The sequence below is a fragment of the Lactuca virosa genome, chromosome 5, assembly GCF_052849685.1.
Source record: "Lactuca virosa cultivar CGN04683 chromosome 5, Lactuca_virosa_CGN04683_v6, whole genome shotgun sequence".
NCBI classification, from domain to species: Eukaryota; Viridiplantae; Streptophyta; class Magnoliopsida; order Asterales; family Asteraceae; genus Lactuca; species Lactuca virosa.
This window is the reverse complement of record NC_136430.1, coordinates 353,170,772-353,242,860: the sequence shown is the minus strand read 5'-3', so window position 1 is coordinate 353,242,860 and position 72,089 is coordinate 353,170,772. Positions and strand designations below refer to the sequence as shown.

General features: G+C 35.9%; 2 protein-coding genes across 2 annotated transcripts; one reads left to right on the top strand and one right to left on the bottom strand.

The window, feature by feature from the left end:
* Nucleotides 1-47,936: 47,936 nt before the first annotated feature.
* PRA1.H (prenylated RAB acceptor 1.H) lies at nucleotides 47,937-49,227 on the top strand. The gene is made up of 4 exons (XM_079052767.1): nucleotides 47,937-48,456; nucleotides 48,577-48,713; nucleotides 48,799-48,870; nucleotides 48,954-49,227. Exons 1-4 carry the CDS (start codon nucleotides 47,996-47,998, stop codon nucleotides 49,025-49,027), a joined length of 744 nt encoding a protein of 247 aa, XP_078908893.1. The 5' UTR covers nucleotides 47,937-47,995; the 3' UTR covers nucleotides 49,028-49,227.
* A 141-nt stretch (nucleotides 49,228-49,368) lies between these two features.
* On the bottom strand, nucleotides 49,369-55,285 carry LOC145116422 (uncharacterized). The gene is made up of 20 exons (XM_079052766.1): nucleotides 55,102-55,285; nucleotides 54,611-54,918; nucleotides 53,225-53,281; nucleotides 53,101-53,128; nucleotides 52,903-53,025; nucleotides 52,709-52,820; nucleotides 52,524-52,615; nucleotides 52,325-52,393; nucleotides 52,110-52,226; nucleotides 51,952-52,020; nucleotides 51,795-51,874; nucleotides 51,560-51,700; nucleotides 51,204-51,471; nucleotides 51,042-51,131; nucleotides 50,759-50,944; nucleotides 50,549-50,685; nucleotides 50,320-50,461; nucleotides 50,099-50,223; nucleotides 49,841-50,020; nucleotides 49,369-49,716 (listed from the first exon to the last, which is right to left on the bottom strand). Exons 2-20 carry the CDS (start codon nucleotides 54,703-54,705, stop codon nucleotides 49,677-49,679), a joined length of 2,151 nt encoding a protein of 716 aa, XP_078908892.1. The 5' UTR covers nucleotides 54,706-54,918; nucleotides 55,102-55,285; the 3' UTR covers nucleotides 49,369-49,676.
* Between the last annotated feature and the right edge of the window lie 16,804 nt (nucleotides 55,286-72,089).

Genomic DNA, 72,089 nt, shown 5'->3' with positions numbered 1-72,089 from the left:
AGTACAACGGTAAAAAGACAGACAAAAACGGACGTCGGATGAAGAAGTTATGAATTTTTAACGGATTTCCTGTCCCGGTCTGTTTAAAATAATAATATTAAAAATAAATTCAAAATTCGCCGACGAAGTCTAAACGAAAGTCGTAGAGTATAATTTTACCTACGCGTGCATATAAAGAACGTCAAAAACGGAGTTCGTATGCAAAAGTTATGAATTTTACAAGTTTTTGGCACAAAAATAAAGAAAAATAGGAAAAATCGGGAATTTTCGCATGAACAGTAATGCCACGTCACCCTCGCATGCGAGGCCTCCACGTGTCGGCTGCTGATTGGAACGAAGCCTCGCGTGTCGTCTTCTGATTGGACCGCAGCCGAGGTCCACTAAGAAGCGGACAGCTTCGCATGGAGACACCCCGGAGACACCCCTCGCATACGCCTCAGACCATCTCCTTCGCACGTGTCTCCTTCCCATTGGACCGAGGGTTGGTCCAATCCGAGCCAGCCAACAGAGAGCCTCCGGTCCGAAGAAGCCCCCTCGCCTCGCCACCTGTCAGACGTGTGTCACCTTCGCGCAGATTCGGGTCCGAACCTTCGGACTATATATAGCTTGCGAGGGTTCCGACTAGTTTTCACTTTTTCACCCCAAAAATCATTCTCTTTCACATTTTCCACTCCCCTAAGCTCATATACAACCCCTAAAGCCCCGATATCAAGACTCGAGCCCGAAGCAAGCCTTGAAGCCCTGAAATTCCCGAGAAGTAACCTCTCTCCTGTCAAAACTCTGCCTGATTTGAGCCGTTTTTTCGCCAAACAAACTAATTTCCGGGAAACGAAACGCTGCCCGTATTACCACCTATCAAGTGAGTTCATACCCCCCGTATTTTCATAATTTCTACTGTTTTAAGGGGGGAAATACAAGTATAACACAATAACTTTGTGTTATAAATAAATAATTTCAAATCACGATAAAACTATTTTAAAGCATCAAAAATACTCCAAATAGTGAACTCGTTTATAAACTTATATTTTTCCTAAATATACATATTTGTATATATATATTAATATAAATAAGATTTAAAAGGCTTAGGACTAATAACTCATTCTAGGTCCTTTTCCTTGTTTGGATGTGGACTTATAGTACCGGTTATTTGTCCGAAGGTCGTTTAAATTTTACTTATATATAAAATTGTATATGTATATAAATATAAAAGTTATTTCATCAGTTTAATTACCCCTTTGTAACATGTTGAGCAAAGGATTACATGCAAAAATAGTTATTTACCAATTCATAAAGTACATAAAAATTATAATAGGTATAATTTATGATACATAGAGCAATAATTCATGATTTAAGTATACATGAATACACTGTTTTACATGAAACAAGGGTTTTAATTCAAAACAAATCAAGGGTTTACACTTGTCAAATACATGTTCGGAATACTAATTCAAGAACATACTGTCAATCATTTATTTCAGAATGATTGGGTTTTCATAACTGATATACATGTAACGTTTATATGCTTTTTATGAGACATTCAATTCAGGTTGTTTAATTCATTTTAGACAACCAAGGTAAAGCCCTGACATTATAACCAGAATCTCCAGTACGAGGATCGAAGCAAGTTGTGTGTAGATCTATATCGGGATTGACAACCCCGCACTCAGGCTGCTAGCTACAGTCAGGCATACACGCCAATGAGTGGCAATTGTTATCAACAGTTTAAGCACTCACAAGGCGTTTGTTTCAGGCGTTCATGTTTTAGTATGGTATAATAACTCATTAAAAAAATATTAACAACACGTTAGTGTATAAACAACTAAACGTAAGTACATCTTCAAAGTACCAGTTTACAAAATACAAAGTACAATGGTATACTATAGTTTTCAATAACAGCTGGTGAAGCCAGGCACACTCTCAGTTACAAGTTTTACAAATACATTGGTTTACAAATAGGACGGTTTTATGGGAATAAAACTACTTTTCACATACCACAGAAAATATGGCATTTTCTAGAACAGTTTTCATATTCAAAATACAAAGACACCCATTCAAACATAAAGACTTATGTACTCACTCAACTTATTGTTGATACTCTCTTTTCAAATTACTTGTGTTCTCAGGGAAATAATAACAGGTACTCCCCGAGCTTTTTGAGAAGATGGATCCATTATGAGTCATATCTTCTTCTTTTGTATAACTGTTTTGGTTTCAATATACAATGATTGAACACATGTAAATACTTATACTTTTCAATACGATGGTTGTTTGTACTTTGATTACTATGATGCCTGTGTTGTGATACTACAAATGAAGTCCTCCACCCCCGGACGTTTCCGCCGTCTGGTTTGGGGGAGTGACATAAGGAGAAGGTTTAAGTCTGGGATAACTTGTTGTGCCCTTCCCAAAGAGTCTATATGTTTTCATTACAAAGAAAAGGGGCATTGGATGCGAAGTTGCCCTAGGTACCTGAAGGATCTGAAGGAGACATAAATCAAAAAGTTTGACTCTGCTTCAGGTAAGTCCACTATCTAACTCTCTTAAGTTCCTATTTGAAGATTCTTAATACATTTTGATGTTTGGCAGGATCAAGCAAAGGGAAGGGAACTTAAAAAACATGTAGAGTCTGATTTCGAAGATGGATTTCTACCGCATGGTTGAAGATCAGATTCTTGAGCTACTATTTAGAGTTATGATAGATTGCTAGAAAATATGTAATAGCATAGTTTCATTAAAGTTGCATTCTAAGGAAAAAGTTTATTCCGCATTTATAAATAAATAAAATTTTGTTTTATTTTATATCTCCTTGCAGTGATATTTATGAAAATGATGTTTGTATGTTTCTAGCAATAATGGAAAGGTAAAATTGGTTCTTTCATTGGTGGTAGTGTCTAAATTTACCAAATAAGGAAAGATTCTCATCACCCAAGTTTCAATTGGACCGAAACTTGGAATCATGCAAGTTGTGTTGTGTGATGTCACACCCCAAACCCGAGAAAGGCGGAAACGTTATGGGGCGGAGGACGTCATGTAAAGTATCACAACACAGTATAACAGTAAACAAGCAAACAACATCATCCATTGCATTAAATATATAATTTTAATACAAGCGTGTTCTGTACAGTTATAGACACCAAAAATGTAAATCAAAATAATAAGATGAGTCTCGAATGCGCTCCATCTTCTCAAAAGCTGGCCTCGGTACCTGTCTACTGATGACCTGTGAATACAAGTTATTTTGAAAGAGTTTATCAGCATTAAAGCTGGTGAGTTCATAAGTATTTGTGTCGGTGTTTGTATCAAAACGTCTAAACGTGGTTTGAAGTACGAATTTGTAAACATTGGTGATAAAAGTATGTGAATGTTTGTAAGTGTTTGTGAAAGTTTGAACCTCCTAGAAAATCCTATATTTTCAACTAAAAGTAGCCTTCTACCAAGGCAAAACTGTTTTGTATGTTCGTTTGTTGTAAAGTGTGAAATTTTCCCTTTGTAACTATCATTAACCAAATATAGTTTGTACAATAATGTTTACGTGAAATGATCACTAAATATATGTAAAGGGGTAAATTAATGTAGTACTGTAGTGTTGTATTATAGGAACTACTGTTGTACTAACTACCTTAAACCGGATTTATATCAAGGTATTATGTGATTAATTGTACCATACTATCGACTAAGAAATACGACAATGTAAGTCGTAAAAAGGTATGACGTTTGGCACCCGCAGACCTGCAGGTCCGGCTGTAGCTAGCAGCAAGGTGTAGGATAGTCAATCCAGTATAGATCTATACGCAAACTCACGCTCTCCCTCCAAGAGACTCTGGCTACAACTCGGGCCATGACATTGAAGGCATGCTCTGATACAGTGGATCACAATTATGTTAACGTATTCATGTATATGTAATGTATTGTTACTCGTTCTAGTATCGTTGTATATGTTCTCTTTCTAGTATAGTTGTATATGTTCTCTTTCTAGTATAGTTGTATATGTTCTCATAGTAATAAGTACTGACTCATGAATGAACTGACTCATTGAACATCTCATTGTTCTAGCAATAGCATAAGTATTATCATGTGTTACCCCTATGGTAACTTACTAATGATGTAACTGGTACGTATGAATATGGAAGAACTTTTATGACTATATATGTACACATGATATATAACTAATATTTAAAATACCCTCGGACGGATACCCGATACCCCACCAGACCACATCTCAACGGCGAAAAGGAAATAGGGCGGGCAGGCCTTCCTAAGCCTTTTAAACATTGCTTATATAACTATACATACATGGGCATGCAATTTATAAAAGTATAACAGAGCTTAAGTAAATGTATTTGATAAATAAAAGAATTTGTAAAACAGTTTGAAGCAAAACAGTTTGATAAACAGTTTGAACAGTAAGAAAATCATTGGTTTTGTAGTTATTAATCACATGTGATTGATGTAATAACTATAAGTATTCAACTTGTATTCCCCCCCATAAAAGCATTTAAAACATTTAAAAGTATTTCAAAGGTTAGTTAAAGGGGTATGAACTCACCTGCAGTGAGTGGATTGGATTGAAGTGTCGGGTACGGTGCTAGGTGACAAATGGAGACTTGTACACACGCACGAGCCTAGTTATCATATAATGAACATATATATAACTAATTAGCCAATTTATAACTAATAAATTAAGTTGGGACACTCTAGAACATGAAAACACTTTGTTTTAAGTGTTTAAAGATCACAAGAGTTGCATCCAAGGGTTTGTAGGGCAAAGCTAGAGTGTTTGGAGTTCAAGGGTAAACTCCTTTGGAGTTTACGGTTTTAATGACATTACCCAAGGAGTTTATGGCAGTAAAATCTAGGGTTTACGGTCGTAAACTCTACTCCTTAAGACCATATGTTGTTTTGAGGTTTTACAAGTCCTTTGAAGCATTTCTACTTGGTGGTTTGGCCTTTGGAAGGGACTAGGGCAACAAAACTCTCCTTTGAGGAGTTTACGGCCTCATGGTCATTTTCCTTTGGGTTTACTACCGTAAACCCATATGGAAAATGGTATTGTTATGTTTTCAAGTCCTTAACTCATCTAGGTAATTGTATAGGTTAGTTTTTAGGCCTAAGGAAGGAATATGGTCCAAATAAACATACTTTAGGGTGTTTACGGTTTTGGGAGTTCCCAAAACCGTAAACACATAAAAATGGAGGACTTTGGTGTTTTTCAAGGCTTAAACACATCAAGGGAAGGTTTAAACATATCAAGGAAGGCTTAAACATCAAACTAGGGCTTAGATTAAGGACTTAGGCACACTTTGGTGCCTTGCTTGGTGTTTACGGCCCAAGAACATTCTTGGACCGTGAACACCTTATTCCTTGTGTTCTTGGCATATTTTCTTGATGCTAACATGTAATACTAACTTAATGAGACTCAAGGATGGAAGTACTTACTATAAGGGAGCTTGAAATATGCTAAAAGTCCAAAAACACTTAGTATGTGTTCTTGGTGTTCTTGGTGTTTTTGGAAATCTAATCAAACACAAAAATGAATGAATGAATAGATGCACAAACACTAGATTAAGTGTTATATCAACTTGAAATGGCTAGAACACTTACAAGTTTGAAGATCTTGATTTAATTCTAGGATGATACTTGAGAGGGTTTTTGAGTTTACTCTTTTGGTGATTGGGGAGTAAACATAAAATGACTAGCTTTTGGGGAGTAAACTCATACTTATGCATGAGTTCACGATTTTTGGATGATTTTTCGGCCCAAACATAAAAGTTTGGCCGTGAACTTCTAAGACACGAGGTGTTTGCGGTTTTTAAATTTCAAAACCCGAGACGACACTTTCTTTCAACCGTTCGTTTAAAGAATAATATTAAAATAATCCAACGAACTTTAAATTTGCTAAAAATAAGAAATAATGATATTAACTTATAATAAAAAGTGATTGACTTTTAGGGTTTGACCGAATGGAAATTTCGGGTTGTCACATCATCCCCCTGTTAAAGGGAATTTCGTCCCGAAATTAGAGTCTAAACAATTAAAGTAGTTACAAATAACTAAGCAAAAGATGAGGATATTTCAGTTTCATCTGATCCTCACGCTCCCAAGTGAATTCCGGTCCTCGCTTGGCGTTCCAGCGAACTTTCACAATCGAGATGCGGCTTTGTTTCGTCTGCTTGACCTCACGGTCCATGATCTCTACTGGTTCTTCCACGAAGTTGAGGCTCTCGTTGATCTCGATCTCGTCGAGTGGGATTACAAGAGTCTTGTCGGACAGACACTTTTTCAAGTTAGAGACATGGAATGTAGAATGTACGTTACGAAGTTCATCGGGTAGGTTGAGTTTGTAAGCTACAGGGCCGATTCTTGCGAGAATCTCGAAAGGCCCTATGTATCTCAGATTGAGCTTCCCACGCTTACCGAAGCGTATCAAGCCCTTCCAGGGCGAGACTTTAAGAAGGACTCGGTCTCCTACCTGGAATTCCAAAGGTTTCCTTCGTTTGTCCGCGTAGCTTTTCTGTCGGTCTCTAGAGGCTTTCAATCGTTCACGGATCTGAACGATCTTCTCTGTCGTTTCCCGAATGATTTCCGGGCCTGTGAGAGTACTGTCAGAAACTTGAGGTGAACCTACTATCTCTATCGGAGATAATGGATATAGGTACACCATGCAGTCGTACGATTTCCCTAATGTATGTTCTCGTAAGCTTCTCCATCTTGTCAATTTCTTTGATAGGCAGGAAGTGTGCAGACTTGGTCAATCTATCGACGATGACCCATATGGTATGAAGTCCACCCGTTGTCCTGGGCAACTTGGTTATTAAATCCATAGTGATCCGCTCCCACTTCCATTCTGGAATCTCTGGTTGTTGTAGTAAACCGGAGGGCTTCTGGTACTCGACCTTAACCTTTGCGCAAGTAAGGCATTTACTTACGAAGGTAGCAATCTCTGCTTTCATATTAGGCCACCAGTATAACTTTTTAAGATCCAGATACATCTTATCTGAACCTGGGTGGACGGAATACCGAGTGTTGTGCGCCTCGGTCATGACCAAGTCTCGGAAACCACCGTGCTTCGGTGTCCAGATCCGGTTCATGAAATATAAGGCTCTGTTACCCTTGGCTTCTAGATTTTTATCCATTCCTCTAAGGGATTCACTCGTCACGCTTTCAGGTTTCATGACATCAAGCTGAGCCGCCTGAATTTGCTTAGACAAGTGTGAATGGATAGTCATTGTCAATGATTTGACTCTTCGACTAGAATATTCCTTTCGACTTAGGGCGTCTGCTACTACGTTGGCTTTACCCGGATGATAACGAATATCGCATTCATAGTCATTGAGTAGTTCGACCCACCGTCGTTGTCGCATGTTGAGCTCCTTCTGATCGAATATGTGTTGTAAACTCTTGTGGTCGGTAAAAATTGTGCTTTTTGTGCCATACAGGTAATGTCTCCAGATCTTCAGGGCAAACACAACTGCCCCCAGCTCAAGATCATGTGTGGTGTAGTTAAATTCGTGTGTCTTCAGCTGTCTCGAGGCGTAGGCTATGACCTTACCCCGTTGCATCAGAACACAACCGAGCCCTTGATTTGACGCGTCGCAGTAGACAACAAAGTCTTCTATCCCTTCGGGGAGGGATAGTATTGGTGCGGTGCACAAGGCTTGCTTGAGCGTTTGGAACACTCTCTCCTGTTTCTCTTCCCAGTCAAAGGCCACGCCTTTCTGGGTCAGTGTTGTAAGGGGTTTCGCAATTCGGGAGAAGTTCTTTATGAATCTGCGGTAGTAGCCAGCGAGACCTAGGAATTGACGAATTTCTGTAGGCGTCTTCGGTGCTGACGAGTTCTCAATGGCCTTAATTTTGGATGGGTCCACGTGGATTCCCTCTTCGCTTACCACGTGTCCTAAGAATTCCACTCTTCGGATCCAAAATTCACATTTAGAGAACTTCGCATAGAGCTTCTCCGTTCGTAAAGTTCCTAGAACTTGTCGCAGGTGATCGCCATGCTCTTCCTTACTTCGGGAGTAGATCAGGATGTCATCAATGAAGACAATGACGAATTGATCCAAGTAAGGTCGGCATACTCTATTCATTAGATCCATGAAAACTGTGGGTGCATTGGTCAATCCGAATGGCATCACCACGAACTCGTAGTGCCCGTAACGAGTTCGGAAGGCTATCTTTGGAACATCCTCCTCCAGCACTCGTAACTGGTGATATCCGGATCTTAGATCAATTTTGGAAAAGTAGTTCGCCCCTTGCAGTTGGTCAAATAGATCGTCTATGCGAGGCAGAGGGTAACGATTCTTGACCGTCAATTTGTTGAGTTCTCTGTAGTCGATACACATACGGAATGATCCGTCTTTCTTCTTAACGAACAATACCGGTGCTCCCCAAGGCGAGAAACTTGGTCTTATAAAGCCCTTGCTGAGCAGTTCGTTAAGTTGACCAGATAGTTCCTGCATCTCTGCCTGTGCTAATCGGTAGGGCGACTTGGCTACTGGGGTAGCTCCTGGGACTAAGTCGATTCTGAACTCGACCTGTCGTTGCGGAGGTAATCCTGGTAGCTCTTCTGGGAAGATGTCGGGAAAGTCGCTCACTACTGGAAGGTTCTTTAGTTCTTTCGTTTCGAGGCTCGTATCGACAACGTGAGCAAGGAATGCATGGTATTCCTTACGTAGATACTTCTGTGCTTGAATACTTGAGATAATACGAAGACTCGCACCGGGTTTGTCGTCGTAGACGACAAGAGTTTCGTTAGATGGGAGGTTTAGACGGACTGCTTTCTCGTAGCACATGATGTCGGCGCGATGAAGACTCAACCAATCCATTCCGATGATGACGTCGAAGCTTTTAATCGAGACCGGCATAAGGTCGATTGGAAACGAATGGTTATCTAGAGTTAGGGTACACCCTAAGTATATGCTATTCGTGCTTTCAGTTTTTCCATTAGCCATTTCTACTGTGAATCGTTCTTTAAGCGTGTGCGGTTGTTGTTTAAGTATGCGAGCAAATTTATGGTTCACGAAGCTTCGCTCCGCTCCACTATCGAACAGAATGCATGCATAGGAGTTATCGAGGAGGAACGTACCAGTCACCACCGTCGGGTCAGCAACTGCTTCCCCATGGCCTATCGCTAGTACTCTCCCCGCTCCGCCGGCATTCTTTGCTTTGGGGCAGTCCCTCTTATAGTGGCCCGCCTCGCCACATCCATAGCAAGCCTGGCTCACGCCAGTGCCGGGGACTTGGGTGATCGGCCTCGCCGGAGATTTATAGAAACAGACAGTGTGTCCTTTCTTGTTGCAGTTCGAGCACTGCATTTCACGGCAGGGGCCGTTGTGGTGGAAGTTGCATTTGTTGCACTTAGGCAAACTTCCCGCATACTGCCTCACCGGAGCAGTAGCAGCAGTGGGGGTTATTGCGGCATGCACAGCCACAATTTGCTGCTTTTTGGCAGCTCGCTGTTTCTTCTTGTCATCCCAGAACTTCCGCTTAGTGCCAGCAGGTTTGGAGGGTTCTGAGATGGCTAGGGTTGTTGTCGCTGATGGGGATTTGACTCCATGGTCAATGAGTCGCTGTGCCAGTCGCTTGACACTGTCGAAGGTAGTAGGGTTTGATGATAGGACATTTCCCTGATACGGAGGCACTAGCCCCCTTATGTAACTCTCGATCTTTTTCCCTTCAGTGGGAACCATATTGAGGCAGAGGGCCACCAGTTCGCTGAATCTGGCGGTATATGCGACTATGTTGGAGCCCTTCATGGTTAGGCTCCACAGCTCCTGCTCCAATTTCTGGATCTCGCCCCTCGAGCAGTATTCCTCAATCATGAGGTCTTTCATGGTTTCCCAACCCATGTCATTGGCCACCACTAGAGTTAGTGACTTAACATGGCCGTTCCACCACGTCAGGGCTTTTTCTTCAAAGGTGCACGCGGCATATTTGACTTTGCTCGCAGCAGGGCACGAACAAATTTCGAAGACTGATTCAGTCTTCTCGAACCATTGCGAGAGGGCAATGACTCCGCCGGTTCCCTTGAAGGACTTCGGCTTGCAGTTGGTGAAATCCTTGTAGGAGCACTCTCTCGAGCGCACAGGGATTTCAGTAGGAGTAGAGTCAACAGGGGTTCCACCTCTGCTGACATCGGTGGAGTGATACTGAGCCATGGCAGTTGCCACCGCCGCAGCTACTGCAGCATTCAGAGCTGCAGTATCGATGACCGGAGGAGGAGGAGGTGGTGGTGCAAGGTTATTCCTGGGAGATTTGCGAGGAGGCATCTTTCTGCTGAAAGTTTATAAAGGTGAATACAATGGTAAGAATCAATTGTAAGCGGGGTGAGAGTGACACATGGACTAACTAACCATAGCCCAACAGTTGAATGAGTGTTTGAGATCACAACATAGAAGATTAGTAGGAAAGCACAAGTGTAAAGATTTTCCCCACAGTTTAGATAGCTGTCTATAATACTGTTATTATCGATGTAACAAGTTCAGGGAAAATTGACCTAACAGTAGGTCTTACATCATACCATACGGAAAAGTTTGACAGTTCCTAGATTCCTAGTTAGAGTACTGAAAGTTAGGAATATTTTACAGACAAGTGCTACTTAGAGCACAGATATGAAAGGCTATTCCTTAAACAAAAGACAAAGATGTGCTAGACATCTTCTAACGGCGATGGGAATTCCTCGGGCGAACCCTGAGGTCTGCCACTTGACGAACCACCTCTTGAAGGTGTCGTTCATGAGCCCTCTAGCGAACTCGAAGTTCTATGACTTCGGCTCGGGACGCAGCCAGTTGTTGCTGCAGGGTCTCATTGGTTCTCCTGGTCCTTTCTATTTCTTCTTCAAGACGGCGGATGCGGACTGTGTTGACACCAGAGTTGGCATCAACCTCCATGACTCGGCGGATGGCCGCTCGACCTTGTTCAACATTACGAGCTATTCTGCAGACAATGACGGGCAGAGCTCGATCCGCAGAGCCACCTTCGCTGAGATTGTAAAAGCTTCGGTCCCCAAAGTAAGGTAAGGGTTGACCCTGTTCGTCGCTCCAACGATTCAAGTTGGTTGCCCACAAGGGTGTGGGACCTGGGAAAGCTGGTCGGGGATTGTTGTTTGGGGCTTGACCTACTGGCGGTAGGTTGTTGACTTCAGGCTCAGAGTCAGATCCATCTGAAAAGCCTTCTGCGTGGTGATCATCCAAAGGGATTGGATGCTCATCTTTGGGCTCTTCTTCAAGCCATCCAGCATTGCCTTCATTTGGGAAGTACGGGTCGCCATGATGGAATCCAGCCATGATATCTACGCGAGAAAGGGGATATAAGAATCTTATATAATTAGACGTACTACTTAAGATAATTATAAGATGATCTATATCAATTATGTCAATACTTGTGTGGTGCATACCAGCTATATGAAGGTAGAGTAGGATAGGCCTTCGAATAAGTAGCCCTAACTCCAAAACCACAACCAAACAAGGACAGGAAGTGAAGCAAAGGTCACAGATTCTCAGACTATAACACCTAATTTCATACCACTTTGGAGTATTCACTTAACGACTATTGACCTACTTGATAGTGACCCTTTTTAGTTCTCAGATAATTGATTAAAGTAACACAAAATACTCCTATAGTATTTTAAACTTATGTTCTGTTCTAATGATCTTATTGTAGTAGTGTTGGTAAGTTTTTAGACTTGTTACCATATCACAACCATTCTAGGGCATATGCTAACCACTCCTCGGACCAGCATAGTTGATCAGGCTATGCCATTCCCAGGACTGACCATACATCCCCGATCTCACTTGTGATATCTAACAATCGTAATACTTTTGTTCTTGTCATTGTGACACTGATTTTAGTATGAATGCAGACTTGTATACTTAATTAAATATTTTAGTATTTAAAGTATAGACTCTTGGTCAGAGTGTTTTAATCCCAAATGGGTTTATAGTTAGTATATCTTTTATGGTTGATATACTCAATTCACTATAAACAATGCTCTGATACCAATCTGTCACACCCCAAAACCGAGAACGGCGGAAACGTTCTGGGACAGAGGACGTCATGTAAAGTATCACAACATAGTATAACAGTAAACAAGCAAACAACATCATCCATTGCATTAAATATATAATTTTAATACAAGCGTGTTTTGTACAGTTATAGACACCAAAAATGTAAATCAAAATAATAAGATGAGTCTCGAATGCGCTCCATCTTCTCAAAAGCTGGCCTCAGTACCTGTCTACTGATGACCTGTGAATACAAGTTATTTTGAAAGAGTTTATCAGCATTAAAGCTGGTGAGTTCATAAGTATTTTAGTGTCGGTGTTTGTATCAAAACGTCTGAACGTGGTTTGAAGTACGAATTTGTAAACATTGGTGATAAAAGTATGTGAATGTTTGTAAGTGTTTGTGAAAGTTTGAACCTCCTAGAAAATCCTATATTTTCAACTAAAAGTAGCCTTCTACCAAGGCAAAACTGTTTTGTATGTTTGTTTGTTGTAAAGTGTGAAAATTTCCCTTTGTAACTATCATTAACCAAATATAGTTTGTACAATAATGTTTACGTGAAATGATCACTAAATATATGTAAAGGGGTAAATTAATGTAGTACTGTAGTGTTGTATTATAGGAACTACTGCTGTACTAACTACCTTAAACCGGATTTATATCAAGGTATTATGTGATTAATTGTACCATACTATCGACTAAGAAATACGACAATGTAAGTCGTAAAAAGGTATGTCGTTTGGCACCCGCAGATCTGCAGGTCCGGCTGTAGCTAGCATCAAGGTGTAGGATAGTCAATCCAGTATAGATCTATACGCAAACTCACGCTCTCCCTCCAAGAGACTCTGGCTACAACTCGGGCCATGACATTGAAGGCATGCTCCGATACAGTGGATCACAATTATGTTAACGTATTCATGTATATGTAATGTATTGTTACTCGTTCTAGTATCGTTGTATATGTTCCCTTTCTGGTATAGTTGTATATGTTCTCTTTCTAGTATAGTTGTATATGTTCTCATAGTAATAAGTACTGACTCATGAATGAACTGACTCATTGAACATCTCATTGTTCTAGCAATAGCATAAGTATTATCATGTGTTACCCCTATGGTAACTTAATAATGATGTAACTGGTACGTATGAATATGGAAGAACTTTTATGACTATATATGTACACATGATATATAACTAATATTTAAAATACCCTCGGACGGATACCCGATACCCCACCAGACCACATCTCAACGGCGAAAAGGAAATAGGGCGGGCAGGCCTTCCTAAGCCTTTTAAACATTGCTTATATAACTATACATACATGGTCATGCAATTTATAAAAGTATAACAGAGCTTAAGTAAATGTATTTGATAAATAAAAGAATTTGTAAAACAGTTTGAAGCAAAACAGTTTGATAAACAGTTTGAACAGTAAGAAAATCATTGGTTTTGTAGTTATTAATCACATGTGATTGATGTAATAACTATAAGTATTCAACTTGTATTCCCCCCATAAAATCATTTAAAACATTTAAAAGTATTTCAAAGGTTAGTTAAAAGGGGTATGAACTCACCTACAGTGAGTGGATTGGATTGAAGTGTCGGGTACGGTGCTAGGTGACAAATGGAGACTTGTACACACGCACGAGCCTAGTTATCATATAATGAACATATATAACTAATTAGCCAATTTATAACTAATAAATTAAGTTGGGACACTCTAGAACATGAAAACACTTTGTTTTAAGTGTTTAAAGATCACAAGAGTTGCATCCAAGGGTTTGTAGGGCAAAGCTAGAGTGTTTGGAGTTCAAGGGTAAACTCCTTTGGAGTTTACGGTTTTAATGACATTACCCAAGGAGTTTACGGCAGTAAAATCTAGGGTTTACGGTCGTAAACTCTACTCCTTAAGACCATATGTTGTTTTGAGGTTTTACAAGTCCTTTGAAGCATTTCTACTTGGTGGTTTGGCCTTTGGAAGGGACTAGGGCAACAAAACTCTCCTTTGAGGAGTTTACGGCCTCATGGTCATTTTCCTTTGGGTTTACTACCGTAAACCCATATGGAAAATGGTATTGCTATGTTTTCAAGTCCTTAACTCATCTAGGTAATTGTATAGGTTAGTTTTTAGGCCTAAGGAAGGAATATGGTCCAAATAAACATACTTTAGGGTGTTTACGGTTTTGGGACTTCCCCAAACCGTAAACACATAAAAATGGAGGACTTTGGTGTTTTTCAAGGCTTAAACACATCAAGGGAAGGTTTAAACATATCAAGGAAGGCTTAAACATCAAACTAGGGCTTAGATTAAGGACTTAGGCACACTTTGGTGCCTTGCTTGGTGTTTACGGCCCAAGAACATTCTTGGACCGTGAACACCTTATTCCTTGTGTTCTTGGCATATTTTCTTGATGCTAACATGTAATACTAACTTAATGAGACTCAAGGATGGAAGTACTTACTATAAGGGAGCTTGAAATATGCTAAAAGTCCAAAAACACTTAGTATGTGTTATTGGTGTTCTTGGTGTTTTTGGAAATCTAATCAAACACAAAAATGAATGGATGAATAGATGCACAAACACTAGATTAAGTGTTATATCAACTTGAAATGGCTAGAACACTTACAAGTTTGAAGATCTTGATTTAATTCTAGGATGATACTTGAGAGGGTTTTTGAGTTTACTCTTTTGGTGATTGGGGAGTAAACATAAAATGACTAGCTTTTGAGGAGTAAACTCATACTTATGCATGAGTTCACGATTTTTGGATGATTTTTCGGCCCAAACATAAAAGTTTGGCCGTGAACTTCTAAGACACGAGGTGTTTGCGGTTTTTAAATTTCAAAACCCGAGACGACACTTTCTTTCAACCGTTCGTTTAAAGAATAATATTAAAATAATCCAACGAACTTTAAATTTGCTAAAAATAAGAAATAATGATATTAACTTATAATAAAAAGTGATTGACTTTTAGGGTTTGACCGAATGGAAATTTCGGGTTGTCACATCATCCCCCTGTTAAAGGGAATTTCGTCCCGAAATTAGAGTCTAAACAATTAAAGTAGTTACAAATAACTAAGCAAAAGATGAGGATATTTCAGTTTCATCTGATCCTCACGCTCCCAAGTGAATTCCGGTCCTCGCTTGGCGTTCCAGCGAACTTTCACAATCGGGATGCGGCTTTGTTTCGTCTGCTTGACCTCACGGTCCATGATCTCTACTGGTTCTTCCACGAAGTTGAGGCTCTCGTTGATCTCGATCTCGTCGAGTGGGATTACAAGAGTCTCGTCGGACAGACACTTTTTCAAGTTAGAGACATGGAATGTAGAATGTACGTTACGAAGTTCATCGGGTAGGTTGAGTTTGTAAGCTACAGGGCCGATTCTTGCGAGAATCTCGAAAGGCCCTATGTATCTCGGATTGAGCTTCCCACGCTTACCGAAGCGTATCAAGCCCTTCCAGGGCGAGACTTTAAGAAGGACTCGGTCTCCCACCTGGAATTCCAAAGGTTTCCTTCGTTTGTCCGCGTAGCTTTTCTGTCGGTCTCTAGAGGCTTTCAATCGTTCACGGATCTGAACGATCTTCTCTGTCGTTTCCCGAATGATTTCCGGGCCTGTGAGAGTACTGTCAGAAACTTGAGGTGAACCTATTATCTCTATCGGAGATAATGGATATAGGTACACCATGCAGTCGTACGATTTCCCTAATGTATGTTCTCGTAAGCTTCTCCATCTTGTCAATTTCTTTGATAGGCAGGAAGTGTGCAGACTTGGTCAATCTATCGACGATGACCCATATGGTATGAAGTCCACCCGTTGTCCTGGGCAATTTGCTAAAAATAAGAAATAATGATATTAACTTATAATAAAAAGTGATTGACTTTTAGGGTTTGACCGAATGGAAATTTCGGGTTGTCACATGTGATGAATGAGATTTTCATCTTTAGGAAATTAAGTCTAATTCCTTGTTCACATGTATGTGTGAGTCGAGTGAAAGAATAAAGGATCGGGTACACTAGGTTGTGCACTGGTCAGGTCCGCCACAAAGGCTAATAAGATTATTCATTATGATTGACTAAAGTTTAGTAAATATGGTTATGCTTACAAGTTTAATTGTAATTCTGAGACAATTGAAAAAGTTTCAATGACTGACATAATGAATAAGAAGAATCAATTAGGCAGAAAGATAAAAGTTTCTCCAATCTGAAGAGATGGGAGAGTACTTGAGCATCTTGTTTTATGATTATCTTAGTGATTATAAAAGATAAATCATACTTCGTTCCGAAAACAAATCTTAGAGTCATACTCCAAGATTGAGCCTTGAGTGACATAATCTTAAGAAAAGTTTGTAACACTTGTCAAATGTAGAGTAAGATGATTTCTACTCTTGTACATTTGAAATTGATAAGTTGTGATGTTTTGAACAAAACAAAGACCAACTAAGACCAATTGTGTGAAGTGTTTAACTTGATAAGAATCCATACTAACTCTTGAATATTTATTTTGTCATGGAATGGTTCTTGACAAGAGAATCATATATGTCAAGAGGACAGTGGGAGTCTTGAGAATTATTAGCATACGATTTGAGGTTTATAACCTATCGTGTTGACATATTCTTGTTTCTATACCATTCCAGTTAAAGTTGGCTATGCTTATGAGCTCTATGAGTTCTCAATTGTTTGCATAACAACCTGGAAGCAATGGTAGGCCCTTGTGATGCAGGGTGGCAAGAAATTAAGATTGAACAAGTTCGGTCCATATGAGTTTGGATTTGCCACTAACCTTGTCTTGTGATTAAGGTTATGTCAAATTCACATGGAAAGGAACACTTACACCATAAAATCTAAAGTGCCATAAAGGTTTCTCTTCGATTCATGAAAATGATGGTGGGGAAACACTTTCACTAAGTAGATTTTAAGTAGATAGCAACTGTGAGAATGAAAAAAGGTCTAAACATTATGATTACGGCATCCCTCTTCATAATTGTTTAGACACACATTTGAGCTATCTACAAAAGGGTGTATGATTTTGCTAAAGTCTTATCAAAGCAATCTCGTATCAGAAATTTGAACTTTGGTAAGAAAGTCAGTAAAGTATTGATTTCTAGAAGTCCAGTTGATTTCTGAGTACATGACAAAGCTAGTGGGAGCATAAGTGTTATGCTCGTAAGATAATAATCATTATGCTAGTGGGAGCATGATTATTATGGTTAGTGTTGCAAGTTATCAATGTTAATTATAGAAAACAAAAGTTTCAATTCGCTTTGAAAAAGTTGTTTTGCTATAATTAAGGGAGAGGATTTTATACTTCAGTCCAATTCTACAAGCTTAGATTGAGATTTTAATCAATTTTAGTCAAGGATATATATGAATGTTATGTTGGAATGGCTCAACATGAGGAAATTTTATATATGTTGCGTTCTCAAAGTTCGTTTATGATTACGGCATACCTCTTCATAGTTCGAATTGTGAGAAGATGGCAAACAAAAATTTTATAGCATGAGTCGTACCCCATATGCTTCGGGTATAGGATTGATTACATGTGCTATAATATTTATCCATTCTAAATTTTTCTAAATGCATAAGGCATTAAGAGGGAAAAAGAGAATAGAACTGGATATGACTAAATTGATTAAGCAATTGTCGAGGACAATATGAGGTTTAAAAGAGATTGGTTGCTCATGGACAATTGGAAGTATATATAGTTAGGACCATATTGACATATTTTGAAAAGATACAACTTTCGTTCAGAAGTGATGGTCAAGATGGAATATGGAATTGTTTCCATAGTTGGAAGTTATTCTTTGAAGATTAGAAAACTTAATGCAAAGAAGGATATTCAAAGGAATGTACTTTGAATTTGAGACTTCATTTCCATGGAATTGATCTCCATTAGAATACTTTGTAATGTCTATTGCTAAGTTTTGGTGACTTGTGTGCATATTCATTACAAGAGGATCATTGCATATAAGTTTAGAATCTAACAAATTACTATAAATGGCAAGAGTTTGGTATTCTTACATTTACAATAAGGATTTGGGATTGTGAAATGAGAATCATTGAAATTATGTTCAAATTGGTCCATTTCACAAAGTAAAGACAAACATAGTGTGCATACTAGAAGTATGACATAGCTATTGTTTAGAAAACATAGTGTACATGTTTGGAGTATGGGACAACTAGTGTTTTAATTCAAGTATAAAGTTGATTAATCGAAACATAAATAATGAGTAATCAATATGGTGCTTAAATAAAAGGTGTTTTTTATTTACACTCAAAGTGTTGGGGCCATATAAGATTAGTATTATTCTTGTGTTTCACTTTGCATGTTTTGACTTCCAGAATAATTCTGTTATGGTATATATCATATTATTCAAACTCTCCACAGTCGTTCATACTTTGGAAGTAGGTATTGATTTAAGACTGTCATGAATTGGGTTTGTAGATTGTCTAAGGTGCATTAGACATAGCAATGGTTGTTGCAACATTCATGAGCGCTCATAAGTTCTGAGTATTGGAATCAACCCACGCTCACTTGTATCACTTCATGGAATTTATCTCGAGTGATCGTGAGACGGTAATATCATATAACTCTTCAAACCTAGAGATATGAGTTGTTGACTACGAGTTGATTATGCATTGATTGTACGAAAACGCATTGGTAACTCGATGTTATAAAACTTGCTTTTGTGCATAACTCAACAAGTAGTTAGTACAAGCATATGAGTCGAAGTTTATCTGTTCCTTCTTGGATTAGAAGTGATATCTGGGCCCCTCGATGATTTGGTTTTGACTTATGTACCAGGCCCCGTCAGAACCTAATTGATGTGTTCAATTTAGTTCTATGTCGAAACAAATCGCAAATCGAGAAACAAATGTTGGACAATGAGCAAGACTATGTTCCATGTATTTGTCTGGCTGATATGTTGAGAACAAAGGATTATATGATCACTTATATTAAATGGCGTATTATCATCTCAGTTCCGAGAGACTTTGAAAGAGCTACGATTTCTAGTCAGGTTCTGAAGTCATATTTGCAAATATAGTTACTAGACTTATCCAAGTGGGAGACTGTTGGATATAGTGTCTAAGTCCATAACGATATTTGGTATGTACTTGACCCGACCCGACATGGTCCATTTGGGTTGCATGGCATTGCAACACTTAGGTAGACTATAATGAGAGAAAGAACACTTAAAGGTTATTAATATATTACAAGTTCTAATATATTAATATTATTATTTAATTAGTATTGGTCTAGAATTAATTTGAAATTAATTTAGTGATCAAAATGATACTAATTAAATATCTAGGGTTGATTATGTCAATCATCTATTCTTTTAAGTGGGCTAATGATCCATGGTTTATGGAGTTGGGTTATAACCCATTTGGAGCTCCATGGATAGTCCATGGGGGTTACAAACCCATGGATCATTAAAATGAAGAGTCATGACAATTTAGGGCTACATGTGTAACTCCTAATTGCGACACACTATAAAAGGGACCCCATGGCTAGCAAAATCGGTTACTAGTTAATTCTAAGAGGGCAAACCGATTTTGAGTGATAGTGTATACTCTCTCAAGTTATTCTAAGTGTTGTGATGTTGTGTGAAGCATTTGAGGCATCACATTTGGGGTGCTAGGCTCACAAAGTCATCAAGGAATCCAAACAACAAGAAAGGAATGTACTTCTACTAGTTTTATATTCCATGTTCCCCATGCCATGCTAGTTAGGAAGTAAACCTTGGAAAAATAAATTTGCATGTATATTAGAGAAAACATAGATCCAAGGTTATAGGGTTGCATGTACACCATAGGACTGTTAGAATGCGCAAAACCCATCACAATATGTCATCGGCATATAATACAAGGAAGACAAAAGTGCTCCCACTAGCTCTAACATACACACATGACTCATCTTCACCTCTTGAGAATCCAAACTCTTTGAATTTCTAATTAAAACAAAGATTCCAGATGTGAAATGTTTATTTCAGTCCATAAATGGATCTATCAAGCTTGCACACTCTATTCACGTACTTGGACTGTACAAAATCTTCATGTTGTGCCATATACACATCATGTGTAAGTTTTTTTTGTTAAGAAAATGATTTTTACATTCATTTACCATATTTCATAGTCGTGACAAGTTGCTATGACAAGTAATGCCCTAAAAGATAGATTGGGTAAATTACACGAGTGGTCCTTATGGATTAGGGTAGTATGCATAAAATAACAATTACACTTCACAGGTACTTGGTTATGTGTTATAAAATATTTGATAATGCATAGGTTAAACCATACACCCCAACCAATTTGGATTCTAATGTAAGATATTTTAAGTTAGTTATTAAGGTACATAATATATCCTAAATCTGAAATATATATATATATATATATATATATATATATATATATATATATATATATATATATTGCTTACACTTGTCATTTATGTTATACATGTATTTTGTGTTTTCATATAAATCATCATATTGTGGTGTGTAAATGTAGATGTATCCAAAATGTAAGATGTCCCACCACTTCAGAGAGATGCATGAAGGTGATTATATGGCTGTAAAGGGACCTAAGGTAAGTCCTTAAATCACCCTCACCATCTTAAATTTATAAATCATATATAAGGTTGTAGACAAGATTTAATCATTTATGCTTTTTTTAGTTATCTCATTGTTTAACCAACATACAAGTTTCCAATAATATGATGAATTGAAACTAATTTATATTTCAAAGAGTATTTATTTGAATGTTGCTTATGTTGGTAATTTAATATGTACTTAAGTTTATTTATTTGTTTTGAAAGTGTGTATACTAACTACCTTCAAATATTGTTAACCACAATCTCATTTTAGGACAGCGGCAAAAACTCCTAACAAGGGGAATATGGCAAAGATTGCCAACAACTCGTTCAATTATCATCATCATCTCAACAACACAAAACAAGATATAACAGAATCTCAATCTAAAGGTGTTAATAATAATATCACTACTACACATATAGATCATGATGTATCAATAGCAGAAGAAAGAGGATGATAATTTTTTTTGGGTTTAGGATAATGGTTTATTACCAATTTGTTGTCATTTCAAGTCAATTTAATCATTGTGTCTTTATATATGAGATTGTTTTTGTGAATTCAGACATCCATGAATGGTATATGATTATTAATCATAATAGATGGTATTTACCAGGTTGTATTTTAAACCCAAAATGACAACATACATTTGTTTTTAACCCAGAAGTGCAAACAAATTATAACTTAACCCAAAATGATAACATACTTTCGTTTTTTACCCACAAGTGCAGAAAAATTACAATTTAATCCAAAATGACAACATACGTTCTTTTTAACCCACAAGTGCAAAAAAAATATAATTTAACCCAAAATGACAACATACTTTCGCTTTTAACCCGTAAATGCATAAAATTTACAGTTTTAACCCAAAATGGCAACATACTTTTGTATAGGGGTGAGCATTTGGACCGGTGGACCGGACCATTTTTATGGACCCCCGGGCCGATTCTCGGTTCTAGGAATCCATCCCGGTCCGGTCCGGTTTTTACCGGGTATAGAACCGGTTAGACCCGATTTATAAAAAAAAATTGTAATCTGTGAAATTTTTTAAACTACCATAACTCATTCGTTTTAAATCGGATTGACACGCGGTTTTTTCCAACGTTTAACTTACAGTTTGTAGATGAATTTAGACTATAATTTTGTTGATTTTGGTATAGTATTCAATGAGTTACAGTCTTTCAAAGTTGAGCTATCAAAGCTGAAAAATTTCAGCTTTTCAGCAAGTTTTTTTTAAATTTTGTAATCTGTGAAATTTTTTAAACAACCATAACTCATTCGTTTTAAGTCGGATTGACCTAAGGTTTTTTCCAACATTTAGTTTACAGTTTGTAGATAAATTTAGACTATAATTTTGTTGATTTTGGTATTATATTCAGTGAGTTACAATCTTTCAAAGTTGAGCTATCAAAACTGAAATATTTCAACATTTTAACTATTATTTTAGACTATAATTCTGAATTTTATGTATCTTTGACAGATAAATCATATTAAATGGATCTTGGTGAACTTGATTTATATGTTAGTTGATTTTATTTGGAAAATTAATTTTGCAAGTTATAATGTTATAACATCAAGGTAGATTAGTTATGCATGAAACAAAAACATAATTATTTTTACAAGTTGTATCGTATCAAACCTAAAAACTTATTTTAACGACTTGTACTTTATGGAATTTAAGTTGTACCGTTCCAAACGGGTCCAAGAACCGGAAAACCCGGACCTGGACCCGGACCCGAACCCGGACACGGACACGACTCATCCGGTCCGGTCCACGATCCACAATATTCTCCATAATCGGTCCGGTCCAAGCGTAGGTCCGGTCCGGTTCGGTCCAAAAGCTCACCCCTAAATTAACGATTCTTAAATAATAAAATCCGCATTCCTTAGAAAATGTTATTCTTGATAATATGTTGTATAATTGTTTAAGCATGTTAGTTATAAAAAATATATTGAATGAACCATATTCTGGAAGAATAAAATCAAAATTTATTTACTAGTTTATGTTTGACTCTCCGTCATTCTGACATAATAAAATCGGTTAGTATTAGAAATTCTAATAGAATTAAATTTGAATTAATTTAAAAAATCATATTTAAAAAAAGGAAATTAATTATCCCTTAAAATCCGGAAATTTCTTTTTTTAATGTAGGTTAATTGACCAAAACACCATTCTGCGAAAATTTGTGTGATTATATGGTACATGTAACCCTATTGTAATATCGTAGACCCTCAGATCATGACCATTAATTTTATTCATCCATTGGTCTAGAATTGTGCTTACGGGCACACAAGAAATGTAAGAAACAAAATAACCTAGCTATATATATATATATATATATATATATATATATATATATATATATATATATATATATCCCCTAGACCCCTACTCTAATTAAAGAGTACATTTTTGCGTGAGCATGTTTTTCTATGTAAACTACCAATTATGCCCTTCTCTTTCCTTTAACCTCTACATTCAATTTCGTAACAGGCACATCCCATAAAACTCGCTCATTGCATTGCACCATGGTTGATTATTTCTAATTTCACGCTTTAATTGTTTTAAAAATTACGATAGTTTATTGCATTTAAATTATTTCCATCTTAATCCCTAATAATCAGGCACATAATTAGCTTATCTTTGATAAGTACATAAACATCATCTCACAATATATGAAGTATATCTTGACGAAATTTATTCGTCAATGTCATAATTCTTGAGATTACAAATACAGTGTTTACATACGGCTCATCCTACAACCATTGTCTCATCATGTGCAAAATCATATTCCGAATTTGAGAAGGTAACTGAGTATGTTGAAGAATGTTGTAATCTGACATTTTTTTTTGGCCTTTATAAACCAGTAAATGAGATCTTCTAGTTTAGTGGAGGATGATTCATGAATACTTTTATGTCTAACTGCCCAATAATTTTTTTTATATTGTCTTAAAAGTTTCTATATGAGGCTAATTTATCAAAGGATACATTTTTTTGTGGTATTTCTTGGAATGACTGTGGGGAGTATTTGACTTTAGATTGGTCTCCAGGAAAAACCACGGGGGCTAAATGTGAAGAGAATGAACAAGAATGTATTTAAAGGAAGGAACTTGTATGAATTTACTTTAACTGCCTTTAGTTGTAATGCAAAGATAACTATTTGATAAACAAAGGTCATTTCTATTTTATGCAAGCATATAGAAGTACAAATGTAATTCCCCTTTAATTTAATTTTGTTGTAATTCTTGTATAGACAACAAAATAAAAATAAAAATGATAAATGCAATATATACCAATGTAATTGTATTTGTTTGTGTATTATATTAGTACATTTATCTAATGGCGTATAAAGTTAAAGATGTTTTTTGGGTCAAAAACATTGTAATGGCTAATGGAATTGGCATTGCTTTTTCCCATTGAATTGGCATTAAACATAAATAACATTTATGATAAAAAATAATTTTAATAGCTTTTTAATTTATTAAAACTTATTAAAATGATAATTAGGGTATATATGATATTTTGAAAGATTATGATGGGTATATTTGATATTTTAAATTAGATTTATAAGAGGGATATAATAGTACATTGATGTATAAAAGTGAATTACTTGATAACGAAAAAGATGGTATCTAAATATTACTTGGCTACATCCAACAAAATAAGATAAGCTCATAAGCATGTATATCTTCGACACCTTCAGCCAAATGGAGCTTCTAATTTCTTTCTCAACCGTGGTTTCCACAGGCTTAAACCTAGTGTGTGTGTGTGTGTGTATATATATATATATATATATATATATATATATATATATATATATATATATCATACATACTTATAAAACTAGCATTTTTTCTTGAATTTCATGCATTTGAAACCCCATTTTTTAACTTTCTCAAACCACATTCATTTGAACCCCCCTTTTTTAACTAATGCAACTCAAAAGTTTTCTTAATTATGATTTAACACTCATAAGTTTTATAACTTATATTATGTTTAATTAGCATTTAGTGAAAAGTTTACTATAAAAAGGCCAATCTTTTGTGTCTTTTGTGTTAATACAAAATCTTACATGTAAGAAGGATTTGAAGATATTGTGATTCAAAAGTTTTCATATAGTTGAAGCATTCACGATCCAAATATGATGATTTGAAGAAATGGGTTATGTCGCATCGATGGTAATTGTAATATGATTTTTTCTTTCAACCAAAACAAATCAAGCTTTTCTATTCTTTCTTTATATTCAGTTTCTCATTTAATATTTATATGTGATTTGTGTGTATTACTTAATCTTGAATGTGATTCTTCAAACATCAATGTTTTGCTTGGAATATCTTTCTACTTCTTCTTTTCAAGAAAAATATTTTGATTGCAGGTTAGTGAAGAATTGTCATCAAGTTTCTATGTTTGAATGATATTAAATGAAGAAAGAAAATTCATAAAATGGATATAGGTTTTTTTGTTTGAGCAAAGTTGATGAATGTTAGTTTTTTCTTTTGATTTAAATGTATGTTTATGTAACATCTTTATTTATATATTCAACCACCTAATGCTCTTATTTATTTGATTGTAGTTTTTCTATTTTGATTATGTTTATTTTCTATTATTTTTTTGTTGGGTTATCCTATACAACATATTTAAAAGACAATATTTAAAAGATAATATAATTTTGAACATTTGATATGTAATTATGATAGACTTATCATGATATGTTCTTCATATGAAACTAATTTATCCATATTACTACGACAAGAATTACATATGACATTTACGAATATATATATATATATATATATATATATATATATATATGTGTGTGTGTGTGTGTGTGATTTGTTTAACATGTATATGTACATATGTATGTTATAAATTTATAATTAAATATCTTTATGTTTAATAATTGAAGGGATTAAAATGATGCATCAAAACCAATTATTTAGAAGAATATAATAATAATAATAATAATAATAATAATAATAATAATAAATATACATTACCAAGTACCGCATTCATTTGAAACTCACACTATAACTCAAGAGTTTTCTAATTTATGTATATTTATTAGTTACAACTCAAGAGTTTTTAACTTATGATTATTAATTAGTAATCACTAATAACTTTTTATTTTCCTTTATTTATAAGGTTGTAAAGTTTTGCTCATTAAAAACATTAATGTATTTGAAGAGATTTGTGAATTAAATATGAAGAGTTAATATAAATGTTATAATAGATGTTTTAGTGTTTTTATGTTATTAAAAGTTATAGTGTTTATTTTTCATATTTTTTATTATTCGTTGTATATATATCTTTTTTAATATAAATGTTATAATTGATGTTTTTCTATTTTTATGTTACTAAAAGTTGCAGTTCATATTTTTGTTCATACGTTTTGTTACCCGTTATATTATCATTCATTTGATATATAATTTACACAATTTTAAACGGTTTATAAAATTATCAAATAATTGTATATATCACAATGACTTAAAAATTAAACTATAATGTTTAATAAAACTAATATGTTAACTATATGTTTGCTTTACTACTATCATTTTGTTTCAAAGTAGAAATATTTAATAATAATTTGGTAAAATTTATTATTTTAACTATATAATTCTATTCTCGCGCAACGCGCGGGGATTCGCCTAGTATATATATATATATATATATATATATATATATATATATATATATATATATATATATATATATATATATATATAGGGGATGGTTCATGTGAGAACAAGAGTTATTGTGAGAACGTGAGAACGCCTATCAGCCATTAGATCGAAATAGTAGATGGTTTTGATTTCTCTTATAATTTAGGTAACTTCTTAATTAAAAATAATTAAAAATACAATTAAAAATACATATAGTCTATCTGACGCTTATCCATAAAAGGAAAAAAAATCATATTCTTCTATGAATATACAAAAGGTGGTGTCTTGCTCTTGTATTAACACCAACCGTAGCGTTGGATGTATGGTGGTGGTGGTGGCGGCGATGCAGTAGTTCGATGAAAGGGTCTTCTGTTGGATCATTATTCACTCTAGTAGTTAAAAAGCCATCAACTGTCAAACAAGAATCATTTTAAAATAAATTAATCATGAGTCAAGTTTATCAAATGAATTCATAACAAAATAAACACATATCTATTAATATGTATGTACATATAGGTTGTAGTGACAAAAATTCTTAATAGAATAACAATATGACAACAAGCTTTTTAAATAACATTGTTTTATCTAAAATATGTTTCCATTTAAAATACAGAAAAAAAAGGAAAACAAAGAGAGAGTGAGTATAACCAAAACATTCCTAATGTACGTACAGAAAAAAGTTAACATAAAATGCACCATATTTACTCATGCAATAGATCAAACACTTGGCGGTCATTAAAAAAGATTCAGTTAATCAGGAAATGAAAGCAATACTCTTACTGTTCGTTGAGAAAGAGAATCGTCTTCAATTATGTACAAAGAAAATGATAAACATATCACATGAATTAAAGCCAATCAACAAAAAGATAAAAAAAACATGCTTTCTCTAAAATAATATAAAAACTATTAGAGTACATATATAATGAAATCCACGTCATAATTTGCAAATTAGACACTCATATATTTGTATGGAACAAAACGATCACACATGGATTACATTAAAAGTGAAATCATATTTTCTATAAAAATATTAAAACTCAATAGGAACGGATGTTTTTTTCGAGGTTCTTCATCACCACTGAATCATCATTTTATTTTGGGTTCATTAATGTACTTAAGTAATTGTAATCAAGGTTGGAAATTGGAGCGAGAGAGGGAGATGATAGACATGGAATTGGTAATCAGGAGATAAGATATGATATAATTGTTATTCTTTCTAACCTTGTCATCTTCACCGCCTAAAGAAAGTGAAAATCGCAACCCTTGGACTTATGAACATCATCTGGAGTCGGAGCCGTGAAATCGGTAATCAATAACCACCGTTCCTCTCGATTCTGATTTCAAGACGGTATAAGTGGAAGTAAATAGTTTGCATCGTTACATATAAATATAAATTATTTCCACTGATGGCGAGGGAGTAGGAGAAGAAGACGGTGGATGGGTTTGATATGGCTGGCAGCTGAAAAAAGAGAGTATAAGGTTTTAAATAATCGGAAATTAAAATTGTTTCCTTAATAATAGGAATCGAAATTAATGCTTATATTTAATGTAAGGTTAAAATACCACAAGTGCCCTTTTATTTTTTTTATTTTTATAAAATTAATTATATAAAACGATTGGTTGAGAATTGTTCTCACGTTCTCACAATAATTGTTGTTTTTATATGAACCTACTTCTATATATATATATATATATATATATATATATATATATATATATATATATATATATATATATATTGTTGTAAATAATTGAATGACAACATTTTCTACCCTAATGTCAAATGTGTAAGAGTTATTTTCAACTCTTATGGCAAATATGTCAAATATGTGTAAGAACTCATTTATTATGTCTAGTGATTTAACTAGTATAAATAGCACCACTACATATGTAAAAGATACACCAATTTGAATACTTTATATAAGTTATCAAATTCTCTCCAAATCTCCTTTCTTCTTTCTTAAGGTTCTTAATTTAGTTTTACTAATCTTGTTTTAATTACATCAAATTTATAACACGTTATCAGCACGAAAGCTCAAATCAAGGTTATTTAACAAGTGAAAATCACATCTATCTTAATCAAGGTATGTATTACTTAGTAAAAACATTATTAATTATAAAAACCTTCATCATATTAAAATAATAATAATAATAATGAATTAATAAAACTTATACATTATGGACATTATGGACTACTAACGATTTTTATTTCTTATACTAACATTTCTTTATGTATTCTAATTTTTATGCATACTAACATTTATATTATGCAACTAACTTTTATTTATGCATACTAACATTTACATTATGCAATTAACTTTTATTTATAGATACTAACATTTAAATTATGCAACTAGCCTTCATTTATATATACTAACATTTATTTATAAATGTCAATGTTTATTCATATTTTTTAAAATTTTATAAACATTTACTAATATTTATTTATGTTTCTAATTACTAAATTATACCTAGTAAAGTTATGTATTAGTTATAAGTCTTATTAAATGACTTATAAAATACATATACACACATATATATATATATATATATATATATATATATATATATATATATATATATGCAACGATTATAAACAGCAAAAACAACGGCTATATTTTTTACTATAAATAAACACATTTACCCTACTTATTTTACCCACAACAAATATTTTTCTCTTCTATCAAACAAATCAATTTCAAGAAATCAAGCTTCAAGATGATTCATCCGTTTGTGATAATCATGGCTATAATAGTCATATTACTTTTCATCCCAATTCTTAACATTGAAGATAATATGTAATTTCATCTACTTTTAGGCTTGTATACAATGTTAGCTTTACCGCTTCTTTTTTGTGTAATATTTATTGAAATAAATGGATTTTAACTTTTATTTTGTCTAAAATTTATAGTTACAATATGTCCAACATTGCAAAGCTCGAGTTTGCAGCACTTGAAGTTAGTGGGAAAAACTATGTGTCATGGATGATAGATGTAAAAATGCATCTTGAGTCCATGGGAATCTCAAATCCTATAAATGAATTTAATAATTTCTTGGCACAAGACAAAGCAAGAGCACAAGTTTTCCTTCGTAAGCATATTGATGAAATGTTGAGATTTGAATATCTTGATGTTACTGATCCAAGTATTCTCTGGAATCTTTTAAAAGAAAGATTTGATCATCAAAAGGAAGTTATACTTCCAAATGCTAGAGATGAATAGAGAACACTGAGGTTTCAAGACTTCAAGAAAGTAAATGAATACAACTCAGCTTTGTTCAGAATATGTTCACAACTCAAGTATTATGGACAAGAAGTTACTGATGAAGATATGTTGGAGAAAACTTACTCCACATTTCATGCAACAAACATTACCTTGATGCAACAATATCGGATGCAAAAGCTCACAAGATATTCTGAACTAAATGCATGTCTGCTTGTTGTAGAGAAAAACAATGAGCTCTTGATGAAAAACCATGAATCTCGTCCAACGGGATCAGTAGCACTTCCTGAAGCAAATGCTACAAATATTGATGGTCATCAAAACAATACACGTGGACAAGGGCGTGGACGTGGTCGAGGACGAGGCCGTGGCTATTTTAATCGAAAACAAAGCCATAATTAGAACCATAATTTTCGTCGTGGACAAGGTAATAATCGTGGTCGTGGCCAGAAAAGGAATAATTACCAATCTTCACAAAGAAACAATGTACATACACAAGATAAGGCCAAAGTGGCAAGGCATGATACTGGGACATCACAAAAATCTGATGGTTCATGTTATAGATGTGGTAGCACAGGCCATTGGTCAAGGACCTGTCGCACACCTGCACATCTTGGTCAACTTTATCAATAGTCCATTAAAGGAAAAGGAAAAGAAACAAACCTCGTTGATAATGTTGAATTTACTCCGCTAACTTTTGATGATTTCTGCAATGAGATGGAAGACATAAACTAAAATTTTCTATTATTGTTCTAATAAACTTGTTTTTCCTTTATTTGTTTTTCATGTAATGTCTTTCCTACAATAAATGAACTTTCTTTATAATAATTATTATGATTATGTTTATTCGCTTATTAATTCTTTTATATGTGAAGTTTAATATGAGTCCAACTGGAGCACAACACCAAGAAAAGGTTGGGGATATTTGTGTTGGATTAGGTGTCTAAGCTCATAACTATAATTGTTATGTACTTGAATTGATAGTAGCAATGTCCTTTTGGGTTGCCCTCAAACCTGGCAATTGAATAGGATAATTGTTAGAGAGAGAAGAATGATCTATTAATTTATTGCTTGGTTAATAAATTAATAATCAAGATAAATGATTTATTAATGTATTATGGATATAATATATTAATTAGAAATCATATTGTTTAATTAATATTTAATCAGAAATTAATTTGGAATTAATTTTGGGATTAAAGAAATTAATTGAAACTACAGGGACTAAAGGTGACAATGTTCAAAAGTTGTGCATTGAGCATTCTAGAACCTCCCTTAGAGGTGGGGAACGAAATCTAGAGTGTCCTAGGGTTTCCTTGGGCTCTAAGGGTGCCTTGGAAGCCTTAGGGAGGAAGTTAAGGGATTAGGGTTATCTAAGATACACCTGCCTTATCCTAAACCTTCCTTATCACCTATATAAACCCCTATAGGGTTGGATTTCGTGTATGGCACTCCAAGAAAGGCTAAGGGCCGAAATTCTACTCTACTTCTCTCTCTCTCCATAGTAATCCTTGGTTGCTAGGTTTGTTTGTGAGCCATTAGAGGCGCGACACTTGTGGCGCTTGCTACCAAAGTTCAACATCTTCAAGGATTTGATTGTTATTACAATATAACAATCAAGGTATGTATCCTAACCCTAATTATATGTTAATTTCGAAAATTACATGTGCCTCCTAGGGTTTCTAGTTTTTGTGTTCAATGCTTGTATGTCTAATAGTGAAAACATAGATCCTCAAATCTAGGGTTGCATGCACACATAGGATTGTTTGTTTGTATAAAATCCATCAATGGTATCAGAGCATATGGTTTTTGTTTTCAATTAGATTTGGTACAATTGATTGAACTAGACAAAATTAGGGTTTATGGCTATTAAACCCTAAGGCCTTTAAATTTTCGCAAATTAGGGTTTAAGAACCCTATTTTTCGAAAATCCCTAAGGGTTTTAAAACCCTTTCCTTTGGCCACCTTGAAGTCGAAATCTAGGGTTTCCTAACCCTAGGGTTTTTTATTTTTAGGCAAGTTTGAAAGCCTTGCCTTCCACTCCAAGCAGAAGATTTCGGAATCTAAGGAATCTGTTAGTGGGTTGTTATTTTTGGTAATTATCTTGTTGATTGTTTAATTGGATAATTAAAGATATCCCTGCCTAAATTTCGAAATCCATGGATATAGGATTAAATTAAGTTAATATATTTAATTTAAATTGGTAATCCTTATTTGATTTAATAATTTAATTAATTGTTTAATTTTTGAATAATTATTAAATCAAAATAGTTCAAATTGCACCCTTATGGTTTTATTAAATTAATTAAGTGTATAATTAAAAGAGAGTTAATAAATCCATAGTGATATGGTTTACATTTAATTAAATTAAAAGTCTAATTTATTAAATTAGACCACCTAGTATTTTAAAAGTGTAAAATACACCCTTATACTATATATAACATTAAAAGTCTAATATTATATATGTATAACTTAAACTGCTAGTCTTACCGTTAGTAGGCCTCATTCACAAAGCCGGTCTATAAGGGGGGTATAAGGTTATGGCCTATAAAATGCCCTTTTAATGGGTGTCCACTCTCACCCACCGCTTCCTTGATTGGTGGAGGGTCGTTAGCCGAACGGGTAGGATAGGGCAAACCCTTTCCATTAAAAGTATAATGAAGTATAAAGTAACTAAATGTTTTATACAAAATTCCCAATCTTAGTTACTTTAGGCAAAAGTGAATTTGATGCAATTCCATGAAATTACACTTTGTACCCTTGCAAAGACGTTAGTGGAGCGTGTGTGGTTAACCGGCACACTAAATGGTTCTAAGCAAAGGTAGCAAAGGGTGACTCAATGTTTGTCATAGTTCGGTCGGCACATCGAATAGGTGACTGTAACATTTGGGGCACCATATAAGTTTGCATGGTTATTCACACCCTGTTTTGTGATCCTCGGCATCCCAGTCACAAATCGAGGGGCATATCGAGATTTAAACATGCCATTGAAAAGCTCAATGAATCTCAAAAGATCTAGGAGTTTTCAATACATTTAAAACTTAATCTCCTTTTCGTTTTTCATGGTGGAAAATTAGTGAATCGTCATTCACTTACCTTCAAATGTTCTACAAGTTGGATTACGGCATCCCTTTTCCAAATTGTAGAATATTGTGTTGGATCCTAGCCTTAATATCTCATTTGTGTGTTTTATTAAGGACTCAATCAACTAACTTGAATTTTCTCCCGTTTTATAGATGTCAAAGTCTGACAACTATGGTCTTCCTAAATCCGTTGGAAAAAGTATTCCATGTGAAGATGATCTTCCACGATTGTATTGTGGAAATAGAAATCATGCTTCATTTCCTCCGCCTCCTCCAATAATTCTCCCTGGCCCACATGTTCGAAGACTTGAACAGTTCAAGGTCACTCAAGCCCTATTGGCAAAAGACACGAAAATGGAAAGTCTATATGTGCTCATATCTTGGATAAAAGGTTGATAAATTAGGATTGTTGGGTGTCGATGTTTAAAGAAAGCTGGCTGTTGACTTGGTTCTTCAGTCACTTCCCGAATCATATGGTAAGTTCGTTAGAGAGTACTATGTGATTGACCACGACATGACCCTTATTGATTTGACTTATTTGCTTATTGCTGCTGAATCAGAAATGATTTGGCGCACTGGTCAGCATATTTGTCTGGTAAATCAATATCCTAACCCTCTATGGGCAATGGTAACATTGGAAGTCCAGAACAGTTTTCTCTACGCAAGAGAAAGGCTGAGTCTGAGATAGTCCCGTGTGCCATTCCAGAGAGTCCATAAGTTTCTACTGCCAAAAAGAAGGGCCATTGGTTACGAAGCTGCCCTGACTACCTGAGAGATCTAAGAGATGGGAGAGTCAAGACGTATGACTCTGCTTCAGGTAAAAATCCACTATCTAACTCTATTAAGTTCCTATTTGGAGATTCTTAATACATGATGTGATAAGATTACATTTCGATGTTTTGAAGGATCGAAAAAAGGAAAGGAAGCTTAAAGGAAGGAGCAAGATGAGTCTGATCGCGAAGAAATGGATTTCTATCGCATGATTCAAGGATCATATATTTAAGCTACTACTTTAGAGTTAGGATATATTGCTAAGTAATATTTACATAGTTTTCATTAGTAATCGCATTGTAAGGACAATATTTTTCCGCAATAAAATAAATTTTGATTTTGTCTTATTTATTTATCCTTGCAATGGTGTGTATGAAAAATTGATGTTTGATTGTTTCTATTGTTAGCTATAATGGATTTGATTCTTAATTATGTTATTTGTGGAAATGTCGAGAATTTGCCAAATAAGGGAAGATTCTCATCGCCCAAGTTTCAGTTGGACAGAAACTTGGAGTCATGCAACTTGGTTGCGTGATGAATGAGAAACTTCATATTTGGAAATTAGACTAATTCTTTGACAAAGTGTCAAGAGAAGGACTAGGAGATCGAGTACACTAGGTTGTGCATTGATCAAGTCCACCACAAGAGTGATGAAGATATTCGTCATGATTTACTAAAGCTTAGTAAAATGTGGTTATACTTATAAGATTAAGTATAATTCTGAGTTGATTGAAAGAGTTTCAATCAATAGCAGAACGAATAAGAAGAATCAAGTAGGCAGAAAGATAAAAGTTTCTCTTTTCTAAGAAGAAGGGAGAGTACCTTTTATTGTGTTTTATGATAAGTCTTAATGATTAAGAACCATATCTCAATTGATCCTCTAAGTGAGTCTTAGTGCATTTGTATGTCTAAGAAGAGGAATCGAGAATTGTAGAAATGGTTAAAATCAAGAAGTCAATCATACTTCGTTCCAATATCAAGTCTTAGAGTTATATTCCAAGATTGTGAATTGAGTGACAAGTCTTAAGTAGGTTTATAACACTCATCAAATGTGGGGTTTGTAAAAGGCTTTCTTATTCTTGCACATTTGAAAATTGGTAAGTTGTGCTGTCTTGGATAAGACAAAGACCAACTAGGAGCAATTATGTGAAGTGTTTTGTCTTGATAAGAACTACACTAACTCTTGAATATTTGTTTTGTCTAGGAAAGGTTCCTGACAAGAGAATCATATATGTCAAGAGGTCAGTGGGAGTCTAAATTGTCTTGAAAAATTTCAAGAACAAATCAAGAAGTAAACCTATTAAACACTAGCACACGACTTGAGGATTATAACCTATCGTGTTGACAAAATTGTATTTCTGTGCCAATCCATTTGAGTGATTATGCATATGAGTTCTACGAGTTCTCAATTGAATACATAAGGGCAAACACCTTGATCAATGAAAGTACATTGACTGGCATAGGTGAGCTGCCAAATAACTGGGAAGCAATGGTGGGACCCTTGATGGCAAGAAATTAAGAATGAACAAGTTCTATCCATAAGAGTTTGAATTTGTCACAAACATTATCTTTCGATTATGGTTATGGCAAATTCACATGGATAGGAACACATACACCATAAAATCTAAGTGTCATAAGGTTTCTCTCCTTCATGAAAATGATTGTGAGGAAACGCTTTCACTAAGAGAGATTTTAAGAAGATAGCGAGTATGTAAATTGCATTCTCAAATTTGATTATGATTATGGCATCCCTCTTCATAGTTCGAATTGTGAGATTTGGCAATTAGTCTGAACATTTGGGACTTAGTAAAATAAGTTCTGAATTAGTCTAGACACACATGTGAGCTGTCTAAGGAAAGGTGTGTGATTTTGAGAAGCTTAGATAAAGGCTTATCGAAGCATTAGGTATTAGAAATATGAACTTAAGGAATTCAATAAGCATTGTTTTCTAGAAGTTCAAGTGTTTTCTGAATACATGTCAAAGCTAGTGGGAGCATAAGTGTTATGCTTGTATAGAAATAATCATTGTGTTAGTGGGAGCATGATTATTATTTCAAGTATTGCGAGTTAGCAATATTAATTATAGAAAACAAAGATTAACTTTGCAAAGTTGTAGGGGTTGAAAAGTTGTTTTTCTATAATCAAGGGAGAGAATATTATACTTTGTTTCAAAATCTAAAAGCTTAGATCAAGAAATGTTAATAAAATTTAGTCAAGGATACATAGCACGTTCTCAAAATTCGATTATGATTACGGCATCCCTCTTCATAGTTCGAATTGTGAGAACATGGCAAACAAAATATTATGGCAAAAGACTGATAAAGTATCATGTCTTTATATGAGACATTATGCATCATGTCCAATACGCTTTGGGTATAGGATCGATTGCATATGCTATAATATTTGACCATTCTAAAATTTTCCAAATGCCTAGGGCATTAAGAGGGAAAAAGGACTAGAATCGGTTTTGACTAAAATAATTAAACAACTATCAAAGGATGATCTGAAGTTCACTGAGGATTTGTCGCTTGTGAGTAGTTGGAAGTATAGTATTGGATGGACTATATTGACATTATTATGAATAGATAAGATTCTATTAAGAATGAGTTGTCATATGGCAAATATGGAAATGTTTCCATTAATGGGAGTTGGATATTAAGAAATATGTCTAGGTTAGAAACTTTTATGCGAGAAGGATGTTCAAAGGAATGTACTTTGAATGTGAGACTTCGCGTCTATGGAATTGTCTTGTAACAATTTCCGATAGAATACCTTGTAATTTCATTAGCCGGGTCTTGGTGACTTTTGTGCTATGACATTACGAAAGAATCATTGCATAAAATGTTAGAATATGACATATTCTAAAAGTGGAAAGAATTTGGTTTTCTTATACTAATAATAAGGATTGGGGATTGTGAAATGAGTTTCGTTGGAAAAGTTTCAATTGATCTATTTCACAAAGTATGGACCATAGGAAACCAAAGTGTGCATGCTTGGAGCATGGGACAATTGTGGTTATAATTCGAGTAATAAGTTGATTTTCTGAAACAGTAAGTAATGAATAATGAGTAATCAATATGGTGTTTAAATAAAAGTGTTTTTATTTACGCTCAAAAGTTTTAGGGCCATATAGGATTAATATTATTATTGCATTTCACTTTGCATGTTTTGACTTCCAGAATAACTAGGTTATTCAAACATCCACAGCCGCTCATACATTGGGAGTAGGTATGAAGCAAGATTGTCATGAGTCCGTCTGTAGATTGTCTAAAGTGTTTAGACATAGCAAAAGTTTGTTGCAGAGTTCATGAGTGCTTTAATAAGATTAGAGTATTGGATTAAACCCACGCTCACTTGAATCACTTCATGGATTTTATCACGAGTGATTGTGAGACGATAATATCTTATATTCTTGAAACAAAGAGATATGAGTTACAGTTTGCAAATCGGTTGCACATTGATAATACGTAAATGCACCAGTAACTTGGTGTTATAAAACGTATTATTGTGTGTGATTTGATGAGTAAATAGAGCAAGCATATGAGTCGATGTTTATCCGTTCCTTTTACCCAAAGTTGGATAAAAGCGATATATGTGGGCCCCTCGATGATTTAGTGATGACACCATAAAGTGCTTGGCCAAGCCGGGACTAATTTGATTTGTTCAATTAGTCAGTCGTCATAAATCGGAAATCGGGAAACAGAACATAGACAGAGAGAATGATTAAGATCCATGTCTTATGTCTATACGATATCTACAATGGAGGATTATATGATCCCTTATCTAAGGACACGTCACTGACTAGGTCAGAGTTCGACAACGGCTTTTGGTAGCTAAAATTTGTTTGTCAAATTTTGAAGTTATACTTGCAATTATAGTTATTAGACTTATCCAAATGGGAGACTGTTGAATTAGGTGTCTAAGCCCATAACTATAATTGTTATGTACTTGAATTGATAGTAGCAATGTCCTTTTGGGTTGCCTTCAAACCTGGCAATTGAATAGGATAATTGTTAGAGAGAGAAGAATGATCTATTAATTTATTGCTTGGTTAATAAATTAATAATCAAGATAAATGATTTATTAATGTATTATGGATATAATATATTAATTAGAAATCATATTTTTTAATTAATATTTAATCAGAAATTAATTTGGAATTAATTTTGGGATTAAAGGAATTAATTGAAACTACAAGGACTAAAGGTGACAATGTTCAAAAGTTGTGCATTGAGCATTCTAGAACCTCCCTTAGAGGTGGGGAACGAAATCTAGAGTGTCCTAGGGTTTCCTTGGGCTCTAAGGGTGCCTTGGAAGCCTTAGGGAGGAAGTTAAGGGATTAGGGTTATCTAAGATACACCTGCCTTATCCTAAACCTTCCTTATCACCTATATAAACCCCTATAGGGTTGGATTTCGTGGATGGCACTCCAAGAAAGGCTAAGGGCCGAAATTCTACTCTACTTCTCTCTCTCCATAGTAATCCTTGGTTGCTAGGTTTGTTTGTGAGCCATTAGAGGCGCGACACTTGTGGCGCTTGCTACCAAAGTTCAAGATCTTCAAGGATTTGATTGTTATTACAATATAACAATCAAGGTATGTATCCTAACCCTAATTATATGTTAATTTCGAAAATTATATGTGCCTCCTAGGGTTTCTAGTTTTTGTGTTCAATGCTTGTATGTCTAATAGTGAAAACATAGATCCTCAAATCTAGGGTTGCATGCACACATAGGATTGTTTGTTTGTATAAAACCCATCACTTTGTATAGCAGATAGTGGTAGTACGCATACTATTTTGAAATCAAAGAAATATTTTTCAAAATTAGTACCAACAAAAACGGTCATACATACAATATCAGGTCCTGCAGACTTGATAGAGGGAACTGGGAAAGCCCATTTTATATTACCAAATGGTACAAGTTTTTGTGTAGAAAATGCCTTATTTTCTCCAAAGTCTAATAGAAACTTACTAAGTTTCAATGACATATATTTCAAAGGATATGACACAAAAACTGTGACCATTGAAAATAAGAAATATATGTATATTATAGACAAAAACCATGTGCTTGAAAAACTACCAACACTTGATTCCGGTTTGCATTATACATATATACATATGATTGAATCAAATATGGTAATCAAAGGAAAACATTGTGATCCTAGGACATTCAATTTATGGCATGATAGGTTAGGCCATCCAGGATTAACAATGATGCGAAGGATAATTGAAAATACGCATGGGCATCCATTGAAGGACCAAAAGTTCCCTCAATCCAACAGCATAAAACCATGTGCATCTTGTTCCCTTGGAAAGTTAACTATAAAACATTCTCCAATGAAAGTTGAAAGGGAGTCACCTAGATTTCTAGAAAGAATTCAAGGTGATATATGTGGACCGATTCACCCACCATGTGGACCATTTAGATACTTTATGGTCTTAATAGATGCATCCAACAAATGGTCTCATGTTTGCCTATTATTAACTCGTAATATGACATTTGCAAAGTTTCTTACCCAAATTATTAAATTAAGGGAAGATTTCTCTGATTATACTATCAAAAGAGTGAGACTTGATAATGCTGGTGAATTTACTTCACAAGCATTTAATGACTATTGTATGTCTGTAGGAATTGGCGTTGAGCATCCAGTTGCCCATGTACACACACAAAATGGTTTAGCTGAATCACTGATTAAACGTCTCTAGCTAATAGCTAGACCATTGATAATGAGGACCGAACTTTCTGTGTCTGTTTGGGTCATGCAATCTTACATGTTGGATCATTGATATGTATGAGACCAAGTTCATATCATGTATATTCTCCTTTACAACTTGCTTTTGGTCAAGAGCCAAATATATCCCATTTGAGAATTTTTGGGTGTGTAGTATATGTCCCTATTGCACCACCTTAACGGACAAAAATGGGTCCTCAAAGAAGGTTGGGAATATATGTTGGTTATGAGTCAGTCTTTATTATAAGATATCTTGAACCATTAACAGGTGATGTTTTTACAGCACACCTCGCAGATTGCTAATTTGATGAGGCAAAGTTCCCATCATTAGGGGGAGAAAAGAAGATTCTGGAAAAAGGATGTGTCATGGCATGAGCCTTCTTTATCATATCTTGACCCTTGCACAAAACAATGTGACATGGAAGTTCAAAAGATAATGCATTTCCAAGAAATGACAAATCAATTGCCTGATGCATTTACTGACACAAAAAGGGTGACTAAATCATATATACAAGCTGACAATGTTCCAGCTCGAATTGAAATTCCACAGAGACAATCTTATGATAAAATCACTCAAGAGTCTAAAACACGCCTGAAGCGTGGAAGGCCATTTGGTTCTAAGGATAAGAACCCACGAAAAAGAAGAGGATCAGAAAATGCACTGGATCATGAGGAAAGTGCTCCTGTAGAGACACAAATTATTCAAATTTCCCCAGGAAAGGAGGATGATGCACAAAATTATGGTCAAACAAATAGAATACGTGACCAAAATGAAACTAACAATATAAGTGCAATATTTTCTTATTCAGTTGCATGTGATGTTATGAATGATGATCCCGAACCATAACCTGTCATTGGATGTCAAAAAAGAAATGATTGGGCTAAATGGAAGGAAGCTATGCGAGTTGAATTAAATTCTCTTCACAAGAGAAAGGTTTTGGGGACCATTATCCTCACACCTGGAGTTGTGAAACCATTAGGGTATAGATGGATCTTCGTATGAAAAAGAAATGAGAAAGACGAAATTGTGAGATACAAGGCCAGGCTTGTTGCTCAAGGATTCTCTCAAAGACCTAGAATTGATTATGAGGAAACTTATTCACTTGTAATGGATGCAACTTGTGACATCCCCAATTTCTCGGCCAGAAAAGACCGATTTGTTTATGCTTGTTTTTAAAATCAGAGTAATCTTTTAAAGAAAACAGTTGCGGAATTTGTTCCCAAAATATGATAAAGATTTATCAAAGCATTTCTTTAAAGAAATGTATTTTCATTATATAACAAAATCTCGGGATGTCATGTTCCAATACAGACACATAAGCATAAACAGAACTTACATTATTTACACTAAAGATTTTACAGCTCCTTTAATCTCTCCGTGAAATATATCTTCGTGTCGATACCTGTGATACAAAGGAAACTGAGTGGGTCAGGCTTGGGAGCCTGGTGAGCATATAGGGTTTTCATCCCACAATGTTATATCTTATATTTATAAATATAGAACATTCAAACTTGTACAATTTCACCATATAAAGGCAACTCTTATCCCACCCCATCGATCCTCACAACGACACGATCTAAACTCTCGTATCTAAAATTTTCCTCTTTACCCGATCCCTACTCACGGATCTAAAACTATCCTCTTCACCCGATCCATACTCACGGATCTAAAACTAAACTTTTCACCTGATCTATACTCACAGATCTAAATTCACCTGATCCATACTCACGGATCTAAAACTAACCTTTTCCCCTGATCCATACTCACGGATCTAAAACTACCTCATCCATACTTACGAATCTCTAACTAACCTCCTGATCTGATCCATACTCCCGGATCAATAATTGTACCCAATCCATACTCCCGGAATAGGGACAATTAACTATACCTTAATCCTGATCTGATCCATACTCCCGGATCAATAATTGTGCCCAATCCATACTCTCGGACTAGGGACAATTAACTTAGTCTTAATCCATACTCCCGGACTAATAAGAAGTTTTATCTCTTTACCTGATCCATACTCCCGGACCTAAAACTAACCTCATGGTCTAATCCATACTCACGGATCTAAAACTAGCCTCTTGATCTGGTCCCTAGTCACGGATCTAAAACTAACCTCTTGATCTCATTATCCAACTCATCCTTTTATCACACACCAACTATCTCATCTACCCATGTTCTACCTAACATATTTGTAAATATAAAATACATATACAGTTTAACTCATTTAAAAACTATATAAAACATCCATTTCCCACTCATCTCAAATAAACAACAATATATAAACACATAGCACGTATTTTATAACAAATACTTCATATTTATGTGTTAGAAGAAAGTAACCACACACTCACACAAAACATATACTTAATACATTCAAACAATACTTGTATTAAAATCGTGTTATGAAAGGGACTATACACTCACTTGATCAGAAGATGATCGGGCAGCGCCTCGTCTCTTAAAATAATCTTTTGCGATGAAACCAGGATGTTTTCCTCCAAAATCGGGCTTCATGCGGGCAGAGCTTCGGCTCGAGAATCTTTCTTCTCGGGATCTTTGGGCTTCGGGACTAGCTTCGGGTCTCGGGAATGATACCGGGGCTTCGGGGGTTAAAATAGGGCTTAGAGAGAGTATCGGGAGTGGGAGAGTAAGAGATGAGCAACCTAAATCGGCTGACCCTTGAATTCTATTTATAGGGAAAAAATGCTAAACTCACCTCGTGAGTTTCTAATATACACCTCGTGAGCTCAATTCGTCATTGAGTTCGTCATGGCCACTTGCCCTGGAAGACGTCCATCATCTGCTCACCTCGTGAGCCACTTAATGCTCACCTCGTGAGCTCTGACAGGGGTGGAAGTTCGTGCCCCGAACTTCAGAAATTCATATCTTTCGCATACGAGCTCCGTTTTCGACGTTCTTTATATCCACGCGTAGGTAAAAACAAGATCTACAACTTTCATTTAGACTTCGTCGGCTAATTTTGACTTTCATTTTAATATATTATTAATATATTATTTTTAGTAGGCCAGGACAGGAAAACTCCGTTCAAAATTCATAACTCCTTCATCTGAACTTCGTTTTCGTCTGTCTTTTTATCGTTGAACTACAATTGACGAGATCTTTGATTCTCGTTTAGATTGTTTCGGATAAAAACCGCTCGATCTCAAATCGAGTATTCGGGCTGCATACCGCTAAGTCGAAACTTAGAAAAATCATAACTTCCTCATACGAAGTCAGATTTGGGCGTTCTTTTTATGCACGCTTTCGGTTTAACGTATTCTACGACTTTCATTTAGATCGCTAAGGCCAAATATCGCTCTAACGTAAATTCACTATTTACGTCGCGTTGTGTCGTGCAGGTTCTGTCGCGAAACTTCAACAGGTCATAACTTCTTTGTTATAACTCGAATTTCGGCGTTCTTTATATGCACGGAAACCTTGTGACATATACTGCAACTTAGTTAAGATTAATCCTTCTAAATAATCTTCCATCAAAAAGTCATTTTTGATGTTTATCGGCTCTAATTGACTAACCCTGATCTACGGGCGTTACACAACTACCTTTAGATATTTAATCAGCTTGGCAGTCTCTAAAAATTTAGAGATGCGTCTTATGGATGTTGTTACAGCTTACTTGTATGGATCACTTGATAGTGACATCTATATGAAAATCCTTGAAGGATTTAAAATGCCTGAAGCATTAAGTGCAAAACCCAAATAAATGTACTCTATAAAATTACAAAGATCTTTGTATGGGTTAAAGCAATCTGGACGCATGTGGTACAATCGTTTAAGAGATTATTTGACAAGCAAAGGTTACAAAAATAACACTATTTGTCCATGTGTATTTATTAAGAAAACAACATCTGGATATGTGATCATAGCAGTCTATGTTGATGATCTAAACATCATTGGAACGAATAAAGAAATCCTTGAAGTGATTGAACTTTTAAAGAAAGAATTTGAAATGAAAGATCTTGGAAAAACCAAATACTGCATTGGTTTACAGATTGAGCATATGCTTAACGGAATACTTGTGCATCAATCAAATTACACAGAAAGAGTCTTGAGACGTTTCAATATGGACAATGACAATCCTTTAAGCACTCCAATTGTTGTTAGATCATTAAATATTGACAAGGATCCATTTCGTCCATGCGAAGAAAATGAAGAAGTCCTTGGTCCAGAAGTACCATACCTTAATGCAATTGGAGCTCTTATGTATCTTACCAATTGTACTAGACCTGACATTTCTTTCACTGTAAACTTGCTAGCAAGATTTAGTTCATCCCCAACAAAAAGACATTGGAATGGAATCAAACATATTTTTCGATACCTTCGAGGAACTAGTGATTTAGGGTTATTTTATCCTAACAATTCAAAAGAAATCTTGACTGGTTATGCAGATGCAGGTTATTTGTCTAATCCTCATAAAGCTAGATCTCAAACTGGATACGTATTCATGAATGGAGGTACCGCAATTTCCTGGCATTCTCAATAGGCCTGTCGAAAAAACCCGAAACCCGTTCTACCCACCTGACCCGTTCCGAATTCGGGTAGAATGGGTCGGGTAGAACGGGTAACGGGTATGAACATTCGGGTAATAGGTTAACCCGATAATAATATAGGTCGGGTTTTAGGTATGAATATTTATTTTCGGGTATACCCGAATTCGTTTTTTACCTAATACCAAATATACAATGCAGTCACGTACACACACTTCTAATAAAACAAAACCCTTCATAACATATTATAATGATTTGTATTGTTATTATATATGCATTTGTTAATTGTATGGATTATTTTCCTAACCAATTCTATATTAAACCAACCAACATATAAAAAACAAAAAAAAATATCAATAAGTGTCACTTAATAAATTTTCGGGTATACCCGAAACTTACCCGACCCGACCTCAAACCCGAATACCAAAAACCCGAAAACCCAAATTACAATATAGGTCAGGTATCGGGTATTATTTTCTTAAGGAAATACCTGTTCTACCCGAAACCCGAAAATTTTACCCGTTCGACACCCCTAGTTCTCAAAAGCAAACACTTGTTGCCACATCCTCAAATCATGCTGAAGTAATTGCACTAAATGAAGCTAGTAGAGAATGTACATGGTTGAGATCAATGACACAACTAGTTTTAGCTTCATGTGGACATGAAAAGGATATAGGTACAACGTTAATATATGAAGATAACTCAGCATGTGTCACTCAAATGAGAGAAGGATATATCAAGAGCGAAAGGACAAAACATATACCTCCAAAGTTTTTTTAGTACACTCAAAAGCTTATAAAGAACCATCAAGTTGAAATCAAATATGTTCAATCCAGTAACAATGCAGCAGACCTTTTTACGAAGGCACTTCCTACTGCAATCTTCAGGAAACATGCCCATGGCATCGGAATGCGACATGTGCATAAAATATAATGTGACAGATGTCTAAATAATGTAACATCCCGAGTTCAGGAGTGCAAGTTCAGGGTTCAAAGTGAAATTGTGAATGGTCAACTCGGCGAGTCCATGGGTGGACTCGGCGAGTAGGGTCGCGATTCTGGTCGCGTGTTAAGTGGCCAACTCGGCGAGTCGGCGGCTGGACTCGGTGAGTTGGTGCTGTGTGGAGAAAACCCTAATCCCATGGATTGATCCCTATATAAAGAACATAATACCCTCTCCCCAGCCTCTTTGCTCTCCCTTGAAGTCCAGAAACCCTAATATCCGTGTGTGAGAGAATTAGAGAGCATTTGGATCTTGAAGGAGTGTTTGTTGAAGAAATCTTTGAAGATTAAGAGGCTTGGAGCAAGGGGCTTTGCAAGGTTTTGGCTTATTCTTCTGTTGGAGTCTTCTTTGGAGGTAAGGATTCGTTGCTTGAGCTGTTATCCATCTAGATCTATCATTTGTGGGATTTTTGGGAATTTATCTAGTGCTATCTTGAGTTTGGAGGTTGGATCTGAGGTTGCTACCTCAGATCTAGAGTAGTGATGATCCAAAAGAGAATAAAGTCCATGTTCAAGAGCTGTTGATGAAGCCTTTTAGTCCCAAACCTTAGCCAAGAGTGTATTATGCTTAGATCTCCTTGGATTCACGTAAAGTTTGCTACTTTACGTGATGGATGGCTTGTACAAGAGTAGATCTATGGATTTGAGACCCTGCATGGCTTGGAAAGCCTCTGTATGGGTTAAGAGCTAGAGGTACTCGGCGAGTCACATGAGTGTACTCGGCGAGTGGCATGAAGATAGGCAGCAACTCGACGAGTTGGAAGAACAACTCGGCGAGTTGGTTGAATATAGCCTTGGACTCGGCGAGTCTGTTCTTGGGCTCGGCGAGTCTGGTCGTGAGGTCCTAACCTTTTCTGGTTAAACTGTGAATCGTTGAGTCAAGGGATGACTCAGTGAGTTGAGTACGGTTAGACTCAGAGTTGTGGGACTCGGCGAGTCTTGGGGCGACTCGGCGAGTTGAGTCGTGTTATGGGAGTTTCAGAGTATGGGGACTCGACGAGTCAGCGGGTCGACTCGGCGAGTAGAGTCAGTCAGGAGGGTTGACTTTGACTTTGACTTTGACCAAGAGTTGACCAGTTGACTTCTAGGGGTATTTTGGTAATTATGGGTATTTATTGAGTTCAGTCTTTTGGTATTGATCAGTGGTGGAGTTCGTGCTGGAGGTTGGAGCAGCGTGATCTTATCCTTTTCAGTCAGCAGTTGCGAGGTGAGTTATCCTCACTATATCAACAGGGTCTAAGGCACCAAGGCCGACCCTTTATCGGATTGCAATCCGGGTATCGTTGTTATGTTGTTGCTTTGCTATGTTTGCATCCTGGTAGTTAGGATGGTATATGTTAGAGACCTGGTTAAGGTCGGTATCCTGGTATATAGGATGATGCTATGCTAGTGACCGGTTAGGTCGGTATTCTGTTTAGAGTATGTTATGTTATGTGATCTGCTAGATCGGTAGATTGGATGTGAATTGTTATATGATTGTATGTTTATGTGCACATGGTTGTTGGACTGGGGTTGGGTTGAGGCGGGTCCTGCTTTGTGCTGTAGGCCAACATACCCAGGGCGGACCGGTTAACCCGAAGGCCCAGCGAGCGGTCCGGATAGGCTGTAGGCCCCACGAGGGCAGACCAGACATGCCGAGGCTCGGGGAGTGGACCAGGCCGACTGAAGGCCCGGTGCGGGCGGACCAGTCATACTGTAGGCTCGGAGAGTGGACCAGGTGGGTTGAAGGCTCGGTGCGGGCGGACCAACCACACTGCAGACTCGATGGATATGGCTAGACTCGGAGGGTGGACCAGGTGGACTGAAGGCCCGGTGCAGTGGACCAGTCACACAGAAGACCCGAAGTGCATGGCTGTTCTGTTCTGTATGATAAGTTATGTGTATGGTATATGCGGTTGGTATTTTGGGGGTATCTCACTAAGCTTTCGGGCTTACAGTTGTGGTTTAAATGTTTCAGGTACTTCAGGAGACCGTGGCAAGGCAAATGCATGATCGTACCGCTCCTCGGGTTTTATGTGTTTACGATGTGGTTTCTGGGAAATACTCTGATAATAAATGTATTGAAAACCTTTTTGTAATAACTTTATGAAATTGGGTTGTTTTTGAAAAGTTTAAATTGGTTGGAATTTTTAGAGTGTTATAAATAAGGGGGAGTCAACTATACACTGCACTCTTTTTCCCTTCGTTAAAGTTTTTTCCCACTGGGTTTTCTTTAACAAGGTTTTTAATGAGGCAGTACTTAAAGGTTGAACTCTAATTTGAAATGATGTCATCCAATGGGGAGTGTTGTAAATAATTGAATGACAACATTTTCTACCCTAATGTCAAATGTGTAAGAGTTATTTTCAACTCTTATGGCAAATATGTCAAATATGTGTAAGAACTCATTTATTATGTCTAGTGATTTAATTAGTATAAATAGCACCACTACATATGTAAAAGATACACCAATTTGAATACTTTATATAAGTTATCAAATTCTCTCCAAATCTCCTTTCTTCTTTCTTAAGGTTCTTAATTTAGTTTTACTAATCTTGTTTTAATTACATCAAATTTATAATATATATATATATATATATATATATATATATATATATATATATATATAGAGAGAGAGAGAGAGAGGAGGGTTCAATTGAGAAAAAAAAGGTTGAGAATGAGGAAATCACTCTCAGCCACATATTTATTTTGCCGCAAAATACTTAGGCGTACCAGCGGAAATGGATAACGGATAAACATGTGTTTTCCAACCAAACATGTTTCCTTAAACTATGTTAATCATTACCTTAATATACACAAAAACATACTAATTATTGTACATTTATCGTATACAATGAGAATGATAATATAAATACGTTGTTTGATAATATAAATACGTTAAATCTTACATAACTAGTGTCATTAACACACATTCTCATAGATTAAATCGTTTATAAGGTTATTATACATTTATTATTATTATTCTCATTTCTATCATAATGTTGTCAGAATGTTTTTTTTGGGTCGTATTCTGTCAGAATGAAAATGAGTGAAAAACGATGTGTGAGAACAAAAATAAATAATAATTAGCGAAAATGCATAAAAATGACAATATTTTGTAAGGTTTAACGTATTCGCATTGCTAAACAACTTATTCTCTTAATAATTCTCATAGCATACAATATAAATACAATAATTAGTGTGAATAGAATAACTCAAGTCTATATATATATATATATATATATATATATATATATATATATATATATATATATAAGGTTCATACAAAAAGTTACATATTTGCCATTGCCCTCGTTAGGTTAAGAAGCCAACAACTTTCATTTTGATATTTTACCGATTAAAGCGACATAAAACAAAAGTTTTTTTTTTTTTTTTTAAATTAACAAGAGATATTTGTTTAAAGTAAAGCCGAGAAGGTACACCGGATATGGCGTTCTCTGCAAATCCGTTGGCTCTGAGCGTTCCCGATCCTGCCTTCGAGTCCTGGCTCCGGGACAGCGGCTACCTAGAGGTTCTCGACCAGCGAACCTCCGACCTCCACCGTGTCTCTTCCACTACCGCCGCCTCCAGCACCACCGGCGATTCCAATTCTGCAAGAGCCGATCCGCCCTCCGTCGCTGCCGCCGTCAGTGGGGGATATTTCCTTTCGACTGTGTTAAACTGCTTCGGAATCCTGCTCTCTGTATTAACAATAAATCCGTTCTCAAAACTCACAAATGAAGACTTCTCCGGCGATACTCCGCCTTGGACTTTAGGGTTTATTGGTTTCTCTGACTCCTATTCTTTTCCTTCGTCTCGGCCGCAAGCTCGTATGAGAGTTACTGAGAACATCAAGCGTTATTGCCGTAATTACGCCAGTCTCTTCATCCTCTTCTTCGCTTGCTCTCTGTATGTAGCCATGTACCAATTTTTTGCCTCATTAGGCTTATCCAATTCAATTACTCGATTATATAAAATCATTTGCATGTTGTCTATTGTAATTTGAGAAGTATTGATTGTTGCTACTAGGTATCAGATACCAATTGCTCTTGTTGGTTTGGTATCGAGCTTGGTTCTATGGGATTTGTTTGCATACTGTGACAAGCGTTGGGGGTTAGAGAATTATCCTGTAATTCGTGAGTGCTTGCTTCGCCTCATTCAATGTGGTATGCTTTCCTATCCTGCCAATTGGTAAATTATGTTTCCATCATTCATTCATGTTCGTTTGATTTTATTAGTATCTTATTGCAGCGACTGTGGTGATTATATTTTTGTGCAATGTTCAAATGGCACTGCTATGTGCACTCGGAGTTAGCTATGGAGGTGAGTTGATCTTGAAGAAGCTTTTGGCCTGGGTTCACCATTTTTACTGTATTTTTTCTTTCTAAATCAAGAACTTTTTGCAGTGATGATGTTGCATGCCTCATTCCGGAAGCTGACTCCTGTGAAGCAACAACCTACAAAAGGGAAACAGAAATAGAGATATACACAACGTAAAAAGGTCATCTGAGGCTGTGATGCATCATAGGGTGAACCAAATAGGCAAAAGCATTTGAGCAAGACCCTTGTTGTCTGTTGAGGTTACTTTGGTGTTGATTCTGTATAAATTATTTAAGTTGAAGAATTCTTTCTTGTCTTTATTTATTATATGATTGGATTCGTGATTCATCATGTTGAAAATCATGAAAATAGTGTAGAAGAAGCAATTTTGTGATGTTTATTACTACTGAACATACATGGCATGTTGAAATTTGTTATGAACATAGATAACTTGATCTAATAATCTATAAATTTAATGATATGGAAACAAACAACTATGAATGCTTTTGCAATGATCTCTAACCGCGAAAACATCAAAGTTTGTGTTCATGTTCATCCACAAAAATCATGATCAACTCCCCCAACCAAAGTATACAACAATATTTTACTACAAAAGGCTCAGTTTTTAAGAAATTGACAAGGTAATAAAAAAGAAAAGATAAATATATAAGTTACTATATAATCTTTTCTCGATGTTATTATGTACACTTGAATAAATTAATAATAATAATTAACAGAGAAACCACCACCACCACCACCGGAATGGAATTGATTGTTATATAATCAACAACAATCCCATATCTCTCCCTCTAAGTTGGGTTGAGATCCCGCCAACTTTGCCCTTGCCATCTGCACCACAAACACAAAACAAAGGTTCAGCTTCATCATAATCCATAACACACACAAATGACAAATGATGTAATGATGAATGAGAATTGAGAAAGGGGGGTAAAAATAAGTAAACTCCACCCACCTTGAAAGCAGGAACCTCGCAAGGGGGCTTATGTTGGCATTTGACTGAGCCTCTTTATTCGCTTGCTTCTTTTTGCTATCGGCTTCTGCATTTGCATTCTCCAGCTCAATTACCTTTTTACCCTTGGAGAATCCACGTATCGCCACCTCTTGCAGATCCTTCAATGCCGGTTCTTTCGAACTGGAAAGCATTTTCGTAAGTCAAACTACACCCAATTAAAAAAAAAAAAAAAAAAAAAAAAAAAAAAAAAAAAAAAACCTAGCTAGCCGGTGAAGCAGCCTGGTGACAAGAAATTCACAAGATCCAGGCTTTGTGTATTCCATATCCATCAAAGAACTTATCACAGATCGAACCACAGATGCTTCTAAATCATCCGCAATTGCCTACAATCAATCATAAATAAAGTCTTTCAGTCTCACAGTCACAGAAACTAGTTTTTTACAAATTTGCCCTTGACTTAGAGATGGATAATTATTCACCTCTTTCAATGAAGGAACTATCAGAATAGACAAAGGAGCAGATGCTGATGTGGCAGAGGTTCTAACCGTCTCTTCTTCATCACTACTTGCTTGCCGAGGTTTTGGGAAAGCTTTTATTGCATCATAATAATCGCTAGAATGTCTGAAATCCAAATTTATATATTTAAAAAAGGTAAATATAATATTTTTTACCCCAATAAAATAAAAAAAAAAATCCAAAGTTCCAAACCTTGTTGAATCTATGCTACTTGTTGACTTTTCAACTCTGCTACTAGTTTCTTGGACTATACCCTTTTGGACCTTGCTTAAACCAGACTTATCTTTTGTGTGTCCTTTCTTCATTCCTCCTTGTAGTGCAGCCTTTGCCTGAAACAAATATTGTTACATGCATATATATATATATATATATATATATTGTTAAAATGAAGAGTCAACCAACCTCTGCTAGGTTTAATGCACTATCTTCATGTGAAGCGGTTGATGTTTTTTCTTGGATTCCAAGTCTGGATTTTGGTGTTCGGGGGGAATCTACTTCATCATGTGACTGTGACTGTGAGTGTGGGCCGCGGTAGACAAAAGTGCCACTGATGGAAGTGTCTTCAAAAGAGCTAAATGTGCTACTCGACTGTATGTATGGTCAATAAAAATCATATTAAAACATTTTGTTACATCACAAGTTTTATATTATTATTATTTAAGCCAGAGTGTAATTATATTAATACCATTGTACTTTGATCACTGAAAAGCGAGGATGTTTGAGCTCTTGGAGATCTCACAACCACAGTTCCAGTGCCATCCATGGACATATCTTCCTGTTGAAACAACTTGAGAAAGAGAAAAAAAGAAAAAATAGAATGTGTAATGGAGGGAAGAAAAAGACGCACATCGCCCCTGTAATAATCTTGTTTTTTGTCATGAATATGGTCGGACTCTCTATTTCTAGAAACTTCTGATGATGATCTTCTTGTAGTACCAGTAGCTTCTGTAGTAACTCTCTTCTGTGTTGCTTGATTTGAAGTTGAAAGAGAGTCTGTTTTTCTGTCTCTAATTTGAGGTGGTCTCACAGAGCTTCTAACTGTCCCTGTCCCGGACCCACCACCTATGCTAAAATCCCATCCAGCATTTCTTGTTGTTTTACTACTCTGGTTACCACTGTATCATTCATAATAATAATAAACAACTAATAATGATCAGATAAAAGTTTACCAGCACAAGGGTAATATTGTAAATTCACATTCACCTGACTCGAACAGTAGTGTCTTCAACTCTAGAATCCCTTGTCGTCACCTTCACGGTGTTAGACCCTTCCCCTAAACCACCACCCTGTGTACCATTTCTAGGCGAATCCCCATCTTCCTTGATTTGGAACTTTGGTCGTTCTCTGTCAACATACAAGGGTATTATCGTCAATATGGAAGCTAAAGAAAATAATGGGTTTGAGGAAAACACATAGAAAAAAAAAAAAAAAAAAACACCTGATTCTCTCCAGGAGTCTTGGATTCTTCCTAGCATTTCTAATAAACCGATGTTTCAGAAGTTCCTTTGCACTTGGTCTCTGATAAATAATTAATAATATAATCATTAACAGAAAAAAAAAACTTAAAAACACACACACAGAAACCATATGCATACCTCAGCAGGCGACTTTTTCAAACACAAGGAAACAAATTCTTTCATTGGGCGAGAAAAATGTTCATCTAGCTGCAAGAATCAAGAGAATGAATTAATACCAAAAATTAATCACATGGAAAATCGAGTAAAAGGATTTCCAAAAAAAGAAATAATAAGACCTGGGGTGGATTTTCTCTAGGTATGATGAAAAGGACTCTCATGGGATGAAGATCAGCAAGAGGAGGCTCCCCTTTAGCCATCTCAATTGCAGTTATTCCTAAAGACCAAATATCTGCCTGCATTCACCAAAGTCAAACACCATTTTAAATAAGTGCAAGTATATTAAAAAAAATACTACATAATAAGAATTTAAAAGAACAAACGCTTGTGGGACCTTTTCATTATATCCATCTGAATTCTGAATTACTTCTGGTGCCATCCAAAATGGTGTTCCTACAAAAGTCTGTCACCAGCAAACATATCAGTGACTGAATTTCCTTTAAATTTCAACCTTTAATGAAGTAAAAAAATTTATAAATGAAGCTTCAGATTTGTTGTAATAAATGAATATAAGAACCCTAGAAATAGACTACCTTTCTTCTAGAAATGGTGCGGGTTAGTTGTGCAGAAACACCAAAGTCTGCAACCTTAACATCACCATTTGCAGTCAACAAAATGTTTGCAGCTGTCAAAAAATGTGAAGCAAGTTTTTTCATTACACCACCACATTTAAAAGATTATCTTTATATAAAACAAAATTTAAAAATAGTAGGGAAACCTTTAATATCTCTGTGGATCTTCCCTTCATTATGGAGATATTCAATTGCATGCAGCAAGTCACGTATAATGCATGCAATGGACATTTCATCCAATGGTTGATTTGGTTGAATCTGTGGAAAGAAGGTCCACGTCAGCACTGAAAACGCAACCCTCATGAACTAAATATATACAGAAATTGGTAAAATAACCTACTAGATCAGCAACAGAGCCACCAGCCATGTACTCCATGATTATCCATAGTTTTGTTTGGTGAAGATATGATCCATAGTATTCTGTAATATATGGAGATCGACATTGTTGCAGAACTGCTATTTCCTGAAAGGTGAAAAAGGACTAATGAATGAATATCTATGAATTTAATTAATGGGTGAAGGGTTTTGTAAAGAGTACCTTTTGAATGTCTTCAATCTCATCCTCTCTGAAGAAAATAGAGAAGAAAGGTTTAAAAGATGGATATAAAAAAGACCAGACATTGATTATTAAAATGGAAAAAAGTTTAAGAGCAAAAACTCACGATTCTTCCAAATCGATAACTTTAATAGCTACCTCTTTGTTATTTTCCTTATCAAATCTGCAAATCAAGGAAGATAATACAACTGGTAGCTTAGCAAGAATAATATAAAGCAATTTCCTTTTCTCAGAAGTTTAAAAGATATAATAGCAACAATCAAATTTACTGAATTACATAAAAACATGCAAGCTAATATGTACTCTCTTTCATCGTAATTACACTATCTTCAAGAATTATGTCATAATAATAGAGATAAAGAGTCATCGTTCTTTACTTTTTAAGTTTTTGTTTACAATCTCAAGTTAGCAACTTCATTGCTTTTGTACAGAAACATTGATTTTCACATCAGTTATTCAGGACACCTTGTTGTTGCTGATAACCTAATTTTCATCTGCAAGCTATACAACCATGATATTCACATAAAACCCCAACTTATATAACTTCATCTACGTATTCCCTATGAACAAAGTCTTAATGACATCATAAATACTCTAGTTAGGGCATGCTCTGTGTCGCGTATATGTTAGTTAGGACTTGCTAAATATGGTTATTAAAGTTTAAACTTCGATAATGTGATGATTTTCGATTTGTATTAAAATATATTTATAAGTTCTGATACAATCTAAGGTCCGGATCCCCATGGATGAATTTTAAACGGATACATATCAAAGAGTTTTCGGAAACACCATGCATGTATATTTAAACCAATGTTGAGCAAGATTTTAGACTTCTACAGTTACATGTATAATCATAATTCCAAACATGACACATACTCATATGGTGCATGATCCGATTTAATATATTTCATACGGGATGTGATTTATGGAGTGGCCCTAGTCGAGTGTATATCCTGGACACCTTTAGTGAAAATTTTCCTTAATTAAAAGCAAGATACGGTTGCTTTTTCTAACCTAAATACGGAAGTAATGACCTACATCAGTTTCACCCAACTAAATTTAATGCAATAATACCTGGTAAAATTACCTTTGTACTAATTTTATGATCCCATGAAGGATGCCACTCATGCCATGGAACCACAGCCCACATGGCTTTCATGTCACTAAATGATCTATTTGAGTTACAACACTCTCAATACAATATTTCAACTTGCTCCTGATATGTCCAATTGTCCACAACTCCTAATTTTTTTCCTGGGCTTATGAAACCTTAGCTAAATCATGTATATGCAAAAGTCACACAATTGGGCATGGACATTCCAATGTTCCCAATTTTTAAATTCAATCGACTGTTGTTTCTTACTGTCGTCCTATAATAGACAGAAATGTTTTAATCACACATGCTAGTCAACCCTCGAATGTTAATACATGTACATTAAACATATGATGAAAGGAGAATTCAGTACTTGCAGAATGAATTTCCAAGACTTACCCCTTATAGACATCCCCAAAAGATCCCCTTCCGATGAGTTCCAAGTCGCTAAATCGGGATCCTGCTGCCTCCATTATAGCTACTGCATCTGCCATCTCCACTAAAAGAGTAAACCCGTTTCCTTCTTCAAACAATCATATGGATAACAATGACATAGTATCTTGGAATTCCCAATTCCAGCTTGGACTTCACAATGCTTATTGGCCGAGGGTCAATTCACTTATGCTTGAAATCTGAAACACGCATTGAAAAAAGAAAGAGAGATCGCCGCACGATCAGCGATAACTTCGTTCCCACAATTCACACACCTACCAAGTAAAACCAAATAGTATACAATAAACGTGAGTTGATGACGAAATGAAATCGCAATGTAGTAAGCAAAAGACTCGAAGACGCAATCGATAGAATGATTAGGTATGAGTGAAATGACAGTCAAGCGATTGATTTGAAATTTTTTGCTAGAAGAACAATAATTGAAAGCGAAAGACTACCTTAACCTAGGGATGCTGTGAAATCACTTATTAGGGCTCGGATTGAAGCAGGAGTTAGGGTTTGTGGGATGGAATTAAACACTTGGTGTGAAATTCAAGGAGCTTGAAAGGGGATCAAGATTCAAGAAAGAAACAAATGGAAATGAAAAGTTGTCTGATTCCTGTAAATATTTGGCAGAAATTCTGTAAAAAAAAGCCGTTATTTAGGGTACAGGAAGGATGGTAGCACACTCCAAACCCAATACTCGATTTTTTTTTCTTTTATTTTAAGAACTGGTGTAAAAATCCCGAAAAGGTTCCGATTAATCTCCAATTAATCCCTAGGCGCTACTCGACCGATTAGAGGGCGCCTAGCGATTAATCCTTGCATACACAATGAGTGAAGCGGTAAAACTCGATGACATTTTAACACTTTGAAGAAATTATATCTTAATAGAAACTATTTATGGTATGGTTAGTCTTTTATTATTGATAATAACCTATTTTGTTATGATATTAGTGGTATTTATGAACTTTTATATGATATTAGTCAAATTTAATTTTCTAAAATTCAACAAACTAGCAATTAATAGTCCCCAATTAATCCCCCGATTAATCTCCGTCTAGCCGATTAATCCCTTAACCCCAGTCCACCGACTAGCTAACGTCAAGCGATTTTTACAACCTTGATTTTAAGGGTAATTTAGTTATTAAAAGTTTTTTCTTTATATATGTTTTATCATTGAATTTTTATTTTATTAAAAAATATATAATTATAACCATTTATTTAGATTCCGATGCATTTTTTAGTAAGGATGGAAATGGGACGGGTTTGGGGAGGGGTTGATCATCTCTGTCCTCATCCCCGAGTTTCTAACCTCGTCCCCATCCTCATCCCTATCCCCGACGGATGCGGGGAATCAAATCTTCTCCCCTTTGTATTTTGGGCTTTTCCCAGCTCATCTCCGACCCATCCTCAATCTATCAACATAATAACTCAACTTATACAAAAAAATCAAGTTTAATAAGCGATCAAAACCATATGTCATAATAAGATTCTGTTTACATCAATCATAAAGTTTAACAAGCATCAAAACGAAAATTGATGTTATTTTTAAACATCAAAATATCATATTTGTTGTTCTTAAACATCAAAATATCTATCATAATATCTAAAATATACTACATCTACAACATGAGAATATTAAACAATAAAAACAAAGCAATCAATGTATATATATTCATCTAGAATGTGAAAATGAAATGTTTTGCTTGTCAAGAGAACGACGTTCCAACAATTTAAAAGTAGAAGTTCAATTATTATAGACATAGAGATAATATGGTTAACATTTTTAATTATTATAATAATTCTAAGATATAAAAAATGATTATAAACTATTAGAAAACATTATAAAAAAAGTTTTTTGGTAAATATGATATTTTTAATGTTTATAAAGGATAAATATGATATTAAAAAATTAAATTTGACAAATATGATATTTTGATGTTTAAAAATAACATATACAAAATTCTTCCAATTTCTTTATATATTTAGGCAGGCCTGTATGAAAATAAAATAGTATATAAACAAGTCTAGTGTAATTTCAAGTTTATTAAAATTATAAAAATAGTATATAAAATAAATAGGTTATATGATAACTAGTTTGAGATAGTCTATTTGATAAACTAAATTATAAAGTAGTTTATTAAATAGAGCCTTAATTATTGATCTTATTTTTTATATATTTAGTCATTGATTTTTTTATTTTTTTATATATTTTATCACTAATCTTATACAATATAAATACATATTATTACTCACTAATATTGTAATGTCCCATTCTTACCACAAAATTTTTCAATTTTTAATATAAATAAAATATCAATTATTGTAAAAACCAAGTCGATAAAACCTAGGTGTATCAAATACAATCATCTCAAATCAGAGTATCAAACATGCAAAATCATAAAGCCTACAAGCTGGAGTGTACAATCAAGTCTTCACCTTCCCGCAATCATCTGAAGTACCTGAAACACATTTAATCCACAACTATAAACACAATGTTTAGTAGTTTACCAAAATATCACATACAACACATCATAATAAACAACTATGGGTTATCAGCAACCATGGGATTATCAGCAGTTCAAATGGGGTAAAAGCACGCCATGTGGATTAACAACACATCTCACGGATTATCAGCAACCCTGAGGACTATCAGCAGTCTCATGGGCACACAACATAAGCAAGTTAATTTCACATGTAACAACAATCAACAAATAAGACCCAACTGGTCAGCAAGCATACACTACCACACAGGTAAATATAGTGAGAAGATTCGTCTCGCAAGTAGCAGCTAAACACAGTAGCTGTCATACAGCGAAGACCGACCCTACAAGGCACCTAACAACAATAAAGAATACCCTCTCAATCTACACCTTAAAACCCTTAAATTGACCAAAAGTCAACCATGGTCAAAGTCAACCTCAACAAGTCTCCACGTCATGCCCACTCATAGGTCACGTCGTGGGTGCTACACGATAAAACAGTCGGCAACCCCCCGGTCGCCACGTCGTGGCAGCCAAAATGCCACATCGTGGGAACTGGGCTTCCACAACTTAAAGTATTCAACTATTAACCCATTAAACCACTGCTTCTAACTTTATAGAAAGCTTCCTAAGGTCTAATGCATCATAAAGATTGATTTTTCAGTCATGCTTTTCCAATGCAAGTATAAAGCTCAAGTAGGTCAAAAATGGTGAATAACACCAAAATCTCATGCATGGAGTTCAAAACATCACTACACTTCATATATGAATCTTATGTTCACCAAGGGACCTCAAGGATCCATAAAGTTGCTAACTTTATGGAATCCCACCATTCCAACTAGTTAATCTTTGAAGAAAATTGACCAAAACCTAGATCTATAGACATAGAACAATAATGCTTGGATCTTAAACACTTACAAAGGTCTAGAATATAAGATAGAAGATGATGATAAGGCTTGCAAGCTAGATCTGTATACCAAGTGTGCTTTTTTCTCCTTTAAAACACCAAAAAAAAGCTCAAGATATTCAACAATAGAGGCTAGGGTTGGATGGGATAAGATCTCAGGGGGTGGAGGCTGCCAAATAAGGCAACCCCTACGAGTACCAAACCTGAGAAATTAGGGTTTGGCCCAAAATGGCTGCCACGTCGTGGCAAACATTTTGACACGTCGTGGCATCACACAGATGCACGTTCTCCTCAGCTAATGCGACATCATGGCCCACCCAATGCCACTTCGTGGCCATACAAAGATTCCAAGACATTAAATGATTAACTTATCAAAAGAATATCTGCAAATTGGATGTTACAATTCTCCCCTACTTGAATCAGATTTCGCCCGCGAAATCCTCTGCAGTAAACAAACCAGGGTAGTGGCTACGCATCTCCTCCTAGGGTTCTCATGTCCATTTGGAGCCCTTGTGGTGCTTCCACTGCACATTCACTAAACCCACCACCTTGTTGCGTAAGTCCTTCGTCTTCTTATCAAGAATCGTCACCGGACGCTCAACATAATTCAGGTGATCATCAACCTGAATATCATCCAGTGGAACTATAGTTGTCTCATCGGTCACACATCTGTAGTTGAGAAACATGGAAGGTGCTATGTAACACCCGATTTCCAAATCGGATCGATTTTGGGTTTCGAGGGTGTAACACTGTAAAAATTTAAACAAATTTTCGCATTTTCAAAACACATTCCCATTCATATTTATAATAAAGTCTCAATGTATCACATCTCAACATATCCCAAGATCAAAAGTACATATAAAACTCCGTGTGTGTGTGTGTGTACGAATCATGCCGGCGCCTTCCCGCGATCGTCACTAGTACCTGAAACACGTAACACAAAACACTGTAAGCATAAATGCTTAGTGAGTTCCCCAAAACACCACATATAACACATATTAGCCACTCGAGGCTATATCTTTGTGGGCCCTTGGGCCCTAACTCTGTGGACCCTCTGGTCCTAGCTCTGTGGACCTTCCGGTCCTAACTCTGAAATACACACGGCATAAGTCACATAGAGATAATGCAGTGCAACACATCACATAGATAGCATACAAGATACTCTAACTCATAACTCTGGTTACCTACTCAAGGTAAAGTATAGTGAGAAGACTCACCTCGGTAACTCGGTAACTCGGAAATCTCGGACTCTACGAGATAGGGTCTAGCCTTTGCCTAATCATAACAAACACTTCTCATTAATACTTTTCCCCAAGGCTAGACTCTTTCCTTTCCTATCATTCTCAAAAGGGTAAAAGACCATTTTACCCCTCTCATGACTCAAATACCCTAAAGTTTGACCAAACCCTAAAAGTCAACAAAAGTCAACCCTCAGGGTTACGCTGCGCGTACCAAACATGTACGCTGGGCGTACCCGGTGCCTTCACAGAATCGGGGTGCGCGACCCCTTACGCTGCGCGTACTGGGATTACGCCCAACGTAAGTCCCATTTCAGCTAATTTATGGATTTTGATCTTAAACGGTTAAGACATGAACTCATATTCCAGATCTGACTTCTCTAGGGCTACTTACTCCATAAAGTTGAAACCTTTAAGCCTTTGCATGGCTGTAAAGGTCACCCATCACTCAAAACACCTTTCCTCTTCCCATGTTAGGTCCATAACTCATGCATGACTCAATATTCACGACCAAGATTGGATTTTTATGAACCCTCATCACATAATACACTAGGAAAGGCCAGATCTAAGCTTATGGAGACCCTTTGCACAAAAAGTCTCCACCTTTGAACCAAGAACCCTAAAAATGGGTCCATAAAGCAAAACTCATGAAATGCAAGGAAAGCTTTGAGCTTTTTACCTCAAAAGGAGCTCCAACCTCTATAGAACTCGGATCTACTCTTGCTCTCCAGCTTCTAGCTCCAACAATGGCTTCCCCTTCTCCTTCTTCACCTTAAAAAGGCACCTTCAAGCTTAAGAACACACACACAAGCTCAAAACGGGTTTTCTGCTCTCTTAGGGTTCACTCGCTGAGGTATAGTGGCTGGGGTAAAGGACTTAACGTTCCTTTTATAGTGCACAAGCCAATAATTAGGGTTGCATCTGTGCACATTACACCCAGCGTAACCCTGGGTTCGCCCAGCGTACCCAGGCGAGTCCGCGTCCAAAATAAGCGCGCGAGTACGCGCGGCGTACGCCTCATTACGCCCAGTGTACCCATAAGTACAAAACTCAACTTAAGGGGCTTATCTTGACAACTAGCAGAAATAGAAGGGTTATAACGCTTACCTGAGTTTCGGGATGTTACAACTCTCCCCCACTAGAACCAGACTTCGCCCTCGAAGTCTCATGCTGCAAACAACTCCGGATGCTGCTCCCGTACCTCCGACTCCGGCTCCCAGGTCAGCTCGGACCCTCTTCGATGTTGCCACTGGACCTGCACCAGGGGCACTTCCTTGTTCCTCAGAACCTTGGTCTTTCGATCTATAATCGCAACGGGCCTCTCCACGTAGTTCAAGCTCACATCCACCTGAATATCCTCCAGCGGTACCACTGCCGACTCGTCGGCTATACACTTCCTCAACTGCGACACGTGGAAGGTATCATGAATCTGCCCCAACACCGCGGGCAGCTCCAACCGATATGCTACCCTGCCTACCCTCGCAACTACCCTGAACGGACCAATATACCGGGGACCCAACTTGCCCCTCTTCCTGAATCGGATCACTCCTTTCCAAGGGGATACCTTCAGGAGCACAAAATCTCCGACCTGAAACTCGAGCTCGGATCGTCGCCTATCCGCATAACTCTTCTGGCGACTCTGAGCGGTCAACAACCTCTGTCTGACCTGTTGTATCTGCTCTGTCGTCTGAAGCACTGTCTCCGTACTTCCCATCACACGTTGCCCTACCTCACCACAGCAAATGGGGGTTCGACACTTCCTCTCATACAACAACTCAAAGGGTGGCATACCAATGCTCGAATGATGGCTGTTGTTATAGGAAAACTCAGCCAAGGGTAAATACGTGTCCCAACTCCCTCCGAAGTCCAATACACATGCCCGAAGCATGTCCTCGAGCGTCTGGATAGTCTGCTCGCTCTGCCCGTCAGTCTGTGGGTGGTATGAGGTACTAAAATGCAGTCTCGCACCCAATTCCTCATGAAATTTCTTCCAAAATTTGCAAGTGAAACGCACATCTCGATCTGAGAAGATCGAGATCGGTACTCCATGTCGCGATACCACCTCTCTCACGTACAACTCTGTCTAAATTTATCTACAAACTGTAAACTAAATGTTGGAAAAAACCTCAGGTCAATCCGAATTAAAACGAATGAGTTATCGTTGTTTAAAAATTTTCACAGATTACAAAATTATAAAAACTTGCTAAAAAGCTGAAAATTTTCAGCTTTGATAGCTCAACTTTGAAAAACTGTAACTCATTGAATATAATACCAAGATCAACAAAATTATAGTCTAAATTCATCTATAAACTGTAAATTAAACGTTGGAAAAAACCGCGTGTCAATCCGACTTAAAATGAATGAGTTATGGTTGTTTAAAAATTTTCACAGATTACAAAATTTTAAAAATGTTGCTGAAAAGCTGAAATTTTTCAGCATTGATAGCTCAACTTTGACAGACTGTAACTCATTGAATACTTTACCAAAATCAACAAAATTATAGTCTAAACTCATCTACAAACTGTAAGTTAAATGTTGGAAAAAACTGCGTGTCAATCCGATTTAAAACGAATAAGTTATGGTTGTTTAAAACACTTAACATATTACAATTTTTTTTTTAAATCGGGTCAAACCGGTTTTAAACCCGGTAAAAACCGGACCGGACCGGAAAAAAAACCTGACCGAACCGGGATGGATTCCTAGAACCGAGAACCAGCTCAGGGGATCCAAAAAAACGGTCCGGTCCAGTTCACCGGTCAAAATGCTCACCATACCAATCTCACTGTCCTTAGGCGGCATGTTAAAATATGATATGCCACATGCTACAATTCCCCTTTGATTAAGTTGTAAGTACAACTTCTAATCTATGTTCTTTGATTTTTTTTTTTTCGTTTTACCTTGGGCCTAAAATTTTCATGGACCGGCCTTGATTTATTTTAATTGGATACCATTAACAATTTACCATTTAAGGCCATTATAAAAAACTCTTTAGTCTAAAATCATTAAATCAAGTCCGTAGATGGATCCAAAAACTATAATATAAAACATAAATTGATAACTTATTTATTTTTTAGATATGTCGTAAATATAACGATATTTTATTAACAGAGCAAAATATCTTATTTTTGATCTACATAGAGACATTTTTCAATCGAGTTTTATATATATATATATATATATATATATATATATATATATATATATATATATATATATATATATATATATATATAGAGAGAGAGAGAGAGAGAGAGATAGGTAAGTTCAATTGAGAAAAAAAAAAATGTTGAGAATGGGGGAATCATTCTCAACCAATCATTTAATCTAAGCATAAAAAGACACGGTAACAAACTTGTAAATATGATAATAACCCTCAATCTCAAATACGTACCTGTAGAGAACTAGATAACAATAAACTCATTCCTAATCGATCGTTCATCATCCAAATTTCTCCTCCAACCTTCAACAATCATCCAGATTTCTTCAATTAAACCATCATCAACGTCATCCACTGTTAATCAATCATCGATCTTCGTCAATAACATGTTTATCAACACCATTCAACAATTGACAACAAAAACCCGTTTTTGGTTCTTTTATTCCAACCTTCAATTCTGCTTGAATACGATCAGATCTTCAACATCTACGATTAATTATACTCCCATCTTTATTAGATCAACATCATCGATAATCAACAAAAAATCCACTTCATATCATTCATTCAACATCAATCATCAAATAAAACTTCAAAATTAAGGTTAGAAAAAGATCAAATCGTTTTTTTTTTTTGAAAAATTTCATATAATTCTCTATCAATCTACTATTTTGTAAGATTTAAATAGTCAAAGTATCATGTTTTTAACATTTTTAAAAAAGTTAACTTGTATGCACTCCAACTGTTTGATGAAATACATAAACCAAATTACCACGTTATATTCACATATGAATATGTTTTCTCACCTGAATTAGTATATGATTATTAAAACACAAAACAAATATGCAAGTCTGTATGTTATTCATATGTGAATAACGTATAAAAATGATATATATTTGTGAAAACACATTGTAATATTCATATGTGAATATACTGTATAATATTCATAAGTGAATATATCATCTAATATTCACAAGTGAATATACTATGTAATATTCACATGTGATATACCATGTAATACTATGTAATATTCACATATGAAAATATCATCTAATATTCATAAGTGAATATACTATCTAATATTCACAAGTGAATATACTATGTAATATTCACAAGTAAATGCATCGTCTAATATTTAAATATGAATATAATATGTTTATTATATGCTATATTCATATATGAATGATACTTAAATTGTAAAAAAAATTAATCATATTTTTTATTCATAAGTGAATTACGAATGTACTATAGTAAAACCTGATGCATTTTCATTCACTTATGAATAACGATAGCTAAATATATAAAAAAATAAATTTTTTATTTTATCTTGAAACTATATCAATATGGATGTCTATTTGTAGAGAATAAAAAATCTTGAATTTTGGTATATTTAAAATCATTTTTCGATAAAAATAGTTTATTAAAAATAAAAAAAACGAAAAAACTATGTTTTTGTATATATTAAGGTAATGATTAGCATAGTTTAAGGATACATGTTTTGTTGGAAAACACATGTCTATTCCTTTCCCATTTTCGTTGGTACGACGGAGGCTTTTGCGGCAAAAATAAATGAGTGACTGAGAATGATTACCTCATTCTCAACTTTTTTTATTTTTCAATTGAACCCTTATATATATATATATATATATATATATATATATATATATATATATATATATATATATATATATATATATATATATATATATATATATATATATATAGGGAATGGTTATTTGGAAAACAAAAAAACCCTAAAATCATAAAAATGCATACAAAATTACCTAGACATTAAAAAACTTTTTTTTTGAATTTTTTTTACTAAATATCGCAGCTTTTTATACAAATTCGCTGAAAATTTTTTTGAAAAAAAAACTTCTTTTTTATAAAAAAAATGATTTTTTACTTTTTTTTTCAGCGAATTTTAATAAAAAGCTGCGATTTTTAGTAAAAAATTCAAAAAAAAGTTTTTTAATGTCTAGGTATTTTTTTATGCATTTTTATGATTTTTAGAGTTTTTTGATTTCCATAGAACCTAATATATATATATATATATATATATATATATATATCATACTACACTTATAAAGGATGCATTTTTCCAAGCATCTCATGCATTTGAAACTCTCACTCCTCTTTTTCCTAGCACCTCATGCATTTGAAACTCCCACACCTCTTCAACTTCAAAATAATTAACCAACAATGATTATTGATTTGAAACTTCCATGTTTTTTCATATTCTCCAATGACTTTTCAAATGTATTTTAGTAATGATTTTTAATTACTTATACATCAAGCATATTATATAAGTTGTTACATGTGATTTATGAATCTTTGTCTCTCTCTTTAGTTCTTGGTTTCCTAAACATCTCACTTTGAGATAAATTCTTTCTGCATCTTCTTAGTTTATAATGTCACCAACTTGGAACATTTCAGTTTTAACAACATTGCATTACACTTCTCCAATCACTCATGTAAGAAGAATGTTGATTACATTGTGTTTTTATTTGGAAAAGGTAAAATGTGATTTGTTGTGCTATGGATTTAAAAAACGGTGGTCGGATATTGTATATCTAATTGTAGTGGATGTCTAATATTAGGATTTGGTTCGTAATATTCTTTTTCTATGTTAATATCTTTTTGTTTATGTTATATGAAGATTATTGTGCATTGTTGATTGTTTTGTGGTAACTTTATGTTTGTAATTATATTATAGTTTTCATTTATGGGTGGTTGTAATTATGCTTTATATTTGTAGTTGTATTTTAGTTTGTGTTTATGGTGTTTACGGGCAAGAAAAATATGAGAATGATCGATACTTTGATTGTAGGCGTTTTGTTGTCGTATGCATCATATCCACGTTAAACATAGATGAACATTTAATCTTATGGTTTATGTTATGATAGAGTAAAAAAATTTATATTTGTTTTATTTAGGTTCCTTTATCTTTGTTTTGAAAAAATTTTGCTACCCAAGTTTTATCTTTGTTCCACTCATATAGAAGAAATTCTAAGATGTTTACCTTTTTTTTTAAATATTGGAATGTGATTGTCCTTACTATTTTTTCCTTTAGGTGTACGACATAAATTAACACAAGTAAGATTTAAAATAATTAGCATTATTAATAACTTTATTATAAATAACTTAAAATTTCATCCGATTGTAGTATATGAAGTATTTTCAACCAAATGCTTAATTTCTTTAACAATTAAATACCAATAGGTGTTTATAATTCTTATTTTATTAACAAATATTATTTTTTCTATGATTAGTAAATAAAAATTGTTATAAACATTCTCTTAATGTTTTATCTTTGTTCCACTTATATAAAAGAAATTCTTAGACGTTTACCTTTTTTTTTAATATTGGAATGCAATTTTCCTTTTTATTTTTGCCCTTTATTGTACGACACAAATAAAGACAAGTAAGATTTAAAATAATTAACATTATTAATAATTTTATTTATAAATAACTTAAAATTCCATTTAGTTGTAGTATTTGAAGAAATGAAAAATTTTATAACTATTCTTTTAAAACAATAACAATAATAGCTTAAACATCGTAAAATTAAAAAAAAAATAGATTATGATACATTGGAAAAACAATTGATGTTTGAAATTAATCATAAATGAAATAAAAAAATGTTTAAATAAATTGTTTTCTAATCAACAACGTCAATACCTAAAAAAATATATCAAATAAAAAACTACATTTAACTAACTAAATTCACACACAACATATGAATGGATACCATTGAGATGATATGATCCTAAAATACACCAATCTAAACTGATTGACCTTAAGTAGATGCTATTATAATGATTTGGATTTAATATGTATATATATATATATATATATATATATATATATATATATATATATATATGTGTGTGTGTGTGTGTGTGTGTGTGTCTTAGAGTATATTTAAAATAATTATAATATTTTATAACATCTTAGTGCAATATTCATTTGAAACCCCATCTTTTAATTAATACCACTCAAAATTCTTTTTAATAATGACTTAAACACTCAAAAGTTTTATAACATATATATTATGTTTAATATGCATCTAATGAAAACATTACAATAAAAAAGATCAATCTTTTTTGTAGATAACCATATAAATAACATACAATTGACAATGAAAACAAAAATAAAACTTTTTGTGTCGGTTAGAAGTATTTTGACCGTTTTTTGAATTATTTTATTATGGTAGAGCTTTTAATTTATATGTTTGTTATATGTTAATTTATATATATATATATATATATATATATATATATATATATATATATATATATATTGTTATATAGTATTCTTTGTAACACCCCGAGTTCAGAAGTGCAAGTTCAGGGTTCTTAGTGTAAATAAGAAAGGTCGACTCGGCGAGTCGAGTCGTGATTTTGGTTACGTGTTAAGTGACCAACTCGGCGAGTCGGAGGCGCGACTCGGCGAGTTGGTGTTGGGCAAAGGAAAACCCTAATCATCAGGGTTTACACCCTATTTAAAGAGCCTTAAGCCCCCTTCTCGGCCCCTTACTACCCTTTGAGATCCATAAACTCTTAAATCATGAGTGTGAGGCCTTGGAAAGCATTTTGGAGCTTAGATAAGTGATTTTGGGAAAAGATCTTAACGATCAAGAAGCTTAGATCAAGGAGGTTGGAGGGAATCCAAATTTCTCTTCAGTTGGAGGTTGTATTGAGGTAATAAATCGTCACCTTGGCCTTTACCCTTTCTAGATTCATCTTTCATGGAGTTTTAGAGTTTGTTTGGAGGAGTTATGATGAGATCTTGGTGCATGAGTTAGATCTGGAGTTGAAACTCCAGATCTGAGTTCTATTTGGATCCATTATGAAGAAAGCCCTTTGATTTGCTATGCAAAAGCCATACCTCATGAGTTACGTTCCATTTTAGCTTGATTTGAGCTTGTTATGCCTTGCATGTACGTAAAGTTGGAAACTTTACGTGTGAATCTGGCCCTAGGAGTCCAGATCTATGGATTGGAGTCCCTGCATGACCCGAAAAGCCTCTGTATGGATTGAGAACTGAAGAGACTCGGCGAGTCACATGGGTGTGCTCGACGAGTTGTATGAATATGTGCATGGACTCGGCAAGTTGGAAGAACAACTCGGCGAGTCTTTTGAAGATTGCTTTGGACTCGGCGAGTCTGTTCTTAGACTCGGCGAGTCTGGTCGCGGAACCCTAACCTTTTCTGGTTAAGCCGCGAATCGATGAGTCGAGGGACGACTCGGTGAGTTGAGCAGGATGGGACTCAGAGATTGTTGGACTCGACGAGTCTTGGGGCTACTCGGCGAGTTGAGTCGTGTTATGGAAGTTTCTGAGAATAGGAACTTGACGAGTTGACGGGTTGACTCGGCGAGTAGGGTCAACCAGAAAGGTTGACTTTAGCTGGGGACTTTGACTTTGATCAAGGGTTGACCAGTTTGACTTCCAAGGGTATTTTGGTAATTATTGGTATTTATTGGATTTGGTTATTTGGTAGTGATCAGTGGTGGAGTTCGTGTCGGTGGTCGGAGCAGCGTGATCCTATTTCTTCAGTCGGCAGTTGCAGGTGAGTTGTCCTCACTATATCGACAGGGTCTAAGGCACCAAGGCCGGCCCTTTATCGGATGGGAATCCAGGTATTGTTTGATATGTTATTGCTTTGCTATGTCTGCATCCTGGTAATTAGGATGGTGTATGTTAGTGACCTGGTTAAGGTCGGTATCCTGGTATATAGGGAAATGCTATGTTAGTGATCGGTTAGGTCGGTATCCTGGTTAGGATGTTGCTATGTTATGTGACCTGCTAGATCGGTTTGAATAGTTGTGAATTGTTATATGATTATATGTTTATGTGCATATGGTTGTTGAACTGGGGTTGGGTTGAGGCGGGTCCTGCTTTGTGCTGTAGGCCAACATACCCAGGGCGGACCGGTTAGACCGAAGGCCCGACGAGCGGTCCGGATAGGATGAAGGCCCCAAGAGGGCGGACCAGACGTGTCGAGGCTCAGAGAGTGGACCAGACAGATTGAAGGGCCGGTGAGGACGGACCAGTCATATTGTAGACTCGGAGAGAGAGTGGACCGGGTGGACTGAAGGCCTGATGCAGGCGGACCAGTCACACTGTAGACTCGATATACATGGTTGTTCTGTATTATGATATGATATGATATGTGTATGGTATTGGGATTGGTATTTTGGGGGTAACTCACTAAGCTTTCGGGCTTACAGTTTCATTGTATTGTTTCAGGTACTTCAGGAGAACATGGCAAGGCGAAGGCGTGATCGTACCGCTCCTCATTTTATGCTAATGTTTCTGGGATACTCTGATAATAAAATGAATTGAAAACCTTTTTGTAATAACTTAATGAATATGGGTTGTTTTTGAAAAGTTTAAATTGGTTGTAAATTTTTGGATGTTACATTCTTTTAATACAAGTGTTGTATGTTGTGGTTAAATCGTTAATGTAAGTTATATTGTATACATGTTGTCGATCATATATTATATATGTTGTTTCAAAAAATAATTAATTAAAATTTACGTATATGCTATATTTTTTAGGGGTGTACGGGTCAATTTGGTACGATTATAGGCCAAAACCAAACCATAATCATTGTAATTGGTTAATGAATTTTGGTAACCAATGTGTATTGGTTAACATTTTAATCGGTTAATGGTGTTCAGTTATCGATTAACGATAATGTAACACCCCGAGTTCAGAAGTGCAAGTTCAGGGTGCTTGGTGTAATTAAGGAGGATCGACTCGGCGAGTCCATGGATTGACTCGGCGAGTCTAGTCACGATTTTGGTCGCGTGTTAAGTGACCAACTCGGCGAGTCGGCAGCTGGACTCGGCGAGTTGGTTCTGAAGGGAGAAAACCCCTAATCTGAGGTTTGTGCCATATATAAAGCACATTATAGCCACCCTCAGCCTCTTTACCTTCCCTTTTAGTTCCAGAAAACCCTAAATCGTGAGAGGCTCCATTGTTGAGAAGATTAAAGCTTGGAAGGGGAAATTTGTGTAGAGAAGTTGGAGGACATTGAGGATAGCATCAAGAGGGCTTGTGGATCTGAAGTCTACATCAGTTTAGACTCATCCCTGGGGTAAGAAGCCACTGCCTTAAGCCTTTTTCCTTATTGTCATCCATAGAGATTGTTTGGGGGATTCTTTAGCTTGGTTTGGATCCATTTCGGGTTTAGAGGTTAGATCTGAAGTTCCAACTTTAGATCTAGGTTGTATTAGAGTCATAAGGGCAGAAAGCATCAGTCCTTGAGTTGTTAGTGAAGCCCTTTGTCCTAAAAGTCTAGCCCTAGAGCATTTTGGGCTCATAGCTCCTGGAGTTCACATAAAGTTTGCCACTTTACGTGAGGAATGGCGTGTAGAAGGGTAGATCTAGGGATTGGAGCCCCTGCATGGCTTGGAAAGCCTCTGTATGGAATGAGAACTGAAGAGACTCGGAGAGTTCCATGGGTGAACTCAGCGAGTTGGATGAAGGTGTGCATGAACTCGATGAGTTGGAAGAATAACTCGGCGAGTCTGTTGAATATTGCCTTGGACTCGGCTAGCCTGTTCTTGGACTCGGCGAGTCTGGTCATGGAGTCCTAACCTTTTTCTGGTTGAACGGTGAATCAGTGAGTCGAGGGATGACTCGGTGAGTTGAGTGAGAAGGGACTCAGAATTGTGGGACTCGGCGAGTCGACGGGGCGACTCGACGAGTAGGATCACACAGAAAGGTGGACTTTGACTGAGGACTTTGACTTTGACCAAGAGTTGACCAGTTGACTTCCAAGGGTATTTTGGTAATTATTGGTATTTATTGAGTTCAGTCATTTGGTATTGATCAGTGGGGAGTTCGTGTCGGAGGTTGGAGCAGCGTGATCTTATCTCTTCAGTCAGCAGTTGCGAGGTGAGTTATCCTCACTATATCGACAGGGTCTAAGGCACCAAGGCCGACCCTTTATCGGATGGAAATCCGGGTAGTTGTTATGTTATTGCTTTGCTATATGTTTGCATCCTGGTAGTTAGGATGGTATATGTTAGAGACCTGGTTAGGTCGGAATCCTGGTATATATGATGATGTTATGTTAGTGACCGGTTAGGTCGGTATCCTAGTTAGAGTGTGCTATGTATGTGATCTGCTAGATCGGTTGATTAGTGATGAATTGCTATATGATTATATGTCTATGTGCACATGGTTGATTGACTGGGGTTGGATTGAGGCGGGTCCTGCTTTGTGCTGTAGGCCAACATACCCAGGGCGGACCGGATATCCCGAAGACCCAGCGAGCGGTCCGGATAGGCTGTAGGCCCCACGAGGGAGGACCAGACGTGCCGAGGCTCGGAGAGTGGACCAGGCCGACTGAAGGCCCGGTGTAGGCGGACCAGTCATACTGTAGACTCAGAGAGTGGACCAGGTGGGTTGAAGGCCAGGCGCGGGCGGACCAACCACACTGCAGACTCGATGTATGTTGCTAGACTCGGAGGGTGGACTAGGTGGACTGAAGGCCCGGTGCGGCGGACCAGTCACACAGTAGACCCGAAGTGCATGGCTGTTCTGTTTATGATATGATATGTTATGTGTATGGTATATGTGGTTGGTATTTTGGGGGCAACTCACTAAGCTTTCAGGCTTACAGTTTTCAGTGTATTGTTTCAGGTACTTCAGGAGATTGTGGCAAGGCGAAGGCGTGATCGTACCGCTCCTCATGTTTTATGTGTTTAGGATATGGTTCTGGGAAAGACTTTGATAATAAATGAATTGAAAACCTTTTGTAATGAATTAATGAATATGGGTTGTTTTTGAAAAGTTTAAATTGGTTGAAAATTATGGGTGTTACAAGTTGGTATCAGAGCCTTGGTTTGAGTGAATTGGGGGCACATTCGTGTGAATCCAGTCTCAAATCAAGGAGAGTTTTCAAAGCGAAATTAAAAATTATTTTCAAAAATAAGTTAAAGAGGACGCAGAGGGTACGATCAGCCGGAGCCAGTAAGTTACCCCAAAATTACCATACAAGTTATTTGTTTATGTGATATGTTAGAACAGCATGCTAGTGTTAGGCTAGGGATCTTCAGGAAGTACAAGATAGAGTTGCCTGATTGTGATGCCTGCTAGCCTAGGGTCTCCTTTTATGAGAGTTTCAGTGTTCCTCTAGGAGTGAGGATAGAGTGCTTGCTATGTTCGTTAGTGCTTGGGGCATTGTGATGATACTTGAGACAAATATGGATAGGTGTGGAAGGTAGTATGGGCCCGTACTACTGAAAGCACAGGACCCATACGTGTATCAAGGAAGTCACAACCCCTGGGTGGTTGATTAGAGAGTCATTCTGGGTGGTTATGCGAGGTTTCTAAGGATCTCATGGTGTATTGCAGAATGGCGATTGCGAGACGTTTCGGGGCAGGATCCGGTTCGGGATCAGGAGCAGGAGAGGGTGGTCAGGATGGGTCAGCACCACCCGAGGTCGTTGGCCAGATGAGTATGGACAAGTTGGATGCCAGGATTCGTGAGATCCTGCATGATGAGGTTGATGTGATGTTCCGGGCTAAGTTGTCGGAACTGTTTGGGTCGATCAAGACCGCTATGATTGAGTACTTTGATGAGCGCTATGCAGCTCTTATGGAGACGGCTGCCGCGGCGGCTACAACGGCTGTAGCAGCGGC

Bases quoted from the DNA above. Each gene is read 5' to 3' on its own strand.
- PRA1.H (XM_079052767.1), top strand. From the start codon at position 47,996: ATGGCGTTCTCTGCAAATCCGTTGGCTCTGAGCGTTCCCGATCCTGCC. The intron at 48,457-48,576 runs GTATGTAGCCAT...TGTTGCTACTAG, and splicing joins CTCTTCTTCGCTTGCTCTCT to GTATCAGATACCAATTGCTC. The intron at 48,714-48,798 runs GTATGCTTTCCT...ATCTTATTGCAG, and splicing joins GCTTCGCCTCATTCAATGTG to CGACTGTGGTGATTATATTT.
- LOC145116422 (XM_079052766.1), bottom strand. From the start codon at position 54,705: ATGGCAGATGCAGTAGCTATAATGGAGGCAGCAGGATCCCGATTTAGC. The intron at 52,821-52,902 runs GTAGGTTATTTT...TTCTTTCCACAG, and splicing joins GTGGCTCTGTTGCTGATCTA to ATTCAACCAAATCAACCATT. The intron at 50,462-50,548 runs GTTTGGAACTTT...TTTGGATTTCAG, and splicing joins AGTAGCATAGATTCAACAAG to ACATTCTAGCGATTATTATG.